The following is a 72,089-nucleotide window of genomic DNA, read 5'->3' as shown; positions in this document are numbered from 1 at the left end:
AATGGATCACTCTACACATAACAACACAGATGACTCTCACAAAGATGATGTTGAGAAAAAGAAGCCAGGCACAGGAGATTAGACATGGTACAATCCATTTATAGAAAAGAAACATCCAGAGCAAGCTGACTAATCAGGTAAAGTCAGGATAGATAATACCCTTCTCAGGGGGTAGGGACTGCCAGGGGTACCTAGAGACTTTTGGGGTATGGCAAAGTTCTCTTTCTTGATCTGGGTGCTGGATATATGCATGTATTCACCAAGTGAAAATTTATCAAGCTGTGCCCTTAGGATGTGTGTGTTTTTCTGTATTTGTATGTCAGGATGTAAAAATATTACATGCAGTAATACTACTAATAAAATTAAACTGCTCAACTCTCCCAAGCCTAGAATCAATTGGATTATATTCAGACATTTTTTTTCCCTCACAATCAAATTGTAGGAGTTTCCTGACATTTAAGGCAAAACGATATCCAAACTGCATACTCTATTAGTGGCACTTCCATTTTTAACCCTCTTCAGCTATTTTGACCCATACCCATCTGTTCCCTCTCAGTATGCACTGCTATGTTGAGTAACAAAGACTATCCCAATCCTTGGCCCCTACAGTGACCCCTGAAAGACTAGAACAGTGGTTCTTACCAGGGATTACATCAGAATCACTTGAAACCCACATGCATCTGCACAAATGCAAGCTAGGTTGTTTTTAGTTGCATGTTGTAGAGATGCTATGGATCGCTGCCTAGATTCTGCTGCAGAGCTGAAGGATTCATTTTCCTAGCTACAGGAAGTGTTGCCTGAGAGGGACTCAAGAGAGTGTAGCCCCAGGAATTATTGTCTGTAGAATGAAGCTGCCTGCTCAAGGTTAGGCTCCTTCCTACATTCCATACAGGGATACAAAGGCTGGCTCCTGCATCAGTGGGGGACCACACTGAAGGCTCATCCCAGTTCCAGGGCGCCTCAGGATTAGCTGGAGCCTTTGTTGAAATTTCATCACAGTTCAAATTTTTCCTCTGTCCAGTCTTGCTTCCCTGATCCCCTCCCAAGTATTGTATCTGAGAATAGTCCCCCATAAGTTTCCAGTATGCAAAGTTTGTTTCCAAGGGGACATGACCTGAGACATTCACTTATGAGAAAGAACTCAAAATACATGCTGCATTATTGTAAGCCAATGTTGTCCAGGGTAGGCTTTATGGAGAAGGTGAATCTCTAAGTCCATGCAGAATTGATGATTTTGGAGAAGCCAACTTACAGTTTGCCAGGCAAGGAGCCACCAGAAAAGCCTAAGGTTAAAAGTATAGTTGGGCAAAGTAAGTGGGAGAACCATTGCAAAGGTTGGCCTAACCAGAGCAGAACGGCTTTACTGGGAAATAGAGGTACAAGGTTTCATAGACCAGTTAGGGTTGTTTGTAAAAAACAAAACCAAAAAAACAAAGCCTTGGCTTGAAATTGGTTCTCATTAAACAGGGACCCTGTGGTGATTTTTTGACAAATGATTGACAAAGGTGATGCTGCTTTTGGATAAATCTAGCAGAGAGGGACAAGATTGATTGCAGGTGAGATTGGCAACTTGAAGACCAGCATGACAGATGGGGCCACAATTCTAGGGAAAGGCATGACATGCCCAGGCTGTAAGTAGCTCACAGGGTGGACATAAGATGAGAGCTGTCTTCCCTATCACAAGGCCGTCATGAGAAAGAGGAATTGGCCTTGCTCAGTGGGGCAACACCAAGCTATTAAGGAAGCAAATATCAGCGAAATGCAAGGAAGCTCATTAAACCAGAGAGCTATCCAATAAAGAAGTGGACTTCTCTTTGGCAGAAGTGAGCACGCAACCCTGGAGACTTTTGAAAAGAGGCTGATGGTTTCTTATTGAAGATAAGAGGGAGCCAGCAATGAGTAGAAGGTTAAACTAGAGCCCCTTTAATCCTGCTTTTAAGCCTTCTGCAAGGTTGAGAAGGAAAGCTTAACTCTGCCAAGAGAGAACTAGCTCTACTTTAGTGGCTTTTGGAGATATGGGGGCAAAGAAATGTTTCTAAGTTGCCTCCAAGTTTTCAAACCCAGAGGATGGAATGCAGCTGGTAAAACAGTCCCTAGTGTGATAGTTTAATGGTTGGGCTTTATAGAACAATAAAGTAGAAAATCTGATTCTACTCCCAGGTGAAGTAGAAACAATGCATGTGGTGTCTTGTTCCAACCACAAGACAGGAGCAACGCAGGAGGGTTGCGTGCCTCACTTCATCCAATGCTCCCTCCCAGTTTTCAAAATGGTGCTTCTCACTGTCACCTGGCTCACAATGGCTCTCTTTTCCTTCACAGCTCCTGCACTATTTGAAGAGAAAAGGGACCCCCAGCAGCAGCAAGGCAAGATTTCAACATCCCCTCCTAGTTTCTTGGCCCTCACTGCCGCAGTGGGGAGAGTGGAGGGCATCACGTTCTTCTGCAGTGCAAAGGTCAGCCTCCTGGGGCTTAGCCAGATGGCTCTTCTTTCACCTTCTAGTTACGACTGGATGGACATATCCTGGGTCTTTTAAATAATTCATTATTTTGTTGAAGAGTTTTTCTGGTGACTCCGTTTCCTTCTGGAGTTTTGTTTTGTTTTGTTTGGGTTTGAAGATGTATCTTTGTCCAGAGTTTAAAAAAGGGACTCTGTGGCATTTGATATTTGTAATATATTTATTTTTGTTATATTTCTAAAAATCAGCTTTTTTTTTTCTTTCTGCTGGAGTTCTCTTTCTTTCTCAAGTTTGATTTTATTGTACTAAGCATTTCCTCTCCCTATCCCACCTCCTTCCCCACTTTTCTGAGGCCTGAGCTGCTTCATGGTTTTCCTCTTATGGAGTCCATATTTTTGGTTCATACTCAAAGGAAGAAAAAAACAGAAGGTATTTGACTCACCTCCTTCCTCACACTGTGAGCCCCCATCTTTTGAACATATGACATTTGTTCCCAGAATGCCAGCCCTGTGTGTAAGTATTGATCAGAACTGCATGTGAGCACAGGTCTGTGGGCACCATGGGCACCGAAAGGGTTCAAGGCACATGGTGATCACTGTGTGTTTTTAGATTTCCTGCCTCAAGTTCACATATCTGAGACCACTTTTGGTCTTATTGCCTGGCTAACTGCAGGAGTCAGAAAGGGGAAATATATTTTCATTGGAGAATTTTATGTGGACGAGAAGAACATTCTTTCAGTAAAAACAAACTATAACCACAACTATTTTTCAAAGGGCTGAGAAAAAATTCCAAGGGACACTTCTGCGACATTTAAAGACAATAGCAAGCTCTACAAAATTGCCATAGAGTCAGCCTGGGTGGGACATCAGTGGTGAGGTCTTCACCTGTGTCTCCAGGCTAAAGGACAGACATGAATGTGCTAGGGAGGGTTATTCTTTTCAAGGACACCTACAGCCCACAATTTAGTGTCAAGATCCTTACTGGTAAAAGAATGAAACCATGTATTTGTATAAGTTGTTATTCTTTCACTGAGAGAGGTTCTAGAACAGGCTTTCCTTTAGACTTCTTGATGTATAAACCTTCCCATGTGATGTTGGCTCATTACCCTGTAAATGAGGTCAGGGTCATTAGTTCAGCATCCTGGGGACCCGTTTTCTGCTCTGTTCCACATCCACAGATCACAGCTCAAACCACAGTCAGCAATAGTATGACTGTATTTAGGATGTGAGGAGTCAGGAGAAAACCATGTAAGGAAACATTTGTGTTTCAACTGGGAAAGAAATATGTGCAATACCCAGGAAAATGTGACTTTCTTACCCCAGCCCCCACTTTTTCTCTTCAGAAGGTCTTTTAAAATTTTAAGTCTATTTTTGCAATTATTTGTTAATACACTTTCATCTTTGGGGGTGCTTGGGTGGCTCAGCAGGTTGAACATCAGTCTCTTGATCTTGGCTTGTGTCATGATCTTGGGTTGTGGGATCAAGCTGAGCTGGGAGCCTGCCTGGGATTCTCTCTCTCCCTCTCCTTCCCCCCACCCCCCCCTTGCATGTACATGTGCACATATGCCCTCTCCCTCTTTAAAAAGAAAAATGTATTTCCATCTTTTAAGAACAGTAAGTCAAATGTAGACAGGAGCAACTCCACCTCACTCACTTTATATGCCCAGGGTCAACCCTCATTGCAGGAATCTACAATTCTTGATTTCTTAGGAATCCTTGCAAAGCTTCTTTACATGTATGTAATAAATATGCACATAGACACTTATTGTCTCAATTTTTTACACACAAAAAATACTAAGTTCTAATCTTTTTTTTTTTCATTGAACAATTATTTGGGGGGAGACTTCCAAAAGAATACATAGAGAGTTTCATGTTTCATTCTTTTTCATGGCCTCATAGTATTTCATTTCTTCCACAATTTATTTAACAGCCTATATTGGTAGACATTTGGGTTGTTTGAAATGCTTTGCATTGAAAAAAAGGGTTAATAAATAACCAGAAACATCCTTAGCCTGTTTCTGTAGGACACATTCCCAGAGGTGGAATTGGGAGGGAGATACATCTGTAATAGAGATCACCAAATTACCTCTCATAGGGATTCTTATTTCTTTAACATATAACATGTAATTTTACTTTACTTATTAATTTTTAAATGTTTTATTTATTTAGAGAGAGCACGCGCGCAAGTGGGGAGGAGGGGAAAAGGGAGAGGAAAGAGAGAATCTCAAGCAGATTCCATGCTGAGGGCAGAACCTGAGTGGGGCTCCATCTCATCACCCTGAAACCATGACCTGAGACTAAATCAAGAGTCTGACACTTAACCGACTGAGCCACCCAGGTGCCCCAACATCTAACATGCAATTTTAAAAACAATGTACCTTCACCTCATAACACATAAAAAATTAATTTGAGGGGCAGCTGGCTGGCTCAGTCCATAGAGCATGCAACTCTTGATCTTGGGGTCATGAGTTCAAGCCTCATGTTGGGTGTAGAGATTACATGCACATGTACATATATCCATAATAAATCAATCAATCTGAGGAACCAAATAAATCCCAAATTTCTTTTTAAAAAATTAACTAGAAATGGAACAAAGATCTAAATGTAAGATTAAAACTATGAAACCCTTAGAACACATGGGTAAATCCTCATGATCTCAGATTGGGCAGTGAATTTTTAGATATGATACCAAACACAAGCAACTAACATCCAGAATGTATACAGAACTGTTACAACTCAGCAACAAAGAGACAAATAACCCAATTAAAACTTGAGTAAAGAACTCATAAAGACATTTCTCCAAAAAAGATATACAAATGGCCAACAAGCAAAAGAAAAGATGCTTAACATCATTAGTCACCAGGGAAATGCAAATCAAAGCCACTGTAATGTACAATATTGTGAATGTACTTAATGACATTGAACTATCCACTTAGAATGGTTACAATGATAAATTTTGTTATGCATATTTTACTACAATAAAAAGATATTAAAGCATAGACACTAAGAACAAAAACAAAAACAGAAAGCCACAAAGAGCTACCACTTCAACCTGCTAGAATGGCTATAATAGAAAAAAAATTCAAAACAGAACAAAGCAAGTGTTGGTGAAAATGTTGAGCAATTGGAACACTTGTACATTTATGGTCAAAATGTAAAATGGTGTAGCCACTGTAGGAAACAGTCAGGCAGGTCTCAAAATATTAAACATAGAGCTACCACTTGACTCAATAATTCTCTTAAGAGAAATGAAAATATATGTCCACACCAAAACTTATACATAAATATTCATAGCACCATAGTTTATAATGGACAACAGGTGGAAACAACCCAAATGTCCACCAACTGGTCGATGGATAAACAAAATGTAGCATATCTATACCACGACATATTATTTGGCCTAGAAAGGAAAGAAGTTCAGATACACACTATAACATGGATGAACATTGAAAACATCATAGTAAGTGAAAGAAGCCAGTCACAACCTGCCACATATAATATGGTTCCATTTATATGAAGTATCTTGAATAGGCAAATATAGAGACAGGAAGTAGATTAGTGGTTGCCTAGGGCTGGGTAGGTTGGGGGCATGGAGGCAACAGCAAAGGGGTGGATGAAGATTGGGAGTGATGAGAAAGTCCTCAAACTGGCTGAGGTGACTGTTGCTCAACTCCGTGAATGCACTACAAACTGGTGAAGTGTGTAACCTCAACAGGTGAATTGTGTGCTATGTTAATTCTATCTCAAGCCATCACAAAACAAAGGTAATCTAACAACTAAGGAATGAATGCCCAGTAGGAATGGGGATATCAGCGGTCAGGCTCATGATTACCCTCACCTGAGAGCCAGTTGACCCTTGACATTTATCACAGTCCAGCACGTCCAGGACATTCTCTGGAAATGCTCCATTTGAAGCACTGGGGATCTGAGAGCATCACCTGCCATCTGAGGATTTTTGACCAGTGAAAATGTGCCAACCACAACATTCACTCAAATCGTCACCATGTAACTCTTGGCTTTTCTGCATATCAAAGTAAACTATAACATGAAAGAAATTTGGCATTCTTGAGGCAAACTATTCCACAGAGCAGACTACCCAAAGGTGATTTAAAACAGTAGTTTCAGACATGTGCCAACAAGTCATGTGATTAGTGGGTCAAGGGAGCTGGTGGGCAAGGGAATGCTTGGGAGGCCATTCATCACTCATCTGTGGAAAAGCACACTTTATTCTACTGTTAACTAAGTCTTTTGATTGACTTCATAAAATGAGCTCCTACAAAAATCAGTAAGTAAAAGACCAGTCACCCATTGGGAAAAGAACATAACTATACAGTTCACGGGGGGGGGGGGGGAAATGTAAAAATAAGATTTAAATGTGAGAAAGGGCTTGTCCTCTCCTAAGAGAAAAATGCAAGTTAAAAGTATCCCCAAATTCCATATTTCCTGTCAGAGTGGCAAATATTAAAAAGCTTACTTAGATGGTGGACTTTCAGAGGTGTTAAGAAATCAGGCCCCGGTGCATCGTTGGTGCAGAAGGAAACTGGCACAGGCTCTCTGGAAGACAATCAGACAGCATCTAACACAGCAAACACTGCCCATATCCTGTGACCCAGCGGTTCCCCTTGTAGGACTCATGCTGCATTCCATTTGTTCCTCGGTCTTTTCTGCTTTCCCAATCTCTTAGTCTCTGTGCCTCAAGTGAAGTCAGTAAATGGGTAATAATTCCTTTAAACTTTGGAATTAATTTCTTTTTGACTATAGGAATTGGCAGTTCAAAAAAAAAAAACCTAGATGCCTTAATAATTAAAGAGAAACCTTAAAAGCTCCTTCTATGAAGGTTCAGAGCTATAAATGTAATAAATGAAACTTCCCCAATACTGCACTGTGGATCGGGTTAATAATCCTATTCAACAGGAGCAGGCAGCGCCAACTATCAGCATGCGTGCTACCATAGCGCCCCCTGCTGACCCAATGCAAAAACAAATTTCTGTGGTAGGTTTTCGTCAACCCCTCCCCCCCCATTTCCTGCCAGTTGGGCAGGTCTTCAAAACATTAGAGTTACCTGATTATTACCTCTTCTCTGCTTATGCTCTCAACTCTTACTTGTATCAGATAAGCTTGCCGCCTACTTCTCAGTGAAGATCAAAGACCCTTGATACTTCACTTCCTAAAGAGATTGGCTGCTTTCACTTGCCGTATCCTGGATGCTTGTCCCTTCTTTTCTCCTTTCTTCAGCAATTCTAGTTCTGCCTGTTTTCCTCTTCCAGTCTATCTGTTGGCTTCTTCACTGGCCACTTAACTGTGTGCCTACATTGCACCTGAGCCCGGCACCCACAAACAACCTGCCATTTCCTCAAGGACTGCACTGGCTAGCTCCCCACGCGTTCTTTCATCTAAGGTTTCTTTGAAATGAGGTCTGTGGACCATCTTCACATTATTCACCTGGCTGCTTGCCCAAAATGTGGATTCCTGGGGCCCCCTGAATCAGACTTCCTGGAATCTACTTTTATAACAAGTACCCTAGAGAATTAGAATTCTTATGTGTACCCACACGTGCGCGCGCCCGCGCGCGCGCGCACACACACACACACACACACACACACACACACACACACACACAAACCTCCCTGATTGTTTTGCTCTGATCCAGAGACTTGCCATACCCCTTAACCTTCGAAGTCTATCTCAAATGCCACTTCTAGTGTAAAGCCCTTCCTCATTTCTCGAGGGGCTAGAAATAACCCTTCCTTTCAACTCTCCGTAATGGCAACCATTGTAACCTGTTGATTTTCATTGTTTTTTTCTTTCTACTTTTCTTATCTCCCCCTAAAAGATCATAAACTCCTTGAGATGAAAGACTATTCTATTCATCAATGTATTCACTGAAGGTTTGCCAGCAGTAGCTATCCACACAAGTATTGTTGAATTAAATTAGCACTCCCCATTAGAGAATGGCTGTTTAATATATTTATGATGTTTTTAAAGGTAGACTTAAAAAAACACACCATAGTCATTGAGGAAGCAAAATTAAGACGCAAGTCGAATTATTTCTAATAGCAAAGGTTCCTGTTGAATGAAATACAGCTCAAAGTTTAGTGAACCTCTGTGTGTGTGTGTGTGTGTGTGTGTGTATCTTGTAGTCATCTGGGAAATCTTGGGCTTCATCCCTTTCTATCCCTTGCTAAGCCCAACAGGTCTTGAAGCAAAAGTCCCAAGGAAAAACAATGGATCACAAAGTTATTATTTCTCCTGTTGCATTCCATATACTAAGGGCGATTTTTACAATTATGGCTCAAATTAGCTAATGTATATTTTTATATTAAGGAAAATGTACTTGCCTGCCTATGATTAAAATTCAACAAAATGGAATTCCAATTTCAAAACAAATACACTTACCAAACCCCAATAACAAAGTGCTGCTGCTGCAAATCCTCACAGCAAATGGGGTCCTTACTCTTGATGACGAGCACCTGCCTCTGTCCTCACCCCTTTCCAGCTCCTGCTAACCTAACACCCTCTGAAACATTTTAGCAGTAATTGCAAAACTTCTTTAGGTTTTTCTGAATCTAATTTTAAAAGGATAGGAGACATTATTTTTTAACTGCCTATCAATCTCATGCTGTGTGATGTTTTAATACAAGCTGAAGGTAAAAATACCTTGTATTTATTAGGAACATAAAGTTGCTTGCCAGAGCACCTCAAATAGGCTGTGTTGGGAAAACATGTCATCCATTCAGCTTCTTCATTATCTGAGAAGGGGAAATATTTCTTCCACCAAAAACTCAAAGTCAGCAAAAATACATAGGGATTACTGACCTTTTGTCAGCCATTTGCTGTCTTTAATATTAACATTTTCCAAACCATATTCTGTGGAATGGAAGGGTCTCCACATATATGGATAGAGATTTAACAAAAAAGCAAGAACTTATGTGGGGAGTGGGTGAAATCAGTGATCAGCTAAGTTTGAAAAAAAAATGCAAGTTCGACCTCATCCCCTCTAGGGGGTCATAGTTCATAAAGGATATTAAATAGTTCACATGGTCCTGCAGTGAAGCGGGAACGTGTAAACATGTTTTTCTAATTTATTCAAACATGGAATTAGACTTTAAAAATTTGGGGTGGGGAGGGAACATCTCTTAAGTTAAATCTTGTGGGACGCTGATATTCAGCAGGACTTGAAGTGAGAAATAGTTTCATGCAGATATGCTCAAATAATCCATCTAAAATAAATGCCAAGAAAAAAATGATCGGAGTTGAAAATTCAGAATCACACAAGTACATCCAGGACAGAGTGTCTTCTCAGTGCTACCCACAAAAGTAGGCTTAACGCTTCTGAATTAAGTGCACTCAAAAGAAAAGGTGGCCTAGTTCTGGCCTTATTTTGGTAGCTGAAGTGCTTCCATGCACTCTTAGTTGAACTTGAGGGACGTCTTCCGACTGGGTTCAGTGCAGCACAGACAGATGCTGTTGGTCAAGGTCAGCCTCTTCTTTTTCTCTCCCTCACATTTATATCAACTTTCATAATTGACGTTTATTAAAGCACCCGATCACATTCTCCACACTGTTCACTGAGTACATTCCACGTCAGGCTCTTTGCCTATGCTCACATAATTTATCACTCCCTACATAGGCCTTCGTATTTGCCTTATTTGGGGGTATACACCAGAAATGTTTTCTGGACCAGAAAGTGATTACTGCTCCCGCATTAAAATGATTTTCAAATGCATCTACCAAAGTCATACTATTATTTCTAGGACTTAGTCACTTTGACTATATCTCAGGTCACTCTGGATTCATGCAAGACCCTTTCGAGACAGTGCTGTAGTTGGTCATTTGATGGAATCATGGTTACCTGCTATTTTCTGTTTGCAGGTAGTGTTAAGGTACCTGTTAGGACTTTTTCCTTAACCTTTATGAAAGCAGTATCCATTGTATAATTTGGATTCTCTTAGCTCTGGGGGCGATTTGGGTCTATGTGGCTAGATCTGATTCTACTTGTTTCTCCTCAAAATAAATTTAACACCAAATATTTGTGGTGTCCAGCAAGATTCACATGGAGATGCTCAGACAAGAGGGAAGACTGCACTGCCCAAAAGAAGAGATATTTGCACCTTAAGAGGACATCACCAAGGTGGCTAGAGAGGAGACTCCCAATTTTTCCTCCTCCCATCATGCACCAAATATAGCTACACAATGACCAATTCCTTCTGAAAGAGATCCAGAAATTGAGTGGCCCCTACACAATCTGACTGAGAAAATCCCTACATTGAAATGAGTACGAAAGGCTGAGACACACTCTTGCCACAAACCCCTGGCATTCTCCTTACAATCAGACCTGTTGGAATGGTTATTCTCAAAAAGACGAAACAAAAGCTGGTATGTGCAGAAAAGAGAACCCTTGTACAGTGCTGGTTGGAATGTAAACTCACACAGACACTATGGAAAACAGTAAGGAGGTTCTTCAAGAAATTAAAAATAGAACTACCGTACGATCTAGCAATCCTGCTTCTGGGTATATATCCTATGGAAAAGAAATCACTGTCTCAAAGAAATATCTATACTCCCATATACATTGCAGCTTTATTTATAATAGACAAGGTGTGGGAACATCACAAATGTCTGTCAACATATTAATGGATAAAGAAGTTGTGGCGTGTGTGTGTGTGTGTGTGTGTGTGTGTGTGTATGATGGAATATCATTCAGACTTTTTACAAAAGGAAATCCTGCCATTTGTGACAACGTGGATGAAGCTGCAGGGCATTATGCTAAGTGAAATAAGCCAGGCAGAAGACAAATACCGCACGGTATCACTTATATGTGGAACCTTTAAAAGAAAAAAAAGTTAAACTTACAGAAACAGAGTAGAATGATAATTGCCAAGGGCTGAGGGACCAGGAAAATGGGGAAGGGTAAATGTTGGTAAAAGGGTACAAGCTTTCAGTTATAAGATGAATAAGCTTTAATGATCTAATGTATAGCATAGTGACTTAGTTAATAATACTTTATCGCATAATTGAAATGTGCTGAGAGAATAGATCTTAAGCATTTTCACCAGAAAAAAAAAAGTACATGAGCTGTTGGATATGTTAATTCACTTGATGGTGGAAATCCTTTTACCATGTACATGTATATCAAGTCATCATGTTCTACACTTTAAATATATTAACATTTATTTTATCAATTATACTGGAAAAACAAAAAAATTTTGCTTGTTAACTTTTGTTTCCTGAAACTAACAACTGGTGTATGGCCTTCCTTAGGAAGGAAAATTCAAGCCAATGCAGCAAGCTGGATAATCTGGTTCTTCACTTACATCCATGAAGTACCCTAGCAACCCACTAACCCACTCCAGGAGGAAAATGGACTCAACATCCTGATCAAAAGACCGAAGATTAATTATTGGCCAATACTGATTCCATTATACAAGCACACAGGTGTAGTATAAAGAACACCAGAACGGGAGTCAGAAAATGTGAAATTTGTCGGCAGCCTACTTGTCAGGAAACATAAGGTATATTAGGGTGTTCACATCATTATCTAAACTGTGACACTTGAGTGATAGGATACACCGTTAGTGACTATACTAGGACAGCAGTTATAAACTGGGACTGTCCTCAGCAAATTGGGACACATGGTCATCCAAATTCTGTCCATAGATATTCTCTAGGGACCCTTCCCATTGTAAAACAATGATCCCATGTTAGCAAACTGGTTTTAAATTTTTATCTCTAAAGGTTAGGGTTGACAGATAATTGACATTTCAAAATTATTAGGTTGATTTGACAGAAATTTTAAATACTAAGAGCAAGGTTTAGAACACTATCTCCCTAAGATTCTATTTTTCAAGTCTTTCATGAGTCTTCTAATTAAGGATTATTGTTCTTCTTTTCATGAATACACTATCCTGAGTGCTTTAGCTCTTCTCGATCATCAAAAAATATTTTTCGTGTTCTACTTTCACATTTGGTTTTTAAAAAGCAATCCTATTGCTCACCTCTCCCTTCAGCCCAGTCTGAGGGGAGGAGGAAAAGGGAAAGGTGGGAGGTGAAAAGTGGAGGAAGAGGGATGGGAAGGAGAAATACAAGTCCAGGGCAGGCATCTTCCCTCAATTTCTTTGCGGAGTGGACCTGAGATGGACAAAACCAACAGTGGCCTCTGGGCATTTCCTGTACTGTGGCGTCTTCACACACGCTGTGATGCATTGCTTAAAGACAGGTCTTTTCCATAAAATCTGGCCTCCAAATGCAAGCGAGGCACTTACTGCTTGTACCAATCCTCTCCTCTCTAACTCTGAGAGTGGACACCCGAAGGCTCCATTTTCCAGCTCGTTTGGTTGCTGGCTTCCAGTCAGGTCCTGCCGATGGGAGTGAATGGCAGAAAGAAAAGAAAAAACAGTATTTCTTTGCCTTCTATGCCTCCAGCTGCATCACCTACAAGGCTCCTGTTCCTTGTTGTGATTCAGCTTCCTCTGGGTGACCCTGGCCTTGGGGTCTTGGGAAAACATGTCATCCATTCAGCTTCTTCATTATCTGAGAAGGGGAAATATTTCTTCCACCAAAAACTCAAAGTCAGCAAAAATACATAGGGATTACACTTCCTCCCTTTGCCCCATCAACCTAGGGACAGCACTGGCATCCTGCTCTTGCTAATTTCTGAGTTGCCTCAGTCTTTTGCTTGTCCTCTCAGCTCTTTTAATACCTGAGCTATCAATTCTGTTTTGTTTAAAATACTCAAGGGTCGTTTTTGTTTTATTGGTTGAACCCTGACTGCTATTATAATCAATAAAATAGTAAGCTGCTCCAGCTGTGGAGGAAGAACTCACCGGAAGGGCTTTATGGTGAGATGGGATATAGTATCTCCTACATGGATCTTCCCCAGAGTAATATGATTATTTGAAAATCTCACCTTTTATGTTGGCTTTAGACCTGACCATGCATAAGATGCAACTTATACTTAACGTGTAGAGCTGAACCATGTTGTTCTACAGGAAGATCTACTTTATCAAACACCTGAGATATATTTAGATTTAGGTATGAAAGAATGAGTAGAAATGTTCTAATAAAAGAAGCCTTAGAAATCAAATACTTGTTTGTATAAGGATAGATCCAAACATTTTATGTATTTTTACTGAAACAGTAAAATACATGAGTATGCAAATGATCTTACACAAAAAAATGCATTAAAAGAAATCACACGTATTTTCCATTAGGCTATTCGTAGTCTGTAATCTCTCCCAAATAATATAGTATAAAAATAAACAATGTTGCAAATGGCCTTCAAAACCAGGATAGTTTGGGCCCCAAATTATATCAGAATTAGTAACATTAAGAGGTAATTAGAATTAATTTTATAATTATGTTTAAATTTCAAATACTCCAGGATCTTAAAATATGAGGGATAAAATGATCAAGTTTATAATAACAAATTTCAGGTAAAAATCTGCATTAAATTATCCACACCAAGAAAAATATATCTAAGAAAGTTTCCTTAATTTATCATAAACATTTCATCTTTCTAAAGTTCTTTTTCATTATATCTGGCCTTCTGGGTCCAGTAAGTGAAGCTGACTTTTATAGAAAATTACTCCTATACCAAATACTACTTTCCCATGGGAATGTCTGCATATAGCTCCTGATTGCTCAATACAGACCTATCATATAAAATTAAAATGCTGCAACTTGATCGGAATGATGCACTCTTGCCTTATATAAAAATACAAATCACAGTATGCTGACACTCAATAACTTCAGCTTTAATTTACTAGCCTAAGGGGATTAAGAAGATACTATAAAACTTTAGTATAGCAAATATCATGGATGTAAAACAAACCTGCACAAGAATTTATCAGAATGACTATAAAGAAATGAAAACTAAATACACATACCTGGCCCCACAAGTATCTGAATATTAATACTAATCTGAATATTAAGACTCACTTTAGTGTATACTAGTTGAACTTTATCCTGCACTATCTTGATGGGTTTTTGCCATTATCACATACTTCATGTTATACTAACAAAAGGATTTAACATTTTCTTTTTTTAAAGATTTTATTTGAGAGAGAGAAAGAGAGCACAAGTTGGGGGGTTGGCAGGTAGAGGGAGAGGGAGAGGGAGAAGCAGACTCCCTGCTGAGCAGGGAGCCTGACGTGGTACTTGATCCCAGGACCCTGAGATCCACTGTCCTGTCTGCATTGTTCCTAGCCTCTTAGCTCAGGTTTTCAAAAATAGTAATTTCAAATGAAGTTGTAGTATCCATTGTGTTGGGAAAGCCCTCCCAACCCTTGCCCCTGGGGCTCATCCTGCAGACACCCAGCAGTCCCTAATTTAAGGATACCATTCTGGATGGGTGCAAATGCTTTATTCAAGTTCCACCTGTCTCCAAACCCCAATTAGTTACACAAGTTTTTTATTATATATGCTCTTCTTCATATTTATGGTATAGCAGATTAAAATGGTGGAGGAAAGGCAAAAGGATCCTAGTTGTGATTATTTTCTTTAACAAGATGGAAATAAAAGATAAGAAAATCTAACAGTATTTTAGCCAGGTACTATTAAGTGTCCCAGTTTTTAAGATTATAAATTCACAACAGTGAATACACTAGTGACTACTTTTAAATAAAACACTGAATAATTATGTGCTATAAAAATCATAGGCTCACAATTTCAGCTTGGATTTCTCAGCTTATTTAATGCTGTCTAAAAATCAAGCAGGTAATGAAAACTACATGTTTTGAACATGTGCATTATAGGAGGCAATGTAGTGAGACTCTAATAAGGCCAGTCACTTAGAAAACTTAGCGCCTTTATCTGATATACTCAGGCTCCATAAAATGGTCATGGATGCAGGCTGTACTGGAATTTAACTTCTGCAATGCTACTTTATAAATCTGACTGAAAGCTTTTTGGAGTCCAGATGCTAAGCCCTAACAAAAGCAAAATGGAACTATGGTCTACACAGTATTACTGTTATTACTATTTTATTAAGCACCACACATATATATGGTGTTCGGCATTCTCTCTTGAACTAGAGAACTTCTAGAATCACAGGATTTGAGAGCTGGGAAGAATTTAGAAGCCACTGATAGAACTCCTCACTTTCCACTTGAGAATAGTGATGGGGCACTAATCAAGGAAGTCAGCATTTATAAAGCACCCAGGCACAAGGGGCTGAGCACTTCTGGCTTCACTATTTTATTTCAGATTAAATAATTCCCCCAAAATCAGTTTTAACGGGTAAAAGGGAAAATCCAGCTTCAAAGTTAGTGCTCTTTCCTCAGGATAAGTATTCACAAAGTGTGGCCATGGGACCAGCACCAGGGGCATTCCTAGGAAACTTAGAAATGCGAATTCCCAGGCCTCCCTCCAGACCTATTCACTGTGGGGATGGGGGGCAGCAAGCCCTGCAGGTGATGCTGACACATGCACAGTGAGAGCCACTGCTGCTTAGCAGTGGCTAAATTTAATTTGAAGAATATATATTAAAGTATACTCTTATACTAAGCTACTACAAATGTATTGTTATACTTTATACCAGAATAATTAAGACAAGGATAGCCTTCAACAAAATTTTGTTTTGATGTTACATGGTTTAACTGACACTGAATTTTTTCAAATGTGAAAGCTATTCCAAATAAGCAAATACTGGTAATAAGATTCTAAAGAACTGTTTTCACCTTATGTCAAAAGATTCTTGAAACAGAAATCTGTCTGCCTTTCAAGGACCCACCGAAATTAATAAATACTCCTGCCTGACACCCAGCAGTCCCTAATTTAAGGATACCATAAGGACTGACTTTATTATTACTTGCTATAATTAAAACTAGGTATAGAAAAACCAAGTAGAGAAATACTGAAGGCTTAGTATGTAGGGATTTAAGTTAAAGTTAATAAAAGTAGCTCTGAAGAATGAAATCATATATAAAATTAAAAACTAAAATTTCATGAAGTGCCTTGTTAAAAGTTTCAATTTTAAAAAGTTTCACTTTAAAAGTTCCAAGTTGGAAATTTTTCTTTTCCAACTTTGAAGTATCATGAAGGAAATGTTGTCTTTATCGGAGTACTTCTCCACTGCCAATTCCCAATGCAAAAATAAATTCACATTCACCTTACCAAAAACTCAAAATGTTCTCAATTAGATATTTTTAGCATTTCAGCAAATATGCCTAACCAGAGTACTAATGACTTTCTATAAGTAATTTTTCCTTAAATATGTCAATGATTTCATTGTTTGACATTCTAGTAGTTAATGTATATTGCACATGAGAAATTTCATAGGAAAGCTTTGTTTTAAATGCAATGACATGGAGCGCCTGGGTGGCACAATCGGTTGAGACTGACTTTGGTGTTGGCTCGGGTCCCGTTGTGATCTCAGGGTCTTCAGATCAAGCCCCACCTCGGGCTCTGTGCTCAACATGGAGTACGCTTGAGACACTCCCTCTCCCTCTGCCCCTCCCCTTTCCTTCACCTTGGGCTCTCTCTCAAATGAATAAATCTTTAAAAATAAATAAATGCAATGACATTAAAATGATGTTTAGTTTTTATTTTTTTAAAAGATTTTATTTATTTATTTGAGAGAGAGAGAATGAGAGATAGAGAGCACGAGAGGGAAGAGGGCCAGAGGGAGAAGCAGACTCCCTGCTGAGCAGGGAGCCCGATGTGGGACTCGATCCCGGGACTCCAGGATCATGACCTGAGTGGAAGGCAGTCGCTTAACCAACTGAGCCACCCAGGCGCCCAAAATGATGCTTAGTTTTTAAAATATATAAACCAGAATTTTTCGAGATAACCAAAAATTAGAATGAAAATAAGGTGATCTACTAAGAGTTAAAGTTAATAAACATTTTTCAATCATCATGCAATCTTTATGCTGGATGGCAAAACAGAAAAGCTGCATGTTAATATAACAGTAAATTCCCAACAGTCATTATTTGCTTCTAATTTGTAATGAACCCCTCTTCTATCCTGCTTATTAAAGGCTCTTAAGATTTAAAGGGAAATTTCCTGTGTCCATACAGTACACGAACTACAAAACAAAACTTTTGTAGAGATAGATGAGGCTGATACTATTTAAAAAGGGAAACGGGAAGAGACAGTCTAAAAATTACAAGTCTATAAAAAAATATACCTCAGTATATCGAAAAGAAATTTTTGGTACACAAAAGACATACTAAAACAGAAACCTACCTTCAAACTCTGTAGATTGAAAAATCTTCTGTTAGCCATGTCACCATTTAAAAAAAAAAAATCACACAATCTTAGCTACATGAATTAAATCTGCAGATGTCACAAATACTATTTATGTATTTCTGTGAATTCTTCCTAAAATATTATTTAGTAATAAAGAATATTTCAAAAGGAAAGGAGGGAGAAATGAAGCAGGATTATAACAACTAGAATTGCTTAAAATAAAAATAACATTTATTTGCTAATATGATTCTGGAAAAAATATCTTCTAATTAATTCCTACTTTATCCTTCTTTAAAGATATTTTGTTTCCTCAACCAGCACACTGAAGATTAGTGCTACATACCTTACTATACTGACTTATGAAAACCCTTGGCTTCCTGAGAAGTCATACTTTGCAACCCCAAATTGGCTCTGCATGATTGACTGTAATAGGGATATTAACAATTCTTCCTGAAACATGGCTGTATACCTTTGAGAACATTCACATTTAACCTTGTGAACTCACTTCTACAGAAACAGTAAATTTTATTTATCAACTACCAGGGAAAAATCAGTTTAATGTAAGGAATTAATTAAGCCAGCCTGATAGAAGCCAATATATCAATTTCTTAAAAACTTAAAATTTATTTAAAGGACTAAGTATAGGTGCATTGCATATACCTAACGGCTTTTTTGAGCTCCAAAATGCATTCATCTAAGCACTTGTAAGTGCTTCATTTTTCAGTTTTGTTTCAGTAGAGTCTGATGTTCATCAAACATCAAGTCTGACAAAACAGCAAACTTCCTTCAATTAAGGTCATAATTTGAAATATTATTCAATTGTGGGATTTAAATTACATATAGGAAGAAAAGTAGAAGACTGAAAGAAGGTATCAGAAATCGCTATTTGGTCTTTAGATTCAGAAAAATGGCTGTAGGCCAACACTGCTCTAACAGAGGAAGGACATGAGCAGTTACTGAATGTAACCCTCCAACATTTCCAAAGGCCGGCAATGCAGTTGCTGTGATCTGAGGGCCTTGACACCTACATTTCTGGGAAATCACAGAATGGAAGTAATCCACAACTCTATTAAGAGGATGAACCCTTAACTACAGAGGTGCAGGAAGGAAGTCCTCAATTGCTTACTCTTCATGACTGCAGTATTCAAATAAAAAAATCATTCAAGACAAAACTTGGTAGAAAAGGTAATAGGAGAGCAAAGCAGCAATAATTCATACTTGCAGTTAACTGATTTAATGATGCTTTCTTCTACAAAGGTTCTTAGATTAAAACACACACAAAACAAAACAAAACAAATCCCAGCAGCCTAGTGGAAGAAGTCCTCCGCACGATCTATCCAGCATGTTAACTGAGGCTGACTGAGTCCTGAGTGACAACACCTGATCTGTATGACATGTGAACACAGAGCAATGAATAACCAAAAATCTCTCAGTTCAATCTCATCTCCTACCATTTTTAAAGAATAATTTAAAAGTTGAATTCCACCTTCACTGTTTCAACGATCTTACCCTGTAATTTGCTGAAGGTATTGGTGAGCTGTCAAACAGCAAAAACAGAAAGTAAAGTATCTAGATAATAAACCTCAACTGAAATTAGTCTTTGAGCAACTGAAATGTTACTTCATTAAGTTCTTTTTAAGAAAAAAATTCCTTAGAAGGCCACATTCTTTACACACCTTTTCCGAGTCAAGGTAACAAAATCAGTATTACTTTCAGCTTAATAAGAATTATTGGTGGTGCCAAGTAGGAGACCAGCTGTTTGTTTTTTAAACTTAATATCATAAACAGTCTTTTAAATTAATATAAAAGTTCTCACGACAAGCAAAATGATGGCTAAACTCCATTTTAGACTCACGGTAACACCAAAACAACTTTAAGAATGTAAGACAAACTGAAGCTAAATACTGCAGAGGGAATTTAAAAAGTCAGAACTGTTAAGAAATTTTGAAGAGAAATGCACTATTCTCACATAACTTGAAAAGGAAATGGGTGATTCATCAAAAGTCTAGATGAATCCAGAGACATGTTCATCCACTGATGTTCTACAGTGAACAGGGGCAGTTGCACAAGAAGTACACATAAAAGCTAAGCTTAAGAGTTGTAATTAAGAGTATTTTATATTTAAGCTCGGTAGAGGAAAAATTCAAATGAAATTTTTAAAGTAGAATCTCTTTTTACCTTCTTTGGTATTTTAGCCATTAAACATTTATTTAGGAAAACTAGAGGCATCCAGTTCTAGAATAATTGGGCGTTTATATATGAAAAAAATCAGAAACCAATTAATAGATCTGTCATACACAAATACATATATAAACATTTTATTTTAAGTTTTTCACTTCAATTTAAATCATTCCATTATGAAAACGTCTTAATTGAAGAGAGAATATTTCTTCAAAACTCTAATTAAGCAGAGCTTTATCCATTAAATTTACAGCAACAGAGCCTTTAGAAATACATAATTCTTCATTTTACAGTAATACTTCCCCTTTAAAAAGTTGTCATAGTTTATCACAGATTTAAAATACAAGGCACCTAATGCTAGGAAAGGATAATACAGTTTATGTAGTGTGAGTGAACCAGACGTTTCTCAAATATGGATTCTCCTTAAAGTCCCACTAAATTTACATGGACACATTTGCATAAAATTAAGCATTTTTTCTGTGTTGTTAATTCGCAATATTCTATGAAACTCAAAAATATAGTCCGTACCTATTATAGGCAGCTTACTTCATCACTTTATCTGTTAAGAAACACTGATCTATATACTTAAATGATTTCTTGAAAACATTTTCATAATATAGTCCAGCATTTAACAAATAATATGTGAAAATAAAGTCTCCAGAACATCAGAATTTTATTCCTTGATTAGTTCAAATTATTTCAATCAGCTGAATTCCTTGAGATGTGTAAGGCAGGTTGGTCCTTTAGAGGGACTGTGGATTGGAAATTCCTATAACTGTAGTGATATGTACACAGCTACATAGCAAAGTACTTCATTATGAAATGAAGAAAACAGATATGAGGAAAATATATTTTAGAGTTCCAAAGAACTGAAACTGTTATTTTTCAGACTAGGCACTGAAACATTTCCTACAAAAACTTGCCAGAGATTGTCTCTTCGCTGCATAATGTTCCATTATCAAGCTAAAAATAAAAACAAACACACAATCATCATTAGTTTCCAACTGTCATAGCCTTAATTTTCTAGTTTATATTGCAAAAAGCAAATTATCTTAACATTGAAAAATATATCACAGTTTATGTACTTAACAGCTGGTTAGTGGAACTGGAGGTGAGTACTAAAAACTCACAGAAGTTAGTTCCATACTAATGTCGAAGGCGGACAGGCAGCGCTGCTTTAAGACTGCATAGTAACCGTTTTATCCATGGCATACTCCACCATTACCTCACGGAGACAAAGACTCCTGCCACACCTGTCCTTTACACATTATTGTAGTCCATCTTCACTATATCCGCATTATCTAGCTCTCACTTCCAAAAATATTGAGTCCTCGCCTGGGTGGAGTGGGTATGAGTGTGAACATGGGAATAATGCACAGCATACTAGGGAGAGTATGCATACATTATAGTACTAAAAAGCTTAAAGAATAACTATATGTATTTTTTTTAACTTGAAGATGGCAAGTAAACATATTTAGTTTCACACTGTCCCCAAAAGCTCAGTAGAAGGACAATAAAGGGATTTTTTTTTAAAGGAATAAATCACATGGACAAAGAGAAGAGCAGAGACAAGAAAACAACAGCCAACCAGATAGCTCTAAAAGGAGGGGTGAAGAAACAACTAAAAACAGGAAAATTAGCATGGTTTACAGAAAAAGCAGTTAGACATTCAGATGCCCTGCCTTACTTTTCACAGCTCATCAAGTGCCTCTTCTCCATCCCAGGAGAAGATACGAGGTGTATTCTCTAAAAGGGGTAAACAGAGGGTCTCTGGACTGGGGAAAGGCCAGGCACAATCCAACATGACTCAGGTAAAAGTAACATTTATATAATCATAACAAGGTAACTAGCTATCCAGAAGTATACAATAACTATACAGGGATTAAGAAGTGGGAAGGCAGGCAAATGGGGCGGAGGCAGAGGAGGGAGAAACTTGAAAGTAATCTATTCTCATCTACCAAAGTGGGAAAATCGACTGATGATGCCTAAAGGGGGGGGCGGCAGGGATCAAAACAGCTGAGAGTTTAAAGTGCTTCCTCAGAGTAGGACAAGAACTGAAGCAGGACAGGCAGTGCGGGGCAGGTGGCAGATGCTTTGTACAAAAAATCTGTAGAATTCTACTCTCTGAACTATGTGCACGTATAACCATCATAACAATAAACGCTAGAATAAAAAATGACCAAAGAAACCCAGAACCAAGACAATTAGCCCTAGGTTAGAGGTGAATTTGCCATGAAGACAGTGACACTTAAGACTCAAAGACCAATTTGAGTGCAAGGAGTCGACAGGAGTTGTTCAATGTTCTAGGTGAGGAAGGGAAGCTCAGTTGCTATCAGGAAACATTTCAATATAAAAGGACCTGAATCTCTCGAATTTCAGTAATTTACTGTGCTCTCTCACTCTAAATGAATACATAACCACTTTTATACATGCCAAAAATATATGTTGGATGTATTTCAAGCATTCATTCAGTGAAAGATAAAATATCATGTACTCATTTGTCATGTCATAAATATAAAAGATAATATTTCTTAAAATTTTTTAAGAATGAGGAAATGTTCTTGAAACATTAAGTGAAAAAACACAAAGAATCAGGATATCCACTATGTTAGTTATGGAAAACACAGACACATATATATAGGAAAAAGACTGGAAATACACCAAAATAATACATCTTTTACTTTTATACTAGGGGAAAAATATTTTTCTAAAATGTATCATTACATAAAATGATGATTCTTAGCATGAATAAAAGTAATAGTTAAACTTGGCATCATTTCATCTGCACACAGTTTAAACTTACCAAGCATTTAATACTTCCTATAAGCTTAAGAGAGGGACTACTGTAATCCCATTTCACAAATAAGAAAACAGACAGGTTAATAACCTTGCATAAGATCACACAGCTAGTACAGGGAGAAGCTAGAATTGGAACCCAGGCAGTGTGACTCTAGAGCTTGTCCCTTACCCTCTAGACTATACTGCCCCTGAAAAAGCTAATTAGGAAAAACCAATTCTGTATTTGATCATTACAGGAATAAAGAACCTTATTCAATACTAATGCTAGTTAACATACAAACCTGGACTACAGACAACAGCTAACTAGCTCCATCCTCCTGAGAAACACCGTGCATAGGAATCAGACTCTCGCACTGTTCACTGTCTTCTGGAACCCTTAAAAAAAAAAAAATTAAGACAATAGTTAAGGAAAGCTTTAGAACTGAAAGGAGCCCTTAAAAATTATCTATTCCATTGTCTGAATCTCTGAGGTCAGAACTAAGATTAGGGCAAGATTTCCCAACAACTTGCCCCAAGTTCTTTTTTTTTTTTTTAAAGATTTTATTTATTATTTGAGAGAGAGAGAATGAGAGATAGAGAGCACGAGAGGGAAGAGGGTCAGAGGGAGAAGCAGACTCCCTGCCGAGCAGGGAGCCTGATGCGGGACTCAATCCCGGGACTCGAGGATCATGACCTGAGCCGAAGGCAGTCGCCCAACCAACTGAGCCACCCAGGCGCCCTCAAGTTCTTTTTATAATAGAATATAAAAATAAAAATCTTTTCAAAAAGAAAGAAATTGAAAAAGATTTGAGGCAGTGTTATCATATTTTATTATAAATTTTATTCACACCAGTGAAAGTTTTCAACATTTAAATTCATTACAGCAAAACAGTAAGCACTTAGTTTTACCTATAAATCAAAACATTTTTAAGTAGTTGTTTTACCACCCAAAGGATCTGAACAACTTATTTTACCTGGCATAGTACACATACAAATTATAATCTTTTATTATTTCTTCACAAAATGTCTAAAAATTAGGCCAGCGTATGATTTCCAGTTTATTTAGCAAGGAATATATTTTTTAAAACTTATATTGGAACCAAACCTACCTCTGAATTCGATGTTTTCTGCATATAAAGGCAAAAATTCTTCTGATTCCCACCATCACAGGATCCCAATTATTATAATGGCATAAGAGAGTCACAATAAAAAATGAAAAAAATACAGGGATAGCGCCTGCAAAAAATAACCAAGAAAACTGCACCTAAAAATAAAAGAGAAAAACAAAACAACCCACAATTATTAAGACAATTTTCTCCTTTATGTAAGTTTTCCATTTGTGAGAATCTGCAGGAATAAGTTAAAACACTGAGAATACTAAGCACTGACAGTATATTATTATGTTATTATCAAATATGAGGATTCAGAACTTCAATGTATGATTCCACGTGCTTACATTACCAAAATACATCTTGCTTAGGAAAAGGCCTAAAGGAAAGCCAGAAGGCATGCTTTTCATTTATTAGGTGTAGTACATCTGAGAGCAGAATTACAAAACGTTAAGCTTTGTCTTCCACATCACAATGCCCAGTTTTTCTTTACTGATTACTGCTGACTCTCAAGTAGATCCTCCCCACTTCAGTTTCTAAAGTCACCTTCAAAAACTCACATTTTTAAAAAATATGTTACAACATGCTGTGATATGCTGTGATATATTACAGTTCCTTCCTGAAGACAGCACCAAAAACAGATAAACTCTTAAGTGTAATTTTTGCAAACCTTTTATTAACAATTTGCAACAAATTCTAATCCTGACTCTTAAAACTAGTTTGTTTCTGTAGTAACAAATGAAAAATTTCAAAAGGAAATCATGCTAAGTAAAATAAAGATGACAAACAGGACTACTTTTATTAAGTAATGTGAGCCAGAGAAGACAAGCAGCAAGCAGAACCCCAGTGGTGAGGAGCCCCTCAGATATCATCAAAATCCATCATTTTATCAGGAAGAAAATTAAAAATAATGAGATGCCATAAGGTGAAGAAAAAAATCATTCTTTCCTTTTATGAGTTTACCTTTACCATCTAGGTTCAGCAAAGATCAAAAACAATTGTCAAAGAAGACTGCACGGATTGAGACTTACTGCAACCCACTGGTGTGATCTGCTTTCAAATAATGATAAAAATAGTAACTCCTATCTTTAAAATAGGAAAGAAAAACTGTTTTTGCCCTCTTTAAGTGTTAAAAAAAGTGAGGTTTAGAATCACAGGCAAGACTCCCTCTGGTGGGTGCTACTCTATTTCACAGCACCATTAGTCAGAGTAAAGGGGTTTTAAGAGAATATTTTTATGAGGGACTCAAATGCCTAACATAAGAATAATCACTGACAACTTGTAACATGCATGTCCTGCTTGTATGATACACACACAGGCTGTCAGTCTAAGACCCAGGAAAGAGCAGTTAGTAAGAGAAACTAAAAACCCTTCACATTGTTATCAAATTACGGGTATAACATATTCTGGGAATATGTGCCAGAATATATATATAATCAAGAAAAGCCACGATGCACTTAAAGTGCACCCAAGACCAGAAAAAGTATTAAAACTATGACTAATGAGAGTTAAAAATGCAGATATAGTTGGTAAGAGTGGCTTCATGAATATTCAACTAAAACCCTACTTTATAACTGAGTAAAAGCAAACTTTGTAAAGGTAGGTAAAACCCTCCCTAGTTGACTGTTAAAGTTCACCTGTAACAATGCAGTTATTTATGTTGCCACATAATAAAAAACGTCTAATTGGATTTCCAACAAGCTATGAAGACAATTTTTCAAAATGAAGACATTTATTAAAATATTGTCTACATTACAAAAAATATCTAAAACCTGAATATATCTGAATATAAATCTGAATATAATCAGAGATGCTTCCTATCACACAAAATATCAATTATATTAAATAGGTTAACAATTTATTTCAGGCACGATAAAAGATATTGATAACTGCTAAAATTTTAGAAACTATATATAAATACAGTAGGCTATTAGAATCAAAAAACCCCATGAAAGTAGATTTCTCCTGTTTTTTGTTTTTTTCACCTGGTTTATTTGAAAGAAAGAGACAGAGACAGAGACAGAGACAGGGACAGAGAGCAGGAGCAGAGGGGAGGAGCAGAGAGAAAGGGAGCTAAGCAGGGACCCCGACGCCAGGCTGGATCCCAGGACCCTAGGATCATGACCTGAGCCAAAGGCAGCTGCTAGATTGACTGAGCCACCCAGGTGCCCCTCTCCTGTTTCTATTACAGCTCTGGGGCACACCCTGTCACTTTTCCCAGAAGGTATCTTCCTACCCTCAATTCCCACCCACCAAAGGCCCACCTCTGACTCATTTAACTGGTTGTCTAATTCTAGATGTGAAGACAATAGAGAAAGGCCTAGTTACGTTTTTGTAATTATTCAATCATTTACTTATTTTCATTTTCCCTTTTCTTGTGTTTTGCCCTATCTTAAAATATTTGATTAAACAAATTACATAATCATTTAATAAAATTAGATCCCCTGTGACAGTTTAAAAAAAATCCTAAAATTAACTTTCAATTTTTATTTTTCAAATCTGCAAAAGCTGATGTTTTCAAAATATAGTACAGAAACATTAATTTACATAGCAGTCTACCAAAATCCTCTAACAACAACACTTTTCCAGTTTCACTAGAGCAAGTTTGATTGATATTCAAGATCCTGAGATGTGGGAGCACCTGAATATTATTCAAATCTGTAAAGAATCTAATGACGTGTAACTTTAGTGTTATGTCCATTTATAATGTTCACATTCTTTGAAAATGTATGGTACACAAGATAATTCTCAATTAAGGAGAAGCTCTCTGTTTTTAACCATGACAAATAAATAAGAATTTACTGAGCCATGAAACAAAGTAAATACCAGCACAGAACTGTTTTTTAAGTAAAGAGAATACATATCACTTAGACTACTTTGCCTTTATCCTAAGAACTGCACAAAGATCTAAAGAAAAATCGCTTTAAAAATCTGATTATAACTTCTACATATTATAAGCCTTTGGGCTTTCAAGTATTTCCTCTTCAAAATTTTATTAAACCAAACCACATACACACATACACCCACATACCATTTTGTTATTTAATACTTGGGAGTTCAGGGGAGCCTGGGTGGGTCAGTCAGTTAAGCATCCGACTCTTGATTTTGGCTCAGATCATGATCTCAGGGTTGTGTCACTGAGCCCCGTGTTGAGATCAAGCCCTGTGTCAGGCTCCAGGTGGGCGTGGAGCCTGCTTAAGATTCTCTTTCTCTCCCTCTGCCCCTCCCCGCTCGTACTATTTCTCTCTCTTAAAAAAACAAAACAAAAACTCAAAAGTTTGTAAACTTTGAACTGTGTGATAAGTGACTACATCTTTTAGTACTGTATATATGGGATGACTCTTTTCTCTGTTAACCCCAGAAGCACTAAAAAAACTCCTCCCTTCATGCTGTGGGGAGGGATTCTCTTTTCCATGATGTTATCATTGCCAATGTTTATCATAAAAATCCCTGCATCTTTGGGGCACCTGGGTGGCTCAGTCGCTAAGCATCTGCCTTCGGCTCAGGTCATGATCCCAGGGTCCTGGGATCGAGCCCCACATTGGGCTCCCTGCTGCGCGGGAAGCCTGCTTCTCCCTCTCCCACTCCCCCTGCTTGTGTTCCTTCTCGCGCTGTGTCTCCTTCTGTCAAATAAATAAATAAAATCTTAAAAAAAAAAATCCCTGCATCCAGACCAGGATATCATAGAAGAGGGACAGAGCACCTGCCCTCCCAAGTCCAGACAGAAACGAGCATTTGCTAAGAAACATTATTCCTATGTTGCTCATATCTGTAATAGTATCACAGTATTAAGGAATCTTTGGAATTTATCCTAGAAATCAAACCACCACTACTTAAATAATAAAATATATCCCATCCCCTATTCTATACCACTGACTTACCAATGAAATGTGGAATAATCAGCTCCAAAACTGGAGAACTACATATAAAGATACTGTCCTTAACTTAGAAATTAAGAAAAAAAAAAAAAAGAAAAGTTAAAAATGTAAGAGATTATTCATTTCTTTGGTACTTTTGATATATCTATATAGTAAAGCACCTTAGAGAGGCAGAGCAGGCATCAACTATTATTCATGGTTGTACTGCTTATAATTTAATCACATGCCCTAACTTTCATTATCTCCATTTTAAAAATTCATCTAAAATAGGGGTGCCTGGGTGACTCAGTTGGTTAAGTGTCTGACTTTTGATTTCAGCTCAGGTCACGTCATCAGTATCATGAGATCAAGCCCCACATGGGGCTCCACTCTCAGCGGGGAGTCTGCTTGAGATTTTCTCTCTCTCCCTCTGCCCCTCCCCCCACTCATGCTCTCTTGCACATGCTCTCTCAAAAAAAAATTCATCTGAAATATCTAATAAACAGTTTGCCTTACCTTTTGCATACACATGTCAGCTATTATGGACAGAGGTATTGTAAGGCTTAGTGCAAGTGTGCCTATCAATGATGAGGTAAGAAAGCAGCCCCTAAAAAGGAAAAAAAGAAAATATACATTTCCATATTAAAAAAGTAAAGCAACCAAAGAAAATACAGGCATGAAAGATCAGGAGTAAAGACAAAAGCTTAGGACAGACTGAGACACAAAAGTAACTATGATGATTCTTAAAGTTCACCTTCAAATATAAAAAATCCAAATATGTAAGAATAAAACTGTCCAAGTACTTTGTGTGTGTATATATATATATACACACACACACACTTATGCTATTTTCAAGATATACTTACAGATATTAATCAACTTCAGATGTACAGCTTCTATTTCATTAATATTTTTTATAAAACTGTCAAAAGAGTTCTTAAAGTTTTGTGATGATACTTAGCTAACAAAGAAAATAGCTTTATTAAACTGCAGGACAATACTTCACAAAACAGACTTTTAAGAAAGTGATAAGCCAACTTACGAGTCTGTCACCAAAGCAAAAATATCTTACCCTCATGAAAACTAAAATAGTCTTCAGATCTGTGTTGCTCCTTTCGTTTGGCTTAGCATTGAAAAGAACTGAAAATGTTTTAAGGATACTTCCTTGTTGCTTTCCTTTTTTCTAGCAATTGTCCTAACCAAAACCTAAGTTCTTCATTTTATTTTCACCTTGACCTATCAATGTTGGTATCAAATTCTGAAATATCATTCTGCACATTTTATTTAGTTGAAGGAAAAAAACGAAAGGAAGCATTATACCAAATAGATAAGCCATTTATACAGACTAATAATTTGAGTGTATAAAAAGAAAAAAGGGGTGCCTGGCTGGCTCTGTCAGTAGAGCATGACACTCTTGTTCTCAGGGTCATGAGTCTGAGCCCCACACTGCAGGCAGAGGAAGGAAGGAAGAAAGGAAAGAAGGAAAGGAGGAAGGGAGGGAGGGAAGAAGGAAGGAAAGAAATTATAAGCCAAGATAAAACCAAAATGTATATAATAAGGACTACAGACCCATGGAAATTCTAGACTAGTAAATTCTAGCTCGGTGTATGACAGAATTAATACTGTCCTGCAATAAAAGAGCCTATCTCTCAATAAAGTGTCACTCAACATATTCAACAGAGACTGTACCATTAGTTCTTATCAGTACAGTAAAGAGAACTCAAGCGTTAGTGGTTCCTACTACATGAGCTGCTCTGTGAAAAGACAGTTCAGGAGGTCAATTTTTTTTTAATGTGGCGTATGTTCTTAGAGATTTATAACACAAAGTACAATCATGAAGAGTCTGAAACAAGGTATTAAGAAGAAAACTGTTTGACTTACACCAGCTTTTCCCAATTTAGGTGATGGTTGAATCCTTTTGTCATCTATTATCATTTCAGGGACACACTTTAGGAAATGCTGAGACAAGAGAACTAGGTGCTATCATTCAACATCTATACAAATGGTACAGTATATGGGTTTAATAGTGCACCTCAAATTTTTTTTAAATAAACAATGAGTGACAAACTACACATCTTTAATTTACAAAGAAAGCTCACAACCACACTTTGAAATCTGTAGCTTACTACTCAGCACTTGGATTATGTATGCTTAAATTTCCTGTACTTTTTATAGGTAAACATACAATAGCCCTGATCCCCCCCCAGCAAAAAAGGGAATCGTCCTACATGCAGATTATAGCTTCTGATTTAAATGTGTATTTTCTTATGATTTAAAAAGATGTAAAATATATAGAGATATGCTTCTTACACTTGTTTTGTTGCCAAGAACACCCAGAATTTAAGGGATATGTTTGTTTCATTACTGACTGATTTACTGCTACTGAGCTGTCACCATTAGTACTCTTAATCACTTGAGTGTCAAAGTATATCTGAAAAATAAACCTTCTTGAGGTCCTGAAAAATCCATCTTAGGTAAGGATGGATTTATCATAATATAGGACTACAAGTGTCCAATTTAACTATTCTACAATACATACTCATATACACAGTTGGGAATATAAGTTGTGTTCCCTCCATGGGGAATGATACTGCAATTCTCTATCAAAATGTAAAGTCCTTATGACTGACTCTGTGCGCATTTAACCTACAGAACACTTACATATACATGCAAAGATATATATAGGAGAATATTCAATGCTATTTTCTTTACAAAGCAAAGAACTGGAAACTTAAAATGTCTATCAATAAGGAACGGGTAAAACACATTATGTTCTACCCAGTATGTCACATAATGGATTGGAACATAATATACCAGAACACTACACAGGCTTTAAAAAATGAATTGAGCCTAAGTGCTGATATGTAAAGATTTACAAAACAATCAGTGAAAAAAAACAAGTACAAAACAATATCCATAGTATGTTCCCATTTGTGTGTTAAAAATAAGACAAATTGGGGATGGATTAGGAGACTGATATACACTTTTGCATGTATAGAAAATTTTGTAGAAGGTTTAGAAGTTAATAATGGTTGCCTCTGGGAAAAAGGAACAGAGATTTAAAGTGAAAGAGAGATAAGACTTCCTTTTCGTTGTATACCCTTTTGTATAGTTTTGTATATACTATTCTTTTCATTCTCAAAAAATTAAATTAAAAAAATTCCAAAACATGTTATTATTTATTTAAATGGAAAGTTTTCAAGGGAGCAAACTAAAAAAGCTCACACAGAGGGATTACATGTCACAACTCCTACTTGATCATTCCCTAAAGCCTACATTAAATTCTGCTAAACATAGTAAAACTCTCTACTGTATATGTTTAATTAAAACTGTAGCTCTCAATAAAGAATGAGCATTTTAATATTTGTAGTGACACAGTCCCGGTTTACTATGAGTCTTAATGTCATACGCATCATAATAAACCCTTCTCTAGTCTAACATCCAAAGAAAAATTTAATAATTGCTTTCAAATATATTAATTTGCCTTGAAATTGTCTAATTTAAACTAAAGTTCCTAGAAAACATGAACCTGTATTAAAATACAGTGAGTACATAATTGTAGTAAAAAATGGTTGAATATCAACAATCCCTCATGATTCAAGAGTTCAATCAAAAAACTACCAGTAAGTAGTTCTATCTGTTCAGAACCAAGAGTAGGGAGAGGCAAGAGAAATGAGAACAAAAGGAATACCAGAATTGATAGTAAAGAAGCAACAGGATGAGAGAGAGTATATGATACATATTAATATAGAAAATAAAATATGCAACTCTTTGCTTAAAAAAACTGAGCACCTAAAATATACATAATGAAAGATGGAAGAATGAATGAGCAAACGGATTCTGATATCAAAGAGTTTTAGATCAGCAAAGAAATTTAAGTACATAAATTAACTGCAAAATAAAGTATATCTTTAAGTACTACATGAAAGGGAGTAAGTGTGGAAGAATATGAAGAAAACAGAGAAATTTCCTTAATTGAGGAGGGCGAAAAGTACAGGTAGAGCATTAAGGAAGTCTTCATGGAAAGGGCTACTCAGTCTTTTGCAAGGGAAAACTAGTCAGTAGTCTTAATTGGCATATCATAAAATCCATTTAGGAGTTTAAGTACAATTTGTGGGTTTTTTTTCGGTTCCTGTTAGACAGAAACATGACTAAGTATCAAGCACTGTATTTGAAAGATTTCTTAAATTCCATACATGATATTGTCTTCAAACTATTTTAGGGTCATTACCACATATCAACATATTTGATATAACATTTCAAAGCACGTTAACATCTCAAATTAATCAGGGTTTAGGGTTACATATCTGGCTCACTTATATGAAAAGTCCTAAGAATAAATAAAACAAAAAAAAGTCTATGAACAACCAAACATTCCAAAGTCTCTTAAGTTCCCTAGATTCTCACTCAGAACTCATGTTATTCATATTTAGAATATAAACCTCCATTAGATAATGACACCTTTCATTTATATAACATCTACTTTTAAAACACTTCTATAATTTAAGATCATTTATATGCATCCATTCATTCAAATATTTATTCAACAAATACTTATTGAGCTCCTTCTATGTGTAAGGTATTAGTCTATACAATCAGTGCACAGATGTTAAAACACAAAGTTCCTGCTCTAGTGGAGTTATTAAAATAGTGTGAAGTGTGTGTGTGGGGGGGGGGAAGGTGCACAGAAGGAGCCATCAGAAGACAGAAGAAATATAAACGCTTTAACTAACCAAAAGTCCATGAACGGGTATCTAATAAATCATAGGGTAATAAACAGTACATACCACAACCACAGGAACTCTGAGAGAACTGTTCCAATAAGGCCATTAATGATAATGCACATCAATACTACTTTATTGGGAAACTCAAAGTCCTCAAATCCAGTATAATGAAGTAAAAAGAAACCTGGCCATAAGAGCAGCAGATTAAACAGACCTACAAAACCTAAATATGTATAAAAGAGACAACAGTTAGTAATTGAGATTTAAATTTTTCAAACTTATAACTCTATAATTAGAAAACATTAGATCTTGCACAAAGCGTTCCAACAGGTTTCCTTAACTGGAACTTCTGTTTCTTTCAGTCAGATGTATAGATAGCTCAACAGAGAACACTGTACTAGCAACTGGTGGTCACTGAGTCTTCAAAGTTCAACTATTTACACTGCACGGAGCAACTACTATGGAATAAACTACTTAATTCAAAAGGAAAGGTTGTTAACCTTAGCTACTAATAAGTTAGTGTCTTCAAACTTTAAGAAATAACTGGTATATCTGTGTGTATGGATATGCAGCCTAAATTAATTATGAGGAAGTAGAGAGTCTGCTCTCTGATTCAACTCATATTTATGTTTAAAGCGCCTGTGGTATTGCTGGGAATAATGGAGGAAGTTTCCAAACCAGATACATTCTTGGTTCTTGCCTTCCAGGTGCTCATAAGCTAACTGGTGAGATAACATACATACACAAATAGCTCAACATAGGAGTCATATAGACTATCTGTAAAGGAAGGCTATAACATTTAGTGGTCAAAAATGTGTGCTCTGCAGTCTGACTGCCCTGAGTTCCAATCCCAGCTCCACCATTCACTAGTACTGTAAATCTTACACAAGATGTGAAACCTCTTTTAAGCCTCAGTTTTCCAATCCATAACTGTAAAATCATACTTAAATAGATTACTGGGAAAATCAGATGAAACACTTATAAAATATAGCACAGTACCTGGCATAAAAAGTTAGTAAAGGTAAGCTGCTATTATTATTAAAGAAATATAAGGTTACATATTACTACGTGTGAATACAAAGACTACAAAGGAAAAATTTACAATTTTATAGTAATTTTTATTGCACTTCCTATACAGTTGAACATCACAGATCCATTAGGTAACTATAGAGCTTTCTTAAAAGAAAGTTAAATTACAGTAAATACATATTTTATATTTGTTGCTAAATAATAAACTAGAATTTAGGATGCCTAGTTAAATCTTAATAGGATTGGAGCATCCGCTCCCTATCTGCTGCTAAAGACTTATAGCCACCCACTGTCTCTGAAGAACTGTCTTGGAGAGCAAACAAGCTTGCCTTTCCCATGAAGTTCCCACCCTCTACAGCCCACAACTAACCCATGAAGGATGCACAAGGCCACTCTCATGGCTGAAATCCTAATGGCTCAAGGCCAGAAGGTCTCTGAGGGGTACCTAGACATTACCTGCTCCTTCACCAGCCCCCTCCACTTCCTGCTCCTGACATGCCATGAACTGGGCCAAACCTCAATTATACATGAGCCCACATGGTTCTTTCCCCTTCTCCATCCTGCTTTTCTTACTCCCTTGTCAGTATTCCCTGCAGATTGCCCCTCAATAAATCACCCATAAGAAATCCCTGTCTCATATCCTGCTTCTGGGATACCCAATTTAAGACATCTAGTGATAAAAAAAAAAAAAAACCAATAAAATGACACATACAAAAGGGACTCATGACCTGAAAAGCTTACACAACATTAAAAAGTTGTAATTAAAACACCAAAATTTGGCATTACCAAAAACCAAATCTAGTTTGGGGTCCCTGGACTATATCTACGAATATAGTCTACGGAATCCCACATAAATTAACAACCTTTGGACCTAAAGACAAAGGTCCCAATTGCTTCCACCTATTCTCCAGATCCTTCAGAATCTGGCCTGCATATCCTCCTGTTCTTCCATAAAGTGAGCCTCCAGTCCAATCACATAGACCTACACACTGTTCCCTGTTATGCTCTGCTCTATCCCCATGCCTAAAGAACCCTCCACAACCCAATCCTAACTTTTCTAGTCCTGCCTATTGTAAAGCCCACATCAAATCAATACTGTCTTACATCATATATGAAGAAGACCAATTAAGTTACATGTCTGCGTGTACTGTAGTAACAGTAAACTGAACAATTTTTCCTGAAAACTGCCAATCTTAAAAAAAAAAAAACCAAACACTCAAAAAATATTAGCATTTCATTCCATTCCAAGTGGAATTTCCTATGACTCTAAAATAAGACATCACTAAAATTACCTTCGTATTTAAGGTATATTAATTGAATTCCATACTTAAACTTGAGTGATCACTTGGTCTGGCAGCTTTCCAAATGTTTTGTTTCTGTTAATCTTTAAGTGAAGATATTCAAACTTTTTTTTTAGCAGAAAAATCTTTTCTACAAATTATAATGCAAAAGCCCCACAAAACAGAGCTGTTCCAGCTGAAGCAGGAAAGGACTCCAAGAACCAGAACCACGCATGCAACTCCACCTCTTCCCACCCTTCCCAGGATCCTCTGCAAATCACTTTGAAAGTTACTCATCTAGTCCAATTTGCTCATTTTGCAGATGAGTATGAAATCAATGAAATCAGAACAGCCATATTCCTGGTCTCCTGATTCCCTATTAGCTGCACATTGAACTTTCATCACCATGCTTTTTTATCCATTGATACACAGGTATCTTTTGGAAGACATCTACAGATATCCAACAGAGAGCACAAGTTGTTTACTGAGCTGATATCAGGCAAGGAAGAGCTTATAAATCGTATCAGGTATTTTATTTACCAAAATTAAGAACTGATGCCAGAAACTACAATTGGGTAATTTGAAAATCTGTATCATAAAAGAGTCTATATCTTAAATGCAAATGGAAAGCCTTTAAATGGCCCATGAGTTTTAATGAACAGTACACAGACTAGAATAGTATTATACATATCATTTGGGAGCAGTTTCTCCAATCCTATGCTTCTAACAATTCAAAAATAGCAAAACGTGTAATACAACACGTATACTCTCAATGCTTATAATAGCATAATTCTATCATATCAATGAAGAAAATATCTGATTCACAGGCTAAAGACATGAATGCAAAAAAGGCACTAGGAGGAATTTCTTTCTTGACCTCACACCGAGGAAACCAGCATTCCTTCCGAGGTACACAATCATGCAGGGCAAGGTATGAGAAAACACTGACTGGACTTCACAATCTCTAAAATCTGACGGTTTTAAAGAATCATAAGGAGAAGGAGAGAAAGGCTTCCTTATTCCCTCCAAAAACAAAACCCTAAGTTAACATTCAAAGAAAGTGGCCTCACAGGTAAATATATTCTTACCAAAGAACATTGGAATATCCAACTTATCTTCTCTGTCTACTTTTCTCTTAATCATAACAATATAGACAGCATAGAGCATGGCTCCAACAAGAGACCAAATGGAACCTGTAAAAATCAACATGAGTTAAATCATTTGTTCATTAACTCATTCAACACACACTATTTAAAATCTATGTGTCAGATGTGACTTCAAGAAGTACATAAATATGAAGAGATAAAAGTAGATCCCACCCCCTCCCATGTCCTCCAGGAGTATAGGACGTTTAAAGAGTGTTTAAAGAGTGAACAAACCCATGCAAAAACATCCAATGATCTAGCCAAACATGCATGTTATAATATTAAAACTCATATAAGTAACACTTTGGCTTTTAATTTTGAAATGCTACTTCATATTTTCCCCTACATAAACAATTTGGCACCTGACACCGTCTGGCCTAACAGTATTTCTTTCCATCCCTACACCATTGCTTATACAGTCCTCCCCACTGTGACCTATCATCTTTATTATATATTCCACTACCGTCTCCAAGGCCCAGTTAAAGTTCCCCCTTCTGCCACAAAGCATCCTCTTCCTCCTCCACTGTTTCCATCCTCCTTGTCTTCTATTTTAGACCATTTAATACTTACATGGTTAATTATAGTATTATTTATTCTCTACTGGTTTCATTTTGTAAATCTCATATAATGATTAAAATCAAGAACTCCTTGAAAACTGCAAACACATTACTTATACTTTTTAATGTTCTAAAATATCTAGCATAATACAGGGTTTGTAGTATAGGCATAATAAATACTGGTTCTCTTAATGTATTAACTCATTCTCAAAAACATTTCAGTAAGCCTTTAAAAACAGCTGAATTAATGTGCTGTCTGCCAAGTGACCACATTTAATACTTATTATCCAAAAGTCCAATGTTTTATTAAATCTATTTTAAAAAATTATTCTAAAACATTTTCAAAAAGCAAAAAGAAAGCCTGCCAATAAATTCTCACACATATACAACAAATACATGTTTTGTTTTACACATAATAAAGCTGCTCTGGGTGAGAAAGAGGTGATACAGTTCAAGGCATGGCTCACTGGGCAGTGACCAGGGATGGTTTAGAAAGCACCTCTCCATTCAATGAACTTCAAATATCTAAACGAAGTATCCCGAGGGAAGCCATTAAGCTGGGTTCCCTGATTATCTTTGTTATTGTTTAATCTAAACAATGGATCAAAACTGAATGTTCACCATAACAGTAAATGGTTCAGGTAAGAAACATGAGTGAATCACAAAATTAGTGGGTGCAAATATAACAGAAACAGGGTATTTGTATAGTCTCAAAGTATCTCCCCACAAGATGCATATTACTTACAAAGAAAAAAATTAATAACTTTACACTGGAGCAACCTGGCAGACACCAACTTAAAATTAACTAGTCACTAGTAACGGGACAATACTATGTGCCTTCTGATATGATGTATTGATCAGGACACTTCTAATATCACTTGCATGGCATTCTTACCAAAAATACATAACATAAATTTTACCATAAGGAAGTATCAGACAAAGCAAAAGTGAGGAACATGCCACAAAACAACCATATCCTTCAAAAGTGTTAAGGTTATAAAAGACCAACAACAAAAAAGACTGAGGGACAGTTCCAGATTAAAGAAAACTAAGGAGATGAAAACTAAAGGCAACAAGTGATGCTGCACCAGAAAAAGAACATTAGTGGGAAGAATTGTGAGATGTGAAAAGGATATACATACAAACTAGATAATTTAATCATAATCAATGTTGGGGTGCCTGGGTAGCTTAGTCGGTTAAATGGTGACTTGATTTCGCCTCAGGTCAGGATCTTAGGGTTATGAAACTAAGCCCACATCAGGCTCAGCACGGGGCATGGAGCCTGACTAAGATTCTCTCCCTCTGTCCCTTCCCGGGCCCTGTCTCTCTCCCTCTCTAAATATATATATATATATATATATATATATATATATATATACACACACACATATACATATAATCAATGTTAATTCCTGACTTTTATAACTACACTGCAGTTATGTACATAGCAGAGAATCTGAGTGAAGGCTATATGAGAATTCTATGAACTATTTTTGAAATTTTTTACATTATTTCCAGAGGAAAAGTTAAAAAAAGACCCCATTAGTGCCCGCCCTCCGTGTGTGTGTGTGCACACACATGCACACAAGGACACAAATAATGACATGCACAAAACTTTCTTGTATACCCTTAACAGAAAGAATGCAGAGACACATACTTACCTATTGTATCTCTTCCAGCAGATTTTTCAGACCCTGATAAGTTCACCAGCACAACACCGCCAATGCTATGGGAATAATAGGATTACTGATGAGCAAAACAATACACTCCTTAAAAAGGGCTAATAATAAAGATAAAAATTATTTACAAGTGATCTAGACTACTTTCAAAACTGGGGAAAACTACAATTCCCAAAGAATTTAGTGATTTAATTAATATCTAACAGTATTAATGGGACAGTATAAGTGCTATACTTGTATTCACTTAATTCTCACGAAATGTACAAATTACCTTATTATAATAAAGGTATTATTGCTACTACCATTACCATTTTACACCTGAGAAAACTAATACACAAACATACAAAGTAACTTGACCAAAATCACATAGCTGGGACTGAAACTTTGCCAGTCTGCTTCTAGGTAAGTATTTTTACCTCCTATGCTACCTACTGCTTTTCAGTTAAGGAAGTAACCAACTTGTCAGCCCTCTTCCAAATTTTTTTTTTGAAGATATACATATGGTATATCCATACACACCTAGCAAGAGCACTAACTCTTGCCTACCAATAAAACCTAAATTAGCAATAAAACTCTCCTTAAATGTTTAAATGATTAATTAATGGATGAAAAAAAGACTGAATTAAAGATGTAGAGAAATCAGAGATCATTCATTCACTCAACTGTTATTTATTGAAAAAAAATTTTTAAGTTATTATTTATTGAGCTAAGCACTGTTACAGCTGCAAACAAAACAGATGTGGTTCCTGTTCTCAGGGAGCTTATACTGTCTTTCTATTTCTATGCATCTTGTAATTGTACATATTTTTAAAGCAGATAAAATAGTGTTAATTTTTTTAAAAGCCAGTCTAATTCTTTCACCTAGTGATCCAAAAAACTAAGTGACATAGGAGAATATGAAAAAAAATTTTTTTACCTTATGGAATTATATCATAAGTCAAATCTAGTCCTTACATTAAGTATTCATGTGTCTCAATTAAATATTATAATTTTCTGTTAAACAATCATTGTTTAAATTCTATTTAAATAAATAATAGTTAAAGCTATTATTTATTGAGCACCCACAACATACCAGAAACTAGAGGTTTCAATTTCATTTAGATAATAATAATCACAATGACTAAATATATTGAGCACCTATTATACACCAGACACTGTTCCAAGCACTTTTAAAGTTTTAACACATTTAATCCTCATAAGAATCCTTTGAGACAAATCTTACTAGTATTCCCAATTTACAGGTGAGGAAAGAGGCAAGAAATTTGCCCCAAATTGCAAAACTAGTAATCATGGAGGCAGGATTGAATTCCAGGTAGTTTAGATGGAGAGTACCCTGTCTCTTGAAGTGAGACTTTTTAGCTTTTAAGAAGATTTCCTTCAAGATTTTTGCTATGTCAAATTGTTTTTATACCTCAGAAACTGAATCTCATTGTATAAGGTTATTTCAAAACAAAGTATAAAACAATGTTCAAGATAGTATTAAGAACATGTAATAAATACACAAAAAAATTCTAAGTAATAATTTTTCTAGAACACAGGTCAAGCAAACTTCCTTAAAGGAACAAATAGTAAGCATTTTAGGCTTGCAGACCATATAGTCTCTGTTGCAACTGAACTGTCATTATGGTGCTTAAGTAGCCATAGATAATATACTAACAAGTGAGAGTGGCTATATTCCAATAAAACTTTAAAAAATTAGGAAGCTAGCTAATCTTAGTCCACTGACCCCTGTTCTAGATCTACTTTAATGAACTCTGTCAAAATATTTACAAGTTTAACATTTTATAAGTATTTCCTTCTTTTTTAAAACTTATTAATATAGTACAAAGAGAAGTTAAAAATTTGCATGAATTCTGAATAAAGTTGAATAAAACCTCATTTACTTCCCCGATACAAATATATTTCCCCAATACAAAAATATGTTTGGCTAAAACAATTAGTCAATCATGCAATATAAGAAACTTCTAGTGGTCATAAAAACTAAATAGTAAATTAGTTGGTCAACCGGCCTACATCTGGAAACTACCATGGTTATATCTATAAAGGAAAAACACATCATAATAAGAGTACCTCAGTCCCCATGATAATCATTTTTAATATACATTCCCTCCAAACTTTAAAACAAGGCTGGAAAGTAGATACTATCATCATTTTCTCATTAAAAACCCCTCTCAGAGAGTTTAAGGGAACTGACAGAAACAAAGAACAAAGCTCTGATTCAAACCCAGTTCTGGCAGCTAAGAAACATTATTCTCTCCATTAAATCATTCTACTACCTTCTCTGATTTCTAATTTTTTCTCAGTAAAAACAACAGCTTTATCAAACCGACACATCTTTTTTGGGTATTGTTGGTAAGCAAAGCCCTAGGCTAGACTGTTGGTGGCACAAATAAGTATAAAACAAGGTCCTGGCCTTTAAAGGTTTATAATCCACAGAAAAGACATGACAAATACAAAGTTACAAAAAAATAAAAGACTTAAATACAGTTATTGACAATACTAATGTTATACAGTAATGCAAAGTTGCCAAATGATTTATACAGAAAATAACTGAAAGATCACTTGAGGCTGAGCCAATCAGAGAAGACTGCATGTGTGATGTCCAGAAGTAGAAGTAAAACCCAAAACCAAAACAAAAAACGGACTTGTTTTAGGAAAAGGAAATAGGGACTTGGAGGTAATGAGGATTAAGTCGCCACATTAAGTTAAATGTAAGCATCAGTACAATACATAGTATTATACCGTCTGTCCTCCCATGAATGGGAGCCAAAGCTGCCTTGGGATCCTTCCAGTTACTCCCCCCAGGAACATTTAGAAAACTAGTTAAGGATGTGACACAGGCTGAGCAGCATGCTGTCCATATAAAACCTTTTTTTATCCTTATCTTTCTCTGCCTATACAGTATACTATAATATAAACTATCCTATGTCACTACCAGAAAAATTTTAAACAGAATTAACTAGCTATTATGCTATATTCTTACCTTAAAATTACAGCTAATAGTTTAGAAAGAGTGAATCTATCTCCACTGTTACTTGGAAACATTGCAGCAAGAATTAAGGTAAAAAGTCCTATAAGGAAAAAAGATACATCAGGTTAAATACTGTCAAAAACAGCCTTTAAACTAAAACCAATGCTTATTTTAACAATACAGATTAAGTATAGCCCCGTTTACTTTAAACTAATAAGACAGTGAAATTGAGCACTCAGAATAACATTATGACCTCATCATAATCAAGCATGTGTGCTCAAGTTGTTTTTACAGCTTCAAAAATATTTCTCCTCTCCCAGATTTGGAAGATGATTCAATATTAAAATAAATATCTTTCATAGGGTAAATTATGGTTCTGAAATAAGCAATTACATTTAGCCAAAGGGTCTAGAAAAAGATCTTCAGAAAAAATGTGAAAGGAATGACTATAATACAAAGAACCAGCCTATAAAACCTCAATGTTGTTATATAAAAATATACCATAAAATAAAAGGAATATAAATAGCACAATACCACAGCATAAAACTACAAATATTATGTAGTTACAATACACTAACGTACATTAGAATGAATGTAATAATTTGTAATAAGATAAAAGTGTGTATATGTGTGTGTATATATATATATATATATATATGCGCGTGTGTGTGTGTATACATATATACATATATATAAAAAAGAAATAGATTTCAATTTATAATGTAGATTTTGAAGACAAATTTCTTACCAGAAGTTGAGGACAAAATATTAACTATAGCAACTTGTGTGTCTGAAAGTGCTTCTTGATATGACAAATTTGCCAGAAACCACTAAAGAAAAAGAAAACAAAGTGAAACCTAATGAATGACCTGCTTATATCTGTCATAATTTATAGGCCCCTCCTTCCCCCCCTAAATATTTAAGAACTTTTAAAAGTTGCTTTCTATTGAAAAATCACAGACCTAAAAAGAGGGCATTTATAATTAGATCTAAGATCTTTGCTATTCAATTTCGCTTAAGAAATTAACAACAGTTGGTTAAAATTAGCATTCAGTTTTTTAAAAAATGAGAGTAAGACTGAATACCAAATCAACTTTAAAATTTGCTTTATCCAAACATTTCTAGCATTCTATTAAAGTTTATCTAAACCAAATTTAAATTTGGGGAAATTCTCAAATATTAAAATATGTACAGATGAACACAGCATGATGAGAAATCTATTGAACAAGATCACACCTATGGGGATGGATCAAAATAGCAAGCTAGGTAGACTGATATATAAAAGGACATAATCGTTTCGGAAATTTAAAAGTGTCCAATGAAAAATGTGATTTTGCTGGCTAATTATGATTGTTTCTCTGATTCTCAGTTTGGAGATATAATACAGAGTTCTCATAACTGGATATAATTAAAGGAAGTTTTCCAATGATAAGGATTTTTTTTCTTTTGCTCATCTAGGCTAGGATATTCTTATATTCTCAATACTGTGCCTAATACGATTTAATGAAAAAGAAATAAGCCCTCTTTTTGATGAAGCCTGGTGTGTGTGTGTATGAGAGAGGTTCCAAAATTCATATATTTTCACTGCTATCAGATATCTAAAACATATTACCACAACTCATCCATTTTTCTGTTGATGGATCCTTTTGGACTATTTCAAACAATGCTACTGTGAACATTTTACTGCATGTCTCCTGGTGCATATGTGCATGAGTGTCACTAATATACACACTAAGAAGCAGACTGCTGGCTCCATAAAAATAAATTAACTGCTTATCTAACTGTTCTTGGCATCACTGTTACTTAAACATAATCATATTCCACTGAAGAATAGGGCAGGGACTTAAGACAGGGACATCTCTTGATCTCTCTCAGAACTTGTAGTTAAGTGAGTACTATAATTAGCATTTACACTTCAACGAAGCAACAAAGACATATGCTCAGAACACTGCTGGAAGATAGCAGATAACTGAGTTTAGTAGACTCCATTTAGTCTACACTGTACCCAAGATGAAAGCCAGAGTAAAACTAGGGCAAAGTGATTTTGATGCCGTCTGTAGTCCTCCTACTTCCTAGATAATTTCCCTGGACTTTCTAAACAAGAAAATGAGGTAGCAATTGCTAAGATGAGCAATATCAAACATATATGAAGTACTAGAAAAAAGAATATTCTGCTCTTAATTATCTTTTGGAGCTCTATCTTCAAGACCAGACAATACTTATAGGGTGATAATTAGCTTTCTTGACCCATTTTCCTTACCACGTTAACACATAAATACTGTGCTCATTTTCTAAACAATCTCCACTGGTTTCTGCTAATGCACAATAAAGAAATAAAGACAGATCATTCAGGTAGCAGACATTCAAAAATCCTAAGAAATCATCATTAGCTAGAAACTCTTTCTAGAAAAACCTTTCTGTACTGCACCTCTCCCCATTCTCTGGTTCTCAAACCCAAGGCACTCTCATTACAAAAGAAGACCTATCTAAATTACCTTCCAATAAAAATTAACCTTACAATGTTTCCCTTCATTATTCCACAGTTGAGGACAACCACTTACTAATAAATAATCTTTCAAAAATAATTTATATATTTCATTATTTCATGAGTGGTAATTTTAAATTTATCATAAAAAAATTCTAGGTAAACACTGTATGACCTAAATTATATTCTACAGAGAAAAATTAAAATATCGTAAGTGCTAATGAGACAAAAGATATTCAAGGAGGACTGACAAATACAGGAATTATTAACTCCTCTGCCCTGCACTGTACAATCACTAGCCACTAGCCCCATGTAGCTACTGAAGAACTGAAATGTGACTAGTCTGAATTGAAATGTTTAGCAACTAAAATTGAAATAAAAACTGAAATTGAAATGAAATGGAAACTAAAATAGAAAATAAAATGCTTAGAATATTTGGTACTAAAAAATATAAACTATCTCATCAATAATTTTTGTATTGATAACATATCAAAATATCTTTCATACAGTGGGTTAAATAAAAACACAGTATTAAAATTAATTTCACTTGTTTCTCTTGATTTCTCTTTTAAAAATTTTAAAAATGTAATTAAAAGTTTTTTTCTAATTGTAGAAAGTTAAAAAACACATATGATACCTGCATTTGAGGCTCATATTATATTTCTATTGAACAGCACTGTTCTAAACCTTATCAACGCTTATCACTCTTAAGTTAGGTTTCCAAAAAGCTATATACCTGGACTATACTACTCTGACTTTCTACAGAAATGCCTTTACTAAAGACTAATATAGTTTTCTACTCTTGTAACTTACTAAAGGTTTTTTTTTTTTTTTTTTTAAAGACTACTGAAGGTGGAAGCACCCAAGTGCAGACCAACAATGAATAGATAAACAAAATGTGGTATATCTGTACAGTGACATGTCTGTCTTTGGCTCAGGTCCTGATCCTGGGATCCAGCCCCGCTTCGAGGCCCCTGCTCAGCAGAGAGCCTGCTTCTCCCTCTGCCTGCTCTGCCTACCACTTCCCCCTGCTTGTGCATGCTGACAAATAAATAAAATCTTAAAAAAAAAAAGGAAAAACAGTATATGATTCCACTCATAAGAGGTACTTAAGAGTAGTCAGATTCACAGAGACAGAAAGTAGAATGGTGGTTGTCAGAGGCTGGGGGAGGTGAGAAAGGGGAGTCATTTAATGGATATAGAATTTCAGTTTTGCAGGATGAAAAATGTTCTGTTGATAGGTGGTTGCCCAACAGTGTGAATGTACCTAATGTCACTTAACTATACACTTAAAAATGGTTAAAATGAAAAAAAAAGGTTAAAATGGCAAATTTTATAGCATGTATATTTTACCACAATTTTTAAAAGGTTTTTTGTATGCACATACGTATCTGTAAATCAGCACGCTATATGGAATAGTACCTATGTAATGTATTTATGTAACACATTCTCTCGAGTTGTGAGTTGGGAAAAAAGTTTGCTTTATCTAATGAAGGGAAATATTTCCTTTTAATAGACAATAAGCTGTATAATTCAGGAAGTTTTCCTTTTTGCCTTTCCTTTTACCAATTTATCTAAAGATGAATTGTGTGCTCATTAGAAGTAGCTTTCTTTCTTTAAATCGGAGAGTTCCTGATATAATCATCCCATTCCACAGCCGGCTTCTTTCCACCCCCCCCCCACACACACACTACCTGTTTAATCTCTTATCTTTCCCCTTTGTTTTTAACTTTTACTATATAGATGTTTTTATTATTCTTCACCTCAAGTGTCATTTGAAAATTAAGTAACATATGATAAATCTTAGTCTTGCCTTACATTCATTTAAAACAAGCAAACAGAAAAAATAATTAACAGCATAATCCAAATGTATGTCTTTAATTTTAGTACATATGTAATTATCATAACTCACAATGATTTTTTGATTTGTATTGGTGAATATATTAATTAAGGTATCACTCAACTAGATGTTATTCAGGAAGAGGATGGAGAAAAATGGGCTCTGCAATGAGGCAAAACTGTGAAGTAAAAAAATCTTATAATCAGGCGAATGATACTGACATTAGCACTGCATTACCTGGTGTTTAAAAAAGCTCAGTATAAATTTAAATCTTAAAGGCCCATACTAAACAACCTTGGATTAGGCTACTCCCAATGACATATACAGGAAAGAGCCCCGAAATTATCAAATTCTAAACTTCAGTTTTCACTAATTCAGACAAGTCTAATTCTAGCTTATTCCAAAATAGTATTTGCTATATGATTATTCTATGTGAAATCTTTGGCACATTTTTCAGTTTCTTTATTAATATAATAGAAAAGCTATTAAAAATAATACAAGAAATTCTGTAGAAATGTTTATATGAGTACTTGCTAAAATATTTGACCACATTTACACAAATTTACTATACAACTACAAAACCACTTATTTGACAAAATCAATGCATACAGTAAACTCTTATCTGGATATTTACTAGCCTTTGTATATATAATAGTGTAAAATAACTATTAATTATCCTGACTGTGAAGCAATGCCAAATTCTGAATATACATGTATAAGTAGTTGTTGTGTTATAGTATTGATTTAATTCTTTGAGGTATGATAAGCATTTATTGACTTTGATACTCAAAGTCCCCAATGATGCCAGATAGCTGAGTTTTAAAGTTAATTAAGCAACCTAACAGTGTTACGTTTCAATAGGATACTGCTGGCATGTATATTGTCTTAAAATTCAAGTTCTAAACATTTAATAAAGAGAAGACCTACCACGAAGCAAAAAAAAAAGCTTATTTTTGCTACTTGAGTTGCAGTAAGTTTCCCCACAGTTTTGAATAAGGATTCTTGTTCTTTCACAGTAGGATATGACATGCGAGACAACTTAGCTTCCAATGCATGGCTTGATGGAAGCTGCCGAATCTCCATGATATTACTGAACCTTACACGAGACTTTTTGGGAGCTTAAAAGGAAAAGTATAATACAAAATCATTAACATGTCCCCTCACATCCAATGAAAGTCACAAGTTTTAATTTACTCATAAATGATAAATGCATATTCTTTAATCCACATATTATCAGACTTGGACAGCAAAGAAAACCAGTTATAGTATTACCTGGGGCAGTTATGCTCAAAAAGTTAACAGGAAAAACATTTTCACTATAAAAATGTTTTAAGATTTTAAAATGAGACCAATGTTCAAACAAGGGTTCTGCAAGTGTGTACATACACAACTGCCTAGGTCAGGATTATAGTATGGTTATTATTTTAGCATTTATGGTAAAACTTTTTTTATTTATGAGAATCATGTTCCTGGTCAAGCATGCAGAACATTCTTCTAGAGGTCCATTCTTTGCAAGAGAGTAGTACGGATAAATACTGTGCTTACGCTGAAGCTGATATTCTTTACTCAATTCATAGAACCAACAAAACGCCTATAATTTGCTATTAGGAGTCTCAAATGGCATGGTTGAAGAGGATCTTGTTCATTTAAATATATTATATATTATATATGTATATATATGTATGATGAAACTATACATATATACATATATATATGTATACACACACACACACACACACACACACACACACACGATGAAACCATAGAGATTTCTGATATTCGGAAATTATTTCTGGTTTAAATAAAAACTTCCAGTCAAACGTCTGGAAGATTAGAGGCCAAACCAATACTGCATGGAAAAAAAGAAATGCCAGGTGATCCCAGTCAACCCACAAAATCACTAAGTTTGGGGATGGCTTAAATGAAGCTAAAATTTCCTCCCATTTCTAAGTTATAAAATTCTAAGTCTTGCTTACTTTCTTCAGTATCAATGTTTGTGTTCTCAGGTTTTTCACTTGGAATATCATGAAATTTCACAGGAACATAAAGAGGTTCACTCTAGAATGTAACAAAAACAGAAACAAATATAAACAGCAAGTATAATACCTAATATACTGGCTAAAATTTAAATTGATGGCATGTAGACATAAATACCACTCAAAACACAGCTGTTCACCACAGCAGAATTTTCCCAAAATATATTGGAACAGGACTGGTACATTATATTTAACATTTAAATGTCATAAAAACAGACCTTTTTCTCAAGCTAACAGATTATCTCCAATTCCTTTTCATTTATTCTTTTAACAAATACGTGCTGAGCTTCTACTATGTCAGAAACTGTTCTAGATCCTGGGGCTATGAGACTGAAAAAAGACAAAAGTCTCTGTCCTCAAGGATCACATAGTTTAAAGGGGAAGGCAGATAATGAAGACATAATCAAGATCTAATATGTATATGTATTTGCCAAATTGTTTTCTCTTATTACTTAAGATTCAATTAAAGATTAAGATTCCTGAAAACCATTACAGGATTAATAGACAAGAAAAAAACGGCTACCACTTATCAGTTCTTATAATGTACCAGCTACCAAGGCCAGAGCAGTCAAACATGTCTTTCTCATTAGTCCTCATAACAACCTCATAAAATGGTACTTAAAAAAACAGAGATATAAAATAATCAAGTGGTAGACAACAGAATTACCAGGTTTATCTAACCATGCTCTAAAGGTCTATATTTTTAAGTGGTTCTGAATTCCTCTACAGTTTTTATACATGTTCTTTAAATGATCTATATTTAAGGCACAATTCTCCAACTAAGCTGTTTCTTAAATTAACAGAAAATGTTTTCTATTAAATTCTTTTAGCTCTTGGTATAGAACTCTGCCAATGAAAACTATTCAGTAAATGAAGAGGCAACAGGATCTGAAAATAGACACAGTCTCTTTGTTACACTGAACTTTTCATTACAGCATTTGGCCTAGAACAATTTGACATACCCATCTTACTGATAATAGCAAAACTTAGTATTAGAGTAGGCAGAAGAATAGTCTGTCACCTCAACTCTGCCTTCTACCCTGATAAGAGACAAGTGGTATTAATTTTGCTGATTCGTAAGATCCTAGAGAAATGGAAGGACATTTTCTCTAAGCTTCATAAACTCTTTACAGCATCTGGTAACCTACCCTGAATGCAACTATAGTTCCAAAAGCCAGACAAGTAAAAAACCGTACTGGCAATAAGGCCACGAAGCTAATGCTTTATAAATTGATGCTAAGCTTTAGAGTAACTTTAAAATTTTTCTCAGATAGAATGCCACATTTGGAACATCTTAAAGAGATGCCTTAGATTTCTACACACTTTCTCTCAAACTAGATTCAAACTAGATTATAAATGCTTAAAATAAGTGAATATGTTAATTACTTCACTTGCTCACTACTTATTATCTGTCTATTCTGCCCTCCCCAAACACACACTCTCACACACTAGAACATAAGGTATATATTTCTAGAGCCTAAAACAAGTGCTTAACACTTAGGGATGCCTGGGTGGTGCAGTTGGTTGAGCATCCAACTCTTGCTTTAGGCTCAGGTCATGATCTCAGGGTCATGAGATGGAGCCCTGCACTGGGCTCTGCGCTCAGTGGGGAGTCTGCTGTAGATTCTCTCTCCCTCTGCTCCTCCTCCTCATGCCCTCTCTCTAAAATAAATAGGAATCTTTAAAAAAAAAAGTGCTATTAAAAATTTGTGGAAAAAATCTGTGGAACAAATGAACAATCTGCTTATATATTCTCAGTGTCAAACAAATATATTTGCTTCTAAGTGATAATAATAATGAACACAAAGTGATGAAGCTGGTAAGAAACAAAGGACAAAGGACTGTCCCTTAGGATTTTCACTCCTTAACCAATGTCCTCTTCCCCTCTCTCCTAGAAGGCTGAACTACTTACTTCTAGGTCCCAAGAAATAAAGTACCATATTACAATTCTTATGGCGGGCACCCAATATTAGGATATATCTACATCCTAATATAGTGGTGTTATAAAGCTATTTCAGTCCTTCCTGTCATGGCTCAACTCCACCCATTCCAGAAAAAAAGCACTTACCAAAGAACTATTCATAGTTGTATCTGTTGTGCAAGCAGCAAAGTAACCTTCAGCATCTGCAAACTACAGATAACAGGACATAAAATTCGATTAAACTCATGTTATAAAGTAAGGCTGCTGTCAGCCACACTCAAAGGAATAGAATAAAAAATCCAGAGTATTATAAGGGTATAATTATTATTAATCATAATAGCACTAAGGCCAAGTATTCAATTATGCAAGGTAGGTATTATCATCTTCATTTTACTAATGAAGGAACAGGCTGAGAGATTTCATCTAAGTAAGAGACAGGATTAAAACCGAAGTCAATCTAAATACAAAATTTAAGACCTTTTCACAATACTGTTTATTGTAACATTTCAGATTAGAAGGAAAAGGATGGGTGGGTTTGTGCAAAAGAGAAATAACATCTTAGTATTATCATGATAATAGTATTAACATCAAGAAACCCCTAAATGGATCAATGGACTGGAGAACCGCACTTGGAGAACCCTACGCTAGTGCTGTACAAGCATGTTTCTATTCACCCATGGCTACCCTACCCTATCATTATCCTTGCTTAAAGTCTGAAGAGGTTAAATAACTTGCTCAAGGTCACGCAATCACTAAATGACAGAACAAAATTCAAACACCAGAGCCCATGCTCTTAAAGAATTCCCATTAAGTCAATAAGGAGTCAATGGAGAAAAACGAACAAGATACAGACAACTCCAGAAAGAATCCTATTGTGCAACAAATACATAAAAAACCACTGAAAGCATGCAGATTAAACAAAATATCATGTTCACCTATCAAACTGGTAAACGTTGGGATTGTGGTAAGGATTCGATCTCATGCACTGCTAACAGAGATAAGAATTATAGGTTTTAATTTAGCAATAGGAAGCAAAAGCCTGAAAATGGCATTATTGTTTTATCCACCAATTATACTTTGGAGATTTATCCAAAGTAAATAACTATAGATGTGTATAAAGATATTCCTATTTACTTATATCAAAAGAAAAAGTGGAAACAATCTATCAAGGAACTGTTAAATAAAATAGAAAAGATAATAACAGATGTTTATTTACTAGCCTGCAGAGGTATTCATGATACATTAAAGTAAAATCAAGTTAGACAATGATATAGATTAAACTTACTTCTACTATAATTTTAAATATATGCACATAAGCACATAGCCACAGAGAGTATCAGTATATACAGTGGTTGCAGAATGGTGAGATTACAGATAGACTCTTCTTATTCTTTATTCTTCGTTACCATAATTTGTCTTCAACAATGAACATGCATCACTACTATAATTTAAAAAAACTTAACATTAAAAAATGTTCTAGAAATACTAAATTACACAGAAAGTTGTTCATGATATACCACTAAGAACAGAACGTCAACTGTAAAACAGGACATAACAGTATAGTTTCACTTTTGTAAAAATATAAAATAAAAATACACACGTGAAAAAGAATGGCAGGATATATGTCAAAATACTCTGGAGTTATTCCTTGAATGGTGGAATTTACTATTTTCTTCTTTTTGTTCCTCTGTGTTTTCCAAATGTTCAGTAATGTGCATGTAGGTATATATACATATAACATACTCCTACATGTAATACTACAATGTATATGCATTTCTATAATGTATATGCATTACTTTTACAAAGTAAAAAATGGAAGTGTTCGTTAGAAAAGACAAGAAGTAGACTAGTCTAATGCACAAAAAAAGTACACATAAAAGAAAATAATTAATAGAGAAAGAAAGTATTTGGGAGGAGTGGGGAATGGGAGTTAGTTATTATTAAAGGGCTACAGAGTTTCTGTTTGGGATAATGAAAAAGTTCTGGAGATGGACGGTGGTGATGGTTGCATAGCAAAGTGAATGTAGTTAATGCCACTGAGCATTTAAAATGTTCACTATATGCCACTATACATTTAAAAATGATTAAAATTGTAAATCTTATGTCATACATTCTTTACTACAATAAAAAAAGAGGGGCAAGAAAAAAAGGGCTAAAATGGTAAATCTGATGTTATGTATATTCTATCACAATTTTAAAAGAGGAGAAAAGGAGAAAGAGTGGAAAAGGAAAAGAATTAATATAAGAGGACTGCCATTTCTGTCAACACTATCAATCAGCATGTTATGTTACATCAAGGAAAGAGTATAATTTGGTTAGCCAAACATATGAAAGATGGCCTGAAATAAGCTATTTTCATTTTAATAAATAAAACCTTGGTTTACTTTATTTCTAACAAGCAACTTTACAACCATTTAGATGATACTCATCCAGTATGCAAATGACCAAAGACTCCAGATATTCTTATTCCTCACATTCATCTTCATCTCCACATTAATGATTTGGGCTAGTTCAATATTTTTAACAACCCAGAGGATATTATGAGATAAGGGAAAGACAGTGATTATGTACCTTTGATTTCTCACAAGATATTTTGATACCAAGTTGATTAAAAGAATAAATTTAAAATTTTGGACAAAAGTCGGTTTCTCCGACATGATATGCCATCTTCACTCACTTAACTGAACAACTTGAAATCTGACTGTCCTTCAAGAAATAACTTTTAAACTTTGAAAAAATAAATCCCCTCTTCAACAAACACTTAAAATTTAAAACTTACAAAAGCAGCATGCTTTCCTCGAAATCCTCTTGTACACTGTTGTCTCCATGGCTTCCAAATAATAAATCCCAAAAGGTATAGAACAAACATAGATGTTTTTGCAAAGGTGCTGAAGAACGGCTTGTTGTACTGAGTAAAAACATACTGTAAAGGAAAAATTTACATAAACTATGAAATGACTTTAAACCTTATTACTTATCTCCAAAAAAATAAGGCTATTACATGATTTTTAACTCTAAGAGGTTCATGTGGAAGGGAAGATCAGAAGAGATTACAAAAATATTTTATACTCATTTCTACATATTTGCTATATATTATAAAAAGGATAATATTCCCAAACAAAGCAGCAACAACTTCCAAAAAAAGCTTTGTTCAACATTCATTAAAAACCTACTATGCAAGAGGAGCTAGGAGCTAAGGAAAAATAAGATAGCCTTTCCTTTCATATATATATGAAAAGTACACAGCATAATATGCTAAGTACCACAACAAGGGTATACAGGTACCCTGGGATTACCAAAGGGAGAAAGAGATTTGAGGATCGTGGAAGATTCCTAAGAGAAGCTATCCTTGAGCTGCATGTGTAGGGCTAAATAATAGGCAAGAGGAAACAGCATAAAGAGAGGCAATGAAGCAGAATGGCGTATGAATAAAACTGCATGAAGGTTAATGTTGCCAGGAAGTTATATAAAACCTATAATCTTCATTTAACTTAGAATTCATGGGTTTTTTTGTTTCCTTAAAAAAAAAAATGTCCTACTTATGTACACTGAAAAGCCCAGAAAAAAATGACAACCCAGGAGGAATGAGCACCTATAGAATACAGAAGTGATCTTTATCGTCTTGCAATAAAAGAAACCATGGGTTCTTAAAGAAATGATCAAATCCAAATATGGGGCAAGAAAATTACCAGATGAACCTGAGGCATCTTGCACCAAAAAGCAAATAGGATGTTAAAGACCAATAGGGTCATATTGAAAGGACAGTAGAGCCAATTTGAAGAGGCTCCCACTGGTCAAAGATAGTACAGTTTAAGCACCAAAAGGAGTAACTACAATTGTCTGAAACATATGAAATACACAAAAATCCATGAATGTATGATGATACCCTACGGTTACTATTAGAAGTTGCTAAGCAACATTACTCTAAAACAAAGAATCAAGATTTATTCGACGCTTCCTATATGAACTATGTTTCAGGAAAACCAAACAGTAGTGGGGAAAATCTCTCCTTAAAGAATTCAGCTAAGGGGCGCCTGGGTGGCTCAGTCGTTGGGCATCTGCCTTTGGCTCAGGTCATGATCCCAGGGTCCTGGGATTGAGCCCCACATTGGGCTCCTTGCTCCGTGGGAAGCCTGCTTCTCTCTCTCCCACTCCCCGATTGTGTTCCCTCTCTCGCTGTGTCTCTGTCAAATACATAAAATCTTTAAAAAAAAAAAAAAGAATTCAGCTAATAAATGCACATGGAATGACCCTTAGAAAAAAATCATCATTTTACAACCCCTAATGAAATACTCTATCTGGGCAATAATCATATGGATATTTGACTATTACCTAAAGGTTGATGAGAAACTTCATAGTGCTGAAGTTGGCATCACCCAAAGTAAGACTTATAGCCATTATGTGCCTCATGTGTTGTCACAGGAAGTACCCAGTACCACCAAGGTATTTTTTCCTAAAAACTGAACCTGAATCAAATCAGGACTTTACACCTAACTACCATTTTATAGGAAATAAGAGAAAAGGAGGAGCAAGTTAAATGATACCCCAAGGAAACAGCCAAATTTAAAATGTGTGTTATGGAGCGAATATGTGTGTCCTCCCAAAATTAATATGTTAAAATCCTAACTCCCAATGTGATGGTATTAGGAGGTGGGGCCTTTGGGAGGTGATTAGATCAAGTGTAGAGCCCTCATGAAAGGAATTAGTGCCTTATAAAGATATCACAGAGTGCTTTCCTGACCTCCTGGCCTTTTGAGGACACAGTGAGAAGACTGCCACCTAATAACCAGGAAGTGGCTCCTCAGCAGACACCTAATCGGCCAGTACCTTGATCTTGAGCTCTCCAGCCCCCAGAGCTGCGAGAAATAAATGTGTTGTCTGAGCCACCCAGGCTAATGGCAGCCTTGTTGTGGCACCCCAAATGGACGAAGACAGTGTGATATATCCTATAGGAAAAATGATCCAGTTTTTCCAACAAATCATTAGCATGATTTAAAAAAAAAAGGGGGGGGTTGGGGGAATACAGTTAAGGAATGAAAGCGCCTTAAAAGAAATTTGAATATGGACCAGGTACCAGATGATCTTAAAAAATTATCATTAATTTTGTTAGACATATAATTTTGTTAATGGCATGGTGATTATATTTTTAAAAATTAGGACCTTTTCAGTTTGAGATGAGTATGAAAGAATTTACAGGTCAAATGACAAGTGGCTAGAATAGACTTGAAAATACTTCAAGAAAACATGTCTAGGGAGGGGTTGATAAGAGAAGATTGGCAAAATTTAATAGTTGTTAGGTATATGAAGATCCATTATACCATTCTTTCTACTTTGTATATGTTAGAAAATTTCTGTAATAAAAAGATTGATTTTCTTGTTGAAATACACAATATATCTTAAAAGTTTAATGTACATATTTGGCTGAAGAATTAGACATATTACATATGCTCTTGGATAACAAAATTATAAAATATCCTCTTACTACAGAGACAGATTGCTAAATTATAATGTGATCAGGTCTTCTTCTGTCCTACATTTTATTACCTGACAAATAAAAACCAAACTATTTATTTAAAACTAAAAGTTTTACAGATAAGCTTATTTCCTCTTCAACATTAAAGAGATCTCTTTGTGTTAAACTACAGAATGTTCATCTAAAAAAAAAAAAAGGTTACAGAAGAGTGAAAAATAATAAATGGCCTGTTGTATTCCAGAGCCTACTTCCAAAATGGCTAAAAATTTATTTACTCATTGGCTACAATGTCAGTGTCAACTATTTACTTAACTATGATGTGAGATGACCAGCAGTGACAAACTGCTTCTTCTGACATTTAAATTCATTTTATAAATACTATTTCCTTTTGTATATTAGCCTTAAGACTACAACATGTAAGCTGAAAAGCAGTAATTTCTGAAAATAAAATTGCACATCTTTTTATAGAGATCATTAGCCAAACAGAATAAAATATCTACATATATAACTAGAAAGAAAAACTTTGTGCACTATTACTATCAAGAGGACACTGATAAAGGTAAAATAAAATTTAACTGAATGCAATCACCATATACCATGTATTTCACAATGTTTGAATCAGCAAATATATAAATGTGCATGCACCCATGCATATGGCACAATAGTGACCTGTACATGAAAGCTCTGATTACTTTCACTCATCTGTTCAAAACTATTCTTACTTTCCATTAAATGGTGACAAATGGCTTTGCATCCTAGATACTTGTTCCACTAGAAAATATTGTTTATAAACAAAGAAACTGAATTTAGAAAGAAAACAACAGATACATAATCAAATATTAAGAAAACATGAATATGGTCTCATTTTTAAAATAACCCTCCTGGGCGCCTGGGTGGCTCAGTCGTTAAGCGTCTGCCTTCCGCTCAGGTCATGGTCCCGGGGTCCCGGAATCGAGTCCCGCATCGGGCTCCCTGATGGCAGGAAGCCTGCTTCTCCCTCTTCCACTCCCCCTGCTTGTGTTCCTGCTCTCGCTATCTCTCTCTCTGTGTCAAATAAATAAATAAAAATTTTAAAAAATAAAATAAAATAAAATAACCCTCCCTAGGGGCACCTGGGTGGCTCAGTTCTTAAGCGTCTGCCTTTGGCTCGGGTCACGGTCCCAGGGTCCTGGGATAGAGCCCCACATTCGAGCCCCACATGAAGCTCCCTGCTCAGCAGGAAGCCTGCTTCTCCCTCTCCCTCTCCCACTCCCTCTGCTTGTGTTCCCTCTCTCGCTGTCTCTGTCAAATAAATAAATAAAATCTTTAAAAAATAAAATAAATAAAATAACCCTCCTTAAAAGATTGAAGAAAACCGAAACAAAGAGTATCTTTTGTTTCAACCTGAATTGACATCAATTCACTTGTCAAAGAAAATATAAATAATTCAACAACATTCAAAATACTGCTTTAAGCATGAGATAGAAATGATTATCAAGACACCACAGATTAATAGCAATATTACTATAATGCAATATCATTCCTAGACAAGAATTACCTACCGAAGTAAGTTCTGAGGATGCGACCCATATCACATCAACAAGTAGGAGAATAACAATCCCAAGAGCCATTCGCCTGCGCTGAGTGAAACCACTGCTCTGGGAATTCATCCGGTTCATGATAAATACACACACCATTTGCAATCTGTTTTTTAGAAAATACAGATCACATTAAAGAAAATTTTTGAAAAATAACCGTAGAAAATGAGAAAATTAGTATAAGAGAAACATCTGACATTTCTTAGCTGATGTTGTTTGAAAGTCACAGAGTAAATTAAAAGTGGAGTTTACCTTATTTTAAAGGCTTTTCTAAGATCTTCAAGAGCAATGCCTGAAAACTTGGCAGATCTGAGTCTAAAAGGAGGTGAAGAACTCAGCGCACCTAAAAACAGCCATAAAATGATGCTTATAAAAACATCAACCACTCAAAGTAAGGTTCATCACGTTTTTTTACCCTTAAAATTCAAAATGAACAAATGAAAAATACCAAAATGTGCTAAATATAATTGACATTTTTCTCTAGCCTCGTTATTCACTGTATATTTCAAAATTACACTCAGAGAAGTATAGGGTACAGAAAAAAAAACTTCAATAAAAGGCAATATTTAAGAGTAGTCAGCTACCGGCAAAAAGCTCCTCCGAGTTTCGTAAATACAGAAAGTCCATTCGCCTCTCCCTACAGAGGAATCCACCCCAAGGGACAATGTCTAGACTCGCGCCTGTTCTGTCTTTTTCTGTCTTCCATCTCTTGGAGGGGAGTTTGATTATTTGAGAGGAAGTGATTTGTTGTGAGTCTTGGGGGTGCGTTTCCAATCGCCTCACGTGGTAGAGGGAGAGGATACTCCATGCTCCCCCACCCACCCTTGCCTGTCACTGCATCTTGTTTCTTTAGATCCAAAGAGTAATTCCCCAGACGAGTGAGGAAACAGCTGTTAAAGGGAATCCTCCTCTTCTTTTGGCGGAGGAGGGGGGAGGAGTGAGGCCGGTGACACCTTCCCCAGGGAGTGAGAGAAAGCGCGGAGGCGGCGCTCGAGCAGCTCCCACTAGTGTCGGAGTCCAGAGCGGACTCCCACGCCCCTGTCAGCCTTCCCCTCACGACGCCCCTTCGAGACCAATACCATTTCGGCCAGAAAGCTTCCACCGACTCCAACAGCTAGGGGTGGGGCCGTTCGTGGGCACTCGGTCCCGGTAGGGGCTCCGAGGAATTTCGGGGCCCTCCCCTGACTGCCTACCTGGCCTTCCTGCCCCGCGATGGTGTCGTGGCGGCACCATGAGCGGCCTCGGCCCGGACCCGCCGCCGCCCAGCGCCACGGCCGCGGCCTCACAGAGCTGTCGCGGTGCCTGACATTGCGCTGGAGGGAGGCCCAGCCCCTGAAGCCGCCGTGTCCCTCGGGGCGAGACTGCGGACGCCACCCGGCCCCACTCGGCCCGGGAGGGCGGGGAGCGGGCGAGTGGAACCGACCGCGCAGGAAGCGATGGCCGCGGAGGCCCGGAGCTGGACCCCGGCCCCGCCCCCAGCCTGCCAGCCAGCCCCGCGGCCCCGCCCCCCAGCCCAACGGCGGCGGCGCTGGGGCTACGTCACGGCGGCGCGACGGCGGGCCGCGCGTGGGAGCGTCTGCAGGGTGTCTCGGCGGCGTGGAGTGGTGTACTGTTGGGATCCTGGCGCAGGGCTCGAAGATGAGGCAGTGACGCTGGGAGGAGCGGAGATAGAAGTAAAGCAGGGCGTGGTGGAAGAAGAGGGAAGCGAGAGTGGGTAGGTGGGGCGGAATGAAGGACGAGGGAGGTGGCCGGGGCTCCAGATGGCCCCGCCCTAGAAAGAAAGCTAGCAACTCCATTTCCTACAAAGTTCGGCCACGAAACTCTCCATATCTCTTTCTCGAAGAGAGGATCGAAAAGCAAAGTGGCCTGGGAGAATTTTGCTCTCTGGAAACTTTTGTTTGTAAACTAGATCCCAGCTCTCGGAGTAAGCGGTGTCCCTTGGGGAAAGCTACTTCACCTCCCCGGCCCTCAAGTTTCCTCATAGACAGAAATGACAGCACCTGCCTCATCTGTCTATACTATACACCCATATGTATATACACGCACATATATATGCCAGGATTACATTAGTTTACAAATGTGAAGGGCTTAGATCAATTCATGGCATATAGTGAAAACTCCACAAATGTAAATAGTAAGCTGTATAGATTTTTTCTTAACTCTCTTTTGAATATCCCATAAGAAAAAATGCTTGGCCAACGTCTTAACTTGTATTCAGAAGACAAAAACAAGACTAGACGGTTGTGTAATTTAACTGGAGTTATCCACCACCATCGCATTTTTAACATCTTCAGATGGCACAAAGAAATTTTCTTAACTTTCATAGTGACAATATAGTGCATTTCTTAATTCTCTTAAATCTCTTGTTTCACTAAATACATATTCAAATAATGAAACAATACCAATGGACATTTTTTTGTATTGATACAATCAGTTTCTAACAAATGGTCAGCATCAAGCACGTAATGAGTCATTCAGAAGCCTATCATTCAGAATTAGAAAAAGCTTAACCATGTACTTGAAATTACTACTCAGGGGAAATTTGGTTGCATACATTTACCGGCATCCTTTTTATTCTTATCTCTTTTTTTTAACATTCTTTAGAGTGTCAAGCTCATAGTGTGCTACATTTATGATATATAGACTGAAAGAATAATAGCAGTATAAATACCTCTCAAGATCTAAGGGTCAGGAAAACTATGTTCTAATTCTTAATCTGACCACAATTTGTTATGTAATCTTGAGGATTATTCTACTCTCAATTTTGCCTGAGTTCTCCCATCTATAAATATAGGGATACTGTTAGCTTTTTCTTAATTAAATAATGTAAATGATAGTACTTTATAAATGTATGTAAATGCAAGTTACCATTATTACCACCTACTGCCAGAGCATCTGCTAAAGGACAAATGCTGTGATATTCTTGTGATAATGAAGATAAGGTAATTCTAGACCAGCTGTCTTCAAGTAGTCCCCAACCCTAGGTTAATCTTCCATTACCATTTTCTCCCCCTACCCTCAGAAGGAAATTCCACTGTACTCCTGTGTGACAACAGACTCTGGTGTGGTTTCTGTGCTGTGACATCATCCTGATCTTAGGCATTCCTTTCTTTGGACCCCAAGTGCATATCTTGCTTGAAGATAAATCCTCCATAACTTCCAAGTCTTGCACCAAATGCCAGCTGTCTGCATTTTCAAATATAAGTTCCACAAAAGCAAGGATTTTTGTCAATATCATTCTCCACTATATCCTCACCATCTAGAATAGTACTTAGCACAGAGATGGCAGTCAATATTTGTTGAATGAACTTGAACTTCCTGCTGTCTCTTGACCTTTATACCTAATTCCTTTCCCAAGTCTCCATTTCTGTCAGTTGGTACCACCTTTATTCTAGTCTCACAGGCTTAAAATGTTGATCTTTTATTTTTATTAATTTCCTTTTCACTCTTCAAAGTTGATCACTCCTCACTGAGATCCCTCAATAGTAGACCCTTAAGATTCATCAGGTATTAAGTCTTGACACCTTCAAAAAAAACAAAAACAAAAACAAAAAAAACCACCCAAAATATAAAGAATATGATTTCTCCTGTAAAGAACATATGCCACAATATGAATATGAAAGCAAAGTTGTCTGTGTACAAGAGTCACTAGCTAACTCTCCTGTACACCAGCCTCAAAATTCAAGCTCTAGTAAAATTATAAATAATTATGTCGTGAATGTGTGAAGCCTCTAGTTAAGTATTGAAAGCACCTATAAATAACAAAAATGGAAATAAATGAAGAATACCCAAATGAGAATAAGCAAAGGATATTTATTCAGAGCTTGCTATAGCAAGTGGTCAGTCACCATCACTTGAATTGGGCCAAGACCCAAAAGCAGTCAGGGAGTGTAAAGCTTTACAGTAGGAAAAGGATTCGGGGATGCCCTGATAGCAGGTTTTTGGCACTAGGAAAGTTAACTAGAAGCAAGACATCCTATGTGATTGTTTAGGAGTGAGTAAATGCGTTTCTCTAGTTGGCCCTAGGTTGGAAAGGACAAAAACTAAGGAAGCTGGCTTACTGATCAAGTCCTGGCCATTTGGGGCTAGTTGCCACAGAGATTGTGGTTTTGCCTTTCTGGACAGACTGCTGCAGAGGTTGTGAGTCAGAGTTCTATTTTTATATATGCTATGGTCATTGTCCCTTTGTATTTTCAGTCTCTCACAAAAGTCTACTATGTATCATCCTATTCTCTGCAGTACCTACCAGAATGCTGGTCACATAGCTCAATAAATATTTGATTTTATTTGCTTCCAAGGCATAGTTTAATGGATTGAGATTTGCAATTTTAAAATATTGTACATAAAAGACTGCTTTTGAATGTGTCCCTTCCTGCATTTTATGGGGTAAATCATGTGCTACAAGGAAAGTCATGAACTTGGGAGGTTCTGAGATACCTCAGGTACAAGGGTTTATTGAACACAGCCAAGTCTTAGATTTTAAAGCATTTCAAGGCAGATTAAAGGAGCAATATGTCAATGGAAATTTGAATAACAGTTCTAAACATCCATAGAATAAGCATGCCAAGACAGTGCTTGATTGATGATCATTTATTGCCATGTCCTTGAGGGCATGGACTAGAGCTCTGAAGGCATGATCGCTTCAAGCAGATCTAGATAGAGAAGGCTTTAGGAACAGGTGGAATCTGAACTTCATTTTAATCATGGGTAGGATTTTGATGAGGGGGTAGGGAGGGGAATAATATCTAAGAGAGTAAAAGAATGTGAGCATAGGAGAGGAAAAATTCTTTTTCCTTTTACCCTCCTAGATTCTCCTGCTGGGACCCTGTAAAATTGGACTGACAAAAGACAGATTGACAAAAGAAAAACAGTTTATTAATGTGTACAGCTCACATCATTCAGGAGAAACCTCAATGAAGAGTAACTCAAAGAGGTGGTTAGTACTTGGGCTAATATAGCATCTTAACAAAACAACAATAATTTGTGGAGAAAAAACAAGAGAAAAAGTTTTCAACTTTCAAAAGCACTAAACCATTGGAAGGAATATATGAGAAAAATTAATGGAATAAAGGTTTGTGCAGGTCCATCTTTGCACTGACCTAAAGATGTTCTTCATGGCCATGAAACTTCCCTGGGCAAGGGGATTTCTGGCAGTCCTCATTTTTCAGAAGTTTCAGCTTTTAGTCAGATAAAGGAAACCTCAGGAAGGCTTCTTTCTGCATCTATTAATTCTCATTTACTCAAAATAATCCTTATGCCAAAGTAGCGTATTTTGGGGTGGCATATGCTGGTCCCCTACATGAACAACTGGAAAAGGTGTGTCCAGAGGCAAGTTATAAAACTGATTAGGCAGAGCACAGCATATGTGTAAAGAAGCAATGGGAAATGAGACAAATGAGGTGAGTTTTAGAGTTGCAGCATGCTCTGGAAACAAGGCCAGAGAGGTTGGACTTTTATTTTGTATATGATGGAAACTAAGAATTGCAAATAAGTGAGAAACACTTTTAGTAAATCAGAAATTACTGTCCATTAGACATTTACCAGCACGGTCATACTATGGAGACACTGCATAAGACAAGGAGCCTGCCTTCAAGGAATTCATGTTATAGGCAAAACTGGTTATGTAATTAGGGCAGGTATTTGCTAGACTAGAAGATACTGAATCTAAATGTACTTCTCTATTACCCATTAGCACTGTGTACTGTGCTGGCCACCAAATTGATGCTTATTTTGAAAAGGGTCTTACTTGAATATTACTTGCTTTAATATCTTCCCATTGAAGGTATAATTGTCAAGGTACTAGACAAAACACTAAAGGCCATCTAACTAATCCTGAGGAACTTAAAATGGCACTGTCCATGCCTACCCTGTGCCTTCAATTAGCTGACCAGGCCCTGGCCAGCTAAGTGACCCATGCCAACAGGCTAGAGCACGGTAATGAGCTCACTGAGAGCCATATCCACTTCCCAACTTGATCTTGACCTCAGCTTCTAACTTGCTCTCTTATCTCTCATCTTTGGCTTATGCTCTGTTCGATACTTGACATCTGATACCACTCATCAAGGACAGCCTTGGCTCTTTCTTATCATTTGCACCAACACCTGAGCTCCCATCTGCTGCTAGACATTAAGTAAATAAGCCAACCTGAACCTCGTAGCCCCTGGAACCCTCCTCGGCCCATGTGGCCCAGGCACAGCCTAGGTTGCCTCAACTCCCAACAGGGAAGATTTGAAAGAAAACACAGACTGAGGCTAAGACACGTGTAATGGATGTGACTATTCTTGTTTTCTCCTGCTTTGAGCAGAGGCCCCAAAACACAGAATCAACAATAGAGAGCAAAAGACAGTTAAGTTTTAAGGTGAGGTCTCAGACTATGGGGGACTGATAAAGAGGTATCCAGTTTTACCATCGGCACACCCCTTGTAGCCAGACTGTATTTGTAGACTAAAACTCTATGAGAGGATTCAAAAGATGGGAAAATAATTGCTCGAAGAGAGTTGTCACGTGATCTGAACATCCCCATCAGCATCTCCACTGGAAATTGGGAGGTATGCTTCTCTCCTCTTCTAGCCAGCCAAGGGAGAAGGGGAGGGCAGGCACTTCAAGGAAGCATTCAAAGGTCCTGGCACATGTTCTCTCAAGTTTAAGGAACACAAAACACAAGGACGGGTGCCCAAATCAGAGTGACAAAAGGCACTGGAGCCTACAGAAGGCTTGCTGCTCTGACTGCAAGATAAAGAAAGGGAATTCTCATGGGAAGAGCCTGTATTTTGAGGTGGGGCCAAAGAAGGTGAGTTTCTCCTGGGCCAGAAGGGAACCCCATAGGAAGGAGCAATTTGGGATTTTATTTTATTTTATTATTTTATGTTAGTCACCATAGTGACATAGTCATCATTAATTTTTGTTGTGGTGATCCACGATCCATTGTTTTCGTATAACACCCAGTGCTCCGTGCAGTACGTGCTCTCCTTAATACCCATCACCGGGCTAACCCATCCCCCCTCCCCTCTCCCCTCTAAAACCCTGTTTGTTTCTCAGAGTCCATAGTCTCTCATGGTTCAATTTGGGATTTTTAAGGGTGACTGTATCTATGAGGGCTGCTTAGAGGGATAAGGTATCCCTAACGGAGAACTACTCAGGGGAAGATCGTGAGTGGTCAAGTGAATGAGACAGGATCATGCCAAGGTAACTACAGGAAACACATTTCCCACCAGAGGCATTCCCTGAGAATGAAGACCTGCATTTAGAATATACAACAGCAGTGATGTTCTGGTAAAGATTTAACAACTAGATCTTTAGGACAAGGGTCCAGATGTGTAGCATTTCTGACTTCCATGGTATGATTCCATGGCTCCAGACTCCCAGCACAGCCAACTTCAGGCTACCCATGTGACATCTAAGTGGCATTAGAAAAAGATGCACGGTAGAACATCATTATAAAGTACTTCCACCATGCAGATGCAGTAGACATAGGTAAACCCAAGACAAGAACATCAATTATAGTAAAATGTAGTTAACTAGGAGGTGATGAGTATTTATTATCTCATTTTAAAACATTTATTTAATTGTAAGTTTATATATATCTTAATTTTTAGTGATGGCTAGACTTAACAACCACCTAATATTCCAGATCATTGAACAGTGTCCTGGGATCAAGTGCCGCTTCAGGCTCCCTGCTCAGTGGGGGGGAGTTAGGGTTTGCTTCTCCCTCCCTCAGCCCTCCTCCTGCTCATGCACACACCCTCTCTCTCTCAAAAATAAATCATAAAAGAAAAGGAAGAAATGGGATTAATAGGTGGCAAAGTAGACAGTGCTGCTGCAAGCTGGAAAACAAGAGGAGTCAAGAACCAACTAATGATAGGGGGTAGCAACCAGAAAATTGTGTCACAGGAGGTGGGGGAGTATAAAACCTGTTGAAAATACCCTAATTTGGCTCCTAAAAGATGCATTTAAATCTTAGATCTCTCTTTTTTTTTTAAAGTAGCGAACTTCCGTTTATGTGGCTATTGTTAGATTAGATTTTAAAAGCTGAACCTTGCAAAACCTAAAATACCTAGAGTACTGCTTTGCCTTCCAAAGTCCTCTGTGTTGTGTTTTCAAGGGTTTTGAACTGCAGTTCAATTAAGATATAAAATAGGGGCTTTGAAATTCAGCAAGGTGTGGGTGGTGAGCAAACTAGGCAGCCAAAGCTGTCGGAAAATCCTCATCTCAGAATGACCTTCACTTCTGCTTCTCCCTGCTGCCGGTAGTATGCATCCTTAATGTCTCCTTGGCACAGCTGTTATCACTGCAACAGTATGATTTTTGAGGTCACTAAGTATGAGAAGGACATGCAAAATAGGAAAACTGGAAAAATGTAGTTAGAGCCCACTAGATTTAGCATTAATGTCTTAGCAAATGTTAAGAATGTTTTTCCCCCCAATTTCCCCAATAGACTTTATTTTTTTAAAGCAGTTTTAGGTTCACAGCAAAACTAAGTGGGAGGTAGAGGGTTCCCATATAAGTCCTTCTCCTACCCTCTACCAGCATCCTGCATCAGATTAAGGTAGTATTTTTAAATGTGGTGATTTTACATATACAAGCCATTTTTCCGTGCCTCTCCCATCTGACAAAAATAAACAAAAGGTTCTTTTCACACTGTGCATCTGCTACAGCTAAAAGGGAATCTCTGGTACTTTAGATGATTGACCCTTCAGTTTTCCTGACAGACCAAGGTGATCACCCCTACCCCCCTCAAGGGCATGAAAACTTACCCCTCTGTATATTCCACACAGGAATTTTCAGGGAGAGATGTCAGCTGCTTTCATCCCACTACCTTCCCTGCCAGACTTAAACTGTCAATGGTTTTTTCTTTTAAATAAATGAAATGGATAAATCTGAAACTACAGATGGTCCCCAACTTAAAATGGTTGGGTTTTTGTAGGTTGATTTTTTTTTTTATTTTTCTTATGTTGATGCAAAAGTGATATGCATTCTGTTGAAACTGTGTTTTGAATTTTGAATTTGGATCTTTTCCCAGGCTAGTGATAGGTGGTAGATGGATCCTCTCTTGTGATGCTGGGCAGCAGGCTACGGCTTCCAGCCAGCTATACAATCACAAGGGCAAACAACCAGTACACTTAAAACCAGGCTGTACCCACATAGCCATTCTGGTTTTCACTTTTAGTCAATCAATTCCATAAGATAGTCAGCACTTCATTATAAAATAGGTTTTGTGTTAGATGATATTGTCCTCCTGTGGGCTAAGGTAAGTGTTCTGAGCATGTTCAAGGTAGGCAAGGCTAAGCTATGATGTTAAATGGTAACCATTTAACAGATGCCAAAGGCTAGGTGTATTAAATGCATTGTAGTCTCAATTTATGATGGGCTTATCAGGCTATAACTCCATCATAAGCTCGGGAAGATCTGTAATTGTATATTGTGCTATATTTGCCTGTCTGTATTTTATAATGGGTAAACTAGTGCTTTGAACTGTAATTCATTTTTTTCTCTTTTTTTTGGTTTTATTTTTTATTTTTATTTTTTGAATAATTTTTATTGTTATGTTAATCACCATACATTACATCATTAGTTTTTGATGTAGTGTTCCATGATTCATTGTTTGTGCATAACACCCAGTGCTCCACGCAGAATGTGCCCTCTTTAATACCCATCACCAGGCTAACCCATCCCCCCACCCCCCTCCCCTCTAGAACCCTCAGTTTGCTTCTCAGAGTCCATAGTCTCTAATGGTTCATCTCCCCCTCCGACTTACGCCCCTTCATTCTTCCCCTCCTGCTATCTTCTTTTTTTTTCTTAACATATATTGCATTATTTGTTTCAGAAGTACAGATCCGTGATTCAACAGTCTTCTACAATTCACAGTGCTCACCATAGCACATACCCTCCCCAATGTCTATCACCCAGCCACCCAATCCCTCCCACCCCCACCACTCCAGCAACCCTCAGTTTGTTTCCTGAGATTAAGAATTCCTCATATCAGTGAGGTCATATGATACATGTCTTTCTCTGATTGACTTATTTCACTCAGCATAACACCCTCCAGTTCCATCCACGTCGTTGCAAATGGCAAGATCTCATTCCTTGTGATGGCTGCATAATATTCCATTGTGTATATATACCACTTCTTCTTTATCCATTCATCTGTCGATGGACATCTTGGCTCTTTCCACAGTTTGGCTATTGTGGACATTGCTGCTATAAACATTGGGGTGCACGTACCCCTTCGGATCCCTACATTTGTATCTTTGTGGTAAATACCCAGTAGTGCAATTGCTGGATCGTAGGGTAGCTCTATTTTCAACTGTTTGAGGAACCTCTATACTGTTTTCCAGAGTAGTTGCATCAGCTTGCATTCCCACCAACAGTGTAGGAGGGTTCCCCTTTCTCCTCATCCCCGCCAACATCTGTCGTTTCCTGACTTGTTAATTTTAGCCATTCTGACGGGTGTGAGGTGGTATCTCATGGAGGTTTTGATTTGGATTTCCCTGATGCCGAGGGATGTGGAGCACTTTTTCATGTGTCTGTTGGCCATTTGGATGTCTTCTTTGGAAAAATGTCTGTTCACGTCTTCTGCCCATTTCTTGATTGGATTATTTGTTCTTTGGGTGTTGAGTTTGATAAGTTCTTTATAGATTTTGGATACTAGCCCTTTATCTGATATATCATTTGCAAATGTATTTTCATCATAAAGATTACATGGCGCCAACCTAACCCTTCCTTGTTCAATCCCTGGGCAAATCTGTAGTGGAGACACTTGAGTACAAACATAATAGGGATACTGAGCAAATTAACACAAATCTAGTGCTTTAATTCATTAGCTTGCTCTTTATCACATACTTATTCTGTGCTAGATATGGTGCTTGCCACACAATAATAAGTTAATTGGAAATGGCCCTGTCCCTGAGGAGTTCAGTCTAATGTGGTGGTTCTCAATGAGCTGATTTTATCCCTGCAAAGGACATTTGGCAAACCTCTGGAGATATTTTTCGGTTGTCCAATGGGGAACGTGCTTCTGGTGTCTGGTGGGTAGAGGCAAATAATGTTGCTAAACACCTTGAATACTTATAATCCCTTAAAAAAGAATGTCAGTAGTGCCAACAAGAGTCCTATCCCAAAATGTCAATAGTGCTTAGGTTGAGATACTTTGGTATAATGAATGGAATTATGTTACAGATTTACAGAAGAGTAAACTCAATTTTCCCTGGAGGATTCCCCCTATTGGGACTCCTTACTTAGAATGAAGTGTTTTGAGGTTAATATAGACATCCCAAATCTGCAAACAGAAATAGGTCCAGCCAACATCAGAAGAATGCACAGGACGAGCAGCTTGTTTTGCTTACTGTGATGTTTTCAGATTCTATTACAATGATGCTCAACCTAAGGGCCAAGGTAGAATGACATGAAGAGTCTGTAAAACCTTTGGTGATGGGTTACACTCCTACTTCACATCTAGGAGAGAAATGCCCAGCCCAACTCAGAGAAGTGGAAGCTAACCTTGACCCTACGCTGTCTCTCTCTCTCTCTCTCTCTCTCTCTCTCTCTTTCCTTCTTCCTTTTCTTTTTTTTTCCTCTCCCTTCTTCTCTAAATCCCTCTAGCTCTTACATGTACCTTATTTCACACTTGACTATGCATAGCTTTGAAGATATAATCTTGTCATTTCATGAATAGAAATATTGTCTTTTCAAGAAATTACATAATAGGAAATCTCTTCTCTACTTCTTTTTTGTCCTCCCCTGGCCTAATAAAATGGTAACCATTTAACAGATGCCAAGTGACTTAAGGGAAGGAAAGAGCTGTATCTTAACATAAGACTCTGTGTAGAGATAGGAAAAGAGGGAAGACATCAAATATGTCATAAGATGACACCTAAATACAGTACAATGAATCAGAAGAAAAAAATGCTAGAAAGGCTATTCCTGAGACACCCAGTACAATTTGTACAATGGACTGTACGTTAGATAGTAATGGATATTAAAGTTAAATTTACTGAATTTGGTCATTGTTCTGTGGTTATATAAGAGAGTATCAGGAAATACATCAGGAAAAGGTAAAGGGTTATGATATCTGGGATTTACACCTAAATGGTTCCACAGCACAGAAAGTAGTAATATTAATAAATGTGTGTGTGCATTTATATGAACATATACATATAAAGAAATGGTGATAAAGCAGATACGGCAGAATGCCAACAAAGAGTCAAGAGGAAGAGTGTATGAGAGTTCATTGTCCAATTCTTGGCAGTGTTCTATAAGTTTAAAGTTTCAAAATAAAGAATTTGAAAATTACATATATATAAAATATTGGGAGGAAATTTAGCGTACACTTGGCAGTTGCTTGAAGACATCCAGCAAAGAAGAGTGAAAGACAGTTTCCTCAGATGGAAAGTACACCTTTGCCATCTGCTATAAGCATGATTTACTTATGAGGCTACAGCAAGTTTCATGTGTGGAGATGGAGTTAAGCCAATTCAGGAAGTGTTGTGCTTTTCTTATTAAGCAACATATGCCAAAGCTACATTTGGATGAAAGCCTGTAAAACTTGGATGGAGAGATTCTCTAGCTTCCTGTTCCAGCTGAAGGGGCAGCATCCAATTACTTATTCCTACACAGTCAAGAAAAAATTTACATTCTCATTCCCCCCTTGAACTTCTCAAGTGGTAGATTAATGGTCAAGGTAAAAGTCAGAGAGGCCTTAGGGGGAAATGTCTAATTATTTTTCTTCCATCCCTTACTTCAAGCCCTGAAAATGTTTGGAGCTTCAGTTCAGTGCTAGTTCTTGTAGACTATGGGCTAATTTTTTTTTTTTTTCCTGCCATGGCACTCCTAAACACTCTGTGTGTTTTCAAGTTTCTATACCCCAATGCCTGAAATTCTATGATGATTTAGAACGATTCCCAGCTATTACATACACTTATCTCACCATAGTGAAGAAGTAAACTCCTTATCATCCCCACCACCCTAATTTGGAGCATCATTGATTGTTTGATGCATTGGATCATTCAACAAATGTTTAATAAATGCCAAACCTCCTCGTCTCCCAGTCTTTCACCATCTCAGTAAATGGGCATATCATTCACCCTGGGGTTGGGGAGTGTTAGCCTTTAGTCACCTGTTTTCTCACACCCAGGTACATCAACAAGTTCTGTCAGCTCCACCTTCAAAAGACATCTAGGCACTTTTCACAACCTCCAGCCCCACACCCTAGTCCACACCACCATCCCCTCTCACCTTGACTACCAAAAGTACTTCCTATAGATTGGCCTCCACACTTGCCTTATACAGCATGCCTTTTCTCCAAGCTGCATTTAGAATAATCTAAAAATGTAAATCAAACCATATCATTCCCATTCTCAAGGCCATCCAAAGTTCTCTTTGCACTGAACAATCCAATATTCTTATGGAACTTACAAGGCCCTAAATACAGGGGCCCCTACCCACCTTTCCTGCCATTTATCCCCTAGCTCACAAGGTTTCAGCCACACCACCTTCTTGCAGTCAGTCCCTCCATCATCCTTAGCCCTTCCTGCCTTAGAACCTTTGCATCTGCCATTCCCTTTCCCTGGAACACTACTCCTGAAAAGTTCTAAGTCATCTCCTCAGAAACATTTTTCCCCAATCCACTGTCTTCCCATCACTGCACACATACACACCCCTATCACTTTTTATTATCCTACCTCACTGTACACTTTTCTCCCTAGCACTTAGCCCTAACTGAAAATGCAGTGTGATTTATTATTTTGTTTGTTTTCCATCAGATTATCAGCCCCATGAGTACAGGAACTTTTTCTATCTTGTTCACCACGGCATCCCTAGCATCTAGATCAGTGTCTAAAATATGAAAGGAGCTAAATTAATATTAACTAATGGAATGATGCATGACAAATGCTCTCTGACAAATTTTCTTAAAGAAGCTCCCTGCTCCAGAGCAGCTAGCCTACAGTTAATGTTGTTGGAGTCATTGTCATTGTCTTCAACTTTTCAGAACTCTTGATGTTACTGCTCCCTTGTCTTCCTAGGAGCTCTTAAAAACCAGGACTATGAGAGAATAAAGGAAGAGATTAACAGTTTGGAGGAGATCAACTCACTTTTCAAGTGTGGCATAGCACATGGGTGTAGTATAGGCCTGAACATGTGGGATCATCTGAGATGACAGGAAAGGCAAGTATGACAAAAAATACCTCCTCTACTGGACAAGGACATAGTCTGAAATTCTACTGTTAAGAATTAAATTATCAAGGGGCACCTGGGTGGCTCAGTCGTTAAGCACCTTTGGCTCAGGTCATGATCCCAGGGCCTGGGATCGAGCCCCACATCAGGCTCAGCAGGGAGCCTGCTTCTCCGTCTCCCACTCCCCCTGCTTGTGTTCCCTCCCTCGCTGTGTCTCTCTCTCTCTCAAATAAATAAATAAATAAAATCTTAAAAAAAAAGAATTAAATTATTAAGTCATCTGCATTAAGATGTTGATTCTCCTTCAATTCTCAGACAATTCATAAGTTCTCAGTGAATGGTACTCTTCTCCATCCTCAGTGCTTCCCACATGACTTTGCAACATTAACTGTGTATGTATTCAATAAATATTTGTTAAATAAATGAATCAGCTCTCCTCTTTGAGTTTACTACCTCATTTTCCTTGCCATTCACTTAAGTCTCTATTCTGCATACTCTATTACCATTTCAAACTCTGATAGTTCTTTTCCTACTTTAATCATACACCTGGATTTTTTCTAGAAATAAGTATGCTAGGAGACTGATCCTGGCCCCTGTCTTTCAAATGTATCTGCCCAACTTCCCAGCCTGAGCCCTCTGCTGCAAGGTGACTGGCCTCCCCACTGTCCTCCAGACCATTTTTACTCTCATCTTCATAAACTGCTCCCATGTTCCTCCACCCCCATTCTACTTCAACCCATGGAAATGACACTCATCCTTCAGGGTCTGGATCTAGGAACAACTCCTCCATAAATCCATCTCAGGATTTGGATTAAGGAACAAGTCCTCCATAAATCCATCTCAGACTATGCTAAGCTAATTAATCCCTCTGTCCTCTGAAATCCTATAGCAATAAGCATTAGTGTCACTTGTTTGAACACATAATTACATATTATCCTGGATCGTAACCTAATTCTTCCTGCATTTATCTTGTCTCTCCAACTTGACTGTATAAGCAGGGAATATATTTTATATTTCTCATGTATTTCTTCTGCATTGTACACAGAGCCCAGCTTGTTGCTTTTACACAATGCTAGCGCTCAGTTAGTACTTCTTGAATTGCACTGAGTAATGAATTAAATATATTTGACTACAGGAGAGATATACCTGTGCCATCTAAAAACTTTGGGTAAAGCCAAAGATAGCAAGATGTCACATTATGCCCTGGTTTCAATTCTGAAGAGAGGATGAAGTTGACATAAGACAGAGCAGTGATCTTCCTCCCTTATTCTCTCTGAAGTCAGCCCTCACCAAATATGGCTTGGCTTTTTGGCTTTCCTTCTGAGATACAATGAAAACAATCTCGCCACCATAACTAAAAATTTGAGTTTTTAAAGCACATTTTATACACAATTAGTCCTGGTCACAAAATTACTTAATCTGTCCACTAAAAAGAATCTCCCTTCAAATATATTAAAAATGAAGTTGACCCTCTATCATTGGATCTATCTATTATAAAATTAAGTGTTGAGGGCACCTGGGTGGCTCAGTTGGTTAAGCGACTGCCTTCGGCTCAGGTCATGATCCTGGAGTCCCGGGATCGAGTCCCGCATCAGGCTCCCTGCTCGGCAGGGAGTCTGCTTCTGTCTTTGACC

General features: G+C 37.0%; 1 protein-coding gene across 3 annotated transcripts; it reads right to left on the bottom strand.

Moving 5' to 3' along the window:
- Positions 1 to 19,948: 19,948 nt before the first annotated feature.
- On the bottom strand, positions 19,949 to 57,762 carry SLC35F5 (solute carrier family 35 member F5). Of its 3 annotated transcripts, XM_027589718.1 has the most exons (16): positions 57,480 to 57,739; positions 56,539 to 56,629; positions 56,251 to 56,392; positions 52,016 to 52,159; positions 49,384 to 49,446; positions 47,256 to 47,337; positions 46,207 to 46,397; positions 41,703 to 41,784; positions 40,967 to 41,054; positions 37,966 to 38,030; positions 35,691 to 35,795; positions 32,357 to 32,516; positions 28,086 to 28,176; positions 23,713 to 23,867; positions 22,906 to 22,999; positions 19,949 to 20,788 (listed from the first exon to the last, which is right to left on the bottom strand). In XM_027589718.1, exons 1-15 carry the CDS (start codon positions 57,517 to 57,519, stop codon positions 22,924 to 22,926), a joined length of 1,575 nt encoding a protein of 524 aa, XP_027445519.1. In that variant the 5' UTR covers positions 57,520 to 57,739; the 3' UTR covers positions 19,949 to 20,788; positions 22,906 to 22,923. The 3 variants fall into 3 exon arrangements, with proteins under 3 accessions (XP_027445519.1, XP_027445521.1, XP_027445520.1); XM_027589720.2 differs by lacking the exon at positions 56,539 to 56,629 and having other exon boundaries at positions 57,480 to 57,762; XM_027589719.1 differs by lacking the exon at positions 35,691 to 35,795 and having other exon boundaries at positions 57,480 to 57,716.
- Positions 57,763 to 72,089: the final 14,327 nt, after the last annotated feature.

Source organism: Zalophus californianus, chromosome 3 (genome assembly GCF_009762305.2).
Source record: "Zalophus californianus isolate mZalCal1 chromosome 3, mZalCal1.pri.v2, whole genome shotgun sequence".
In the NCBI taxonomy this organism is placed as follows: domain Eukaryota; kingdom Metazoa; phylum Chordata; class Mammalia; order Carnivora; family Otariidae; genus Zalophus; species Zalophus californianus.
This window is presented reverse-complemented; position numbering and strand designations above follow the sequence as displayed.

What these genes read in the sequence shown, in the direction of transcription:
- SLC35F5 (XM_027589718.1), bottom strand. Translation starts at nt 57,519, where the DNA reads ATGGTGCCGCCACGACACCATCGCGGGGCAGGAAGGCCAG. An exon ending in TCGCGGGGCAGGAAGGCCAG is followed by an intron (nt 56,630 to 57,479) that starts GTAGGCAGTCAG and finishes GGCTGTTTTTAG; the next exon opens with GTGCGCTGAGTTCTTCACCT. An exon ending in AAACATTGATACTGAAGAAA is followed by an intron (nt 46,398 to 47,255) that starts GTAAGCAAGACT and finishes TTTCCTTTTAAG; the next exon opens with CTCCCAAAAAGTCTCGTGTA.